Source organism: Miniopterus natalensis, chromosome 1, assembly GCF_054644295.1.
Source record: "Miniopterus natalensis isolate mMinNat1 chromosome 1, mMinNat1.hap1, whole genome shotgun sequence".
Lineage (NCBI taxonomy): Eukaryota > Metazoa > Chordata > Mammalia > Chiroptera > Miniopteridae > Miniopterus > Miniopterus natalensis.
Genome location: NC_142081.1, coordinates 199687985 through 199756871, shown reverse-complemented (window position 1 = coordinate 199756871; position 68887 = coordinate 199687985). Strand labels below are relative to the sequence as shown.

Here is a 68887-nt window from a genome sequence, read left to right as displayed (position 1 = left end):
GAGCCCTCAGGTGAGGAGCCAGGCCCCGGGCAGCCCCACCTCCTGTGCCCCGGGACAAGGCCCCAAACGTGGGACCGAATGTGAGCAAAGCAGAGGAGCAGGAGATAAGCAGGCGGTGAGTGACTGAGGGCACGAGTCCCGCTGCCGGCCGAGCTCGGGGGGCCTTCCCGGCGCCAGTCCTTCCTCGGGGCCGGATGCAGACCTCCTCCCGAGCTTGCTCTCAGCGCCGCGCATCACGCGGGTCATGTAACGCTGTCTCTGCGGTTTGGACATTCTGTGACCCGGTCGAGGAGTCCCTCCCTAACCCAAGGTCCTAAGGAAGGTCTCCTGTGTGTTCTCAACGTTTAGGGGTCTGCGGTTCAGTCGGGTCTCCACTGCACCCTTGGCCGCGCAGAAAAGCAACCACCCGTCAGCCCCATTTGTCAGAGCCCCTGCCCTTTCCACCCTGAACCTCATAGGGAAGCCAAGGTCAACTCCTACTCATCCCTCAATACCCAGCTGTGTGCTCGCCCCTCCCGGCAGGCTTCTCTGATGCCAGGCCTGGGATGGTGGCTCCTCTGGGTTCCCACAGCGTCTATGCTCCCATCACAGAGGAAAACGTGGGAATGAAATCCAACAAGTTGGGGTCAGTCATCACAGGCCAAGATCCTGCTTCTCTTTCTGCTGTGTGACCTCAGGCAATTTCCTGAACCCCTCGTAGCTCCGTCCCCTTGTCCATAAAGCAGGTGCTACACAAGGCGACCTTCACAAGCTTCCTGCGCGCGAGGAGGACTCGAGTGGTCACACTCACTCCGTGCCGGCTGTTACAACCGTCCCTCTCCCGTCACCTCCCACTGGACTGAGCGCCCCCTGGGGGTAGGAGCAGAGTCTGCCCCGTGGGGGGTGTTTGCTGAGAGGAACGTGGCCTCACAGCAGGGACAACCAGGGGCCGGACCCATGGCCTTGGTGACGGGGAGAACTGGGCCCGGCAGACCCAGCAGCCTGGACGAGGCCGGGCACGGCTGCAGCCCACGTGGCCACCATCCCTTCCAGAGCCTTTCTCTGCAGTGGAAAACCGGCCCTGGCAGCCTCCCCGCGGAGGCACCGGCAGCCGCCAGCCCCGGGGAGGGCTTCTCCAGACGGCCGGACACCTCGGCTGCATTCCTCCGGGCGCTCGCCAGCCGGAGGGCGCGGCCACTCGGTGCCCGCCGCCCACCGGGCCCGGGGAGCTCAGGGTGGGGACCCAGGTCTGACTTCCTCTCCCGCAGTGAAGGTTGAAGGAGAAGCCGGAGTGTTTGAGGCCCACCAGACCCTCCCCCTTGCGGGGCCCAACCCTGCGGTGGGGCGGGGCGGGAGGGGACAGACCGGCCTCTGCCCTCCACACTCATGGCCGAGAGTAGCTGACAGGACTGGGGGCCGTGTCCGCCAGTCAGAGACGGGCACAGGGCAGCTGCTGTCCAGCCCCCTGAGGTCTGTCCCCTGCGCCCAGCGTGTGCGGGACACCGCCAGGTGCCGCCCCAGCTCCCTGTGGGCGGCTGTGCCCCTCCTGTCGAAGGCGGGGCAGCCGACGGCAGAGCCCGGGCTTGTCCCACCCACCCCCCCCCCACCCCCCGCTTGCTCCTCTCTGTACCCCACGTCCCCTGACTGCCCAATGAGGACCCCGACCGCGCCACCCGCAGGGACCTCGGGCGGCCGCCCTGGGAGCGAGCGCGTCTTCATCCTAGTCTTTGCCCGCCCAAGACGGGAGCCGGCTGACAGAGGCCGGGCAGGCGGCCGTGGAAGCGAAACAGCAGCTTTAGTAAAGGGCCGGACTCGGAGGACGTGGCTCAGATGCGCAGCAACAATGGTCCCCAATGCTGGCCACCAGGGTTAGGCCGCCACCGGCCACAAGGAGCCGTCCCCCCACCGGGATGCTCCCAAACCCGGCCGCAGGGAGCAGCCGGCCGCACCAGGCACCTGGGGAAGCAGGGGCCAGGGGGGCGCGAGGCCCCTCGGGGAAGCAGGGGCCAGGCGGGCACGAGGCCCGAGCCGGGGTTCGGGAAAGCCCCTCTGAGGACGCCGGTGGGGGAAACGCATGCTCCCCCCAGCCCCTCCCATCAGTGTCCCCATCAGGTCCAGCGGCTCGGCGGCGACCCCGTGGTTTCCGAGAGACGGCCTCCCTTTCTCTGCTGTCCAGGGCCGTTTCCCTTCACCGCCATGGCCCTGGCCAGAGCCTCCAGCGCGACGCTGAACAGAGCCCCGGGGGCACGTATCCGGCCTGCTCTTCGAGTCCAGTCTTCCCCTACTAAGCATGGACAGTGGGGTCCATAGGGGTCCTTCAGCTGGGGGAAGGCCCCCCAGTCCCGCTGAGGCCTTTCATCAGAAACAGTTTCATTAAAGCTTGTTTTTCTGCCTCGGTTGAGATGACCACAGGTTTTCCATTTTTAGCTTCTCAATGTGGCCAAGTGCACCGGCCGCTCCCGGATGCTGAACCAACCTTGCATTCCGGACCCCCTGCCCTGGACATGACCCACCGTCACGTTTATACGTCACTGCGCTCAGCTCGCTAAAATTTCACTTAAGTTTTGCACTTGCGTTCACGAGGAAGACTGGCCTGTAGGTCCTTTTCTCGCGTCTGGTTTTGGGATCAGGGTAACGCTGGCCTTGTAGGCCGAGCCAAGAAATCTCTTCCTCCTATTTTTCCAGATGTTTGGGTGCAACTGGTAGAATTTTTGGTAGAATTTTCCAGTGAAGCCACCTGGGCCTGAATTTTCTTTACGGGGACGTTTCAACTATTAATTCGATCTCTCTGATATAAGGCTGTTCAGCTTTCCTCTCTCCTCTTGAGACCTGGGATTCAAGGAGTTTCTCTGTTGAGGGGACGTTACTGAATCCTCGGGCGTGACGTCTGTGCCACCCCCTACTGTCCTCCTAACGCCTGTGGGACCTGCAGTGATGCCTCCCCCCACTCCCGATGCTGGTAATATCGGCAGGCTCCGCGCCAACAGGATCTCTTACAAAACAGGCACTTTCAACCAGATACGTGGCCTCACGTTCCTCCTGGAACCCCTCACGCTTCCTTCCTCCCTCCCTCCCCCTCGCACCCTCGCACCCTGCATCCGGCTAGGCCCCTAGGATGGCAGAGCCGCGTGGGATCCGGGATGGCTGCAGACAGCAGGAAACAGAGCAGGGCGCCTTACACAGGCCCACAGGTCACTCTCAGGCGGAAGGTGCCCGCAGGTGGTCGGGGACCCGGCTCCTCTCTGCTCCGACACGCTCAGTGTGTGGCGGCTGTCTTCAGCTCACGGTGTGGTTGCTGGGGCTCCGACAGGCACGTCTGCATTCCAGCCAGGAGGGAGGAAGAGCAGGGGCCCAAGTGGGGGAGCACCCACTGTCTGTCCCCCTTAAGGACCATTCCTGGAGTTCCACTCGGTATTTCCGTTCACACCTCGCCGACCCAGGCCTGCAGCACCACCTCCCCCGCCCTCCCCGCACCTGCTCCCTCCCCAGCGAGACCACAGTCTGCACCTGTCGCCTCCCCCAGGAGGAAGCCCGGGACCCTTCCCCACCGAGGCCGAGGATGCTCACCGCCCATCGCTCAACCAAGGGGGAAACTGAGGCCCTGAGAAAAGGGGCTCACACAGGGTCCCTCACTCAGCCGCTGCTCCCAGAACCGTAGCTGGCAATTCGGGCCGGATCTCTTGAGAGGTCTCCTGGGGGAGCCAGGCCCACCCAGTAAGCAGCGGTGGTCACCCCAGCACATGTGCAGACACTGCACAGAAACGGGTCGCCGTCCCGAGTGGACAGGTGGGCAGCCCTGACACGGGCCAGGCGTGGGGCCCGGGTGGGGCCCAGCGAAGGCTCCGGTCTCCTCCGGTGCTCAGTCTTCCCACAGCCCCTACCTTCCATCTCCCAGAGGGCGGGGGCCTGGACCCCGGGGGCACAGCACTGAGAACACGGATTCAGGGGCAGATGACAGGCGAGCACGGCACCCCCACCCCGCACTGTCAGGGAGAAAGGGTTCAATGGGTCTGCAGCAGCCCAGGCCCCTGCACCCACTCCCCACTGGACAGGTGGGCAGCTGGGGTCTCAGAGCCCTTGTCCGGGCCGGTGCTCCATGGTGGGCTGTGGGCACAGAAGGCTCCTCTGTGCCCCACACGGTCCCTCCCCGTCCTGCAGATGGGGCAAGTTAAATGGCCTGAAAGCGCCCACTGCCAGGAGCCCAGGGCTGTCCCACCCGGTGCCCTCTGCCCCCAGCCCTCCTGGTGAGGAGCCCAGCAGGCTTTCCGTCGCCCCAAACCCACGCCCAGCGGAAGCCGGGCTGGGTGATCGCGCCTTTGGCCAGAGCCGGCGCAGGGAAAGTATCAAGGCAGAAAAACTCCTGAACCCGACTGTTCTTGGAAGTCGTTTTCCTCCTCGGAGAGCAGCCCCGACACGCCCCCCTCGTCCTGCCAGAAGCGTTCGTGGAAACTGGAGACGGCCCGGCGCCTCCCGGCCCTGGGCCCGCTGCTGATGTGGCTGGAGCTTGGGTCGCCCCAGGAGAGTGGGGACCTTCCTCGGCCCTGCAGGGGAGAAGCCAGGCTGCCGGAGGGACCCGCTGCAGCAGGAACGTCTTTGGGGCTGCCCCCTCCACCATTCGCCCCCCGGGGCACACAGACCACGCAGAGCCCCCACCCCAGGGCTCCCTGGTAGCCCTGCCATGCTCCCTGTCCCGCCTGGCCCCAGGCACACCCCTGTGCAGGTGGGGCAGAGTCCTACCCGTGACCCAAGAGTGCGTGGCAAGGCCGGCGAGTTGGACCCGAGCCTGCACGCCTCTCCCCCCCTCCGTGGCCGAGCACGGGACCGTGTGAGCAGCGCAGGCCTGGCTCTGCCCCCGTGGAGGTGCTATGGGACCTGTGCCGGCCTGACCCGAGCCTAGGTCACATCTGTGGAGTGGGGACAGATCGCCATCACAGAGGGCACTCCTGTCCTGAGCAGAGCCCCCCTGGTGGCCACACCCCCTCCCCCAGCAGCTGGAGGCTGACCTGCAGGAGCCCTTCGACGAAAAACTGCCGTGTCAGTGCTGCCTCGTCCAGACCCCCAGCCCAGCCCTGCTTGTAACAGGGACCCCGGCCACTCGCTTCACAGGCCGGGCACAGGCACAGTCCACACCTGCTGGTCTCGTGTCACTGCGCAGGGGGGCCCGGCAGTCAGCAGCGGCATCCCTGGCTGTCCTGCCTGTGGAGAAACGCCTGGGGGTGCCCGACAGGACAGGCTCGGCCCGCAGGGGCCCCCTTCTCGGCCTCCCAAGCTCCTTTCCTGGGGTGGGTGGGGTCCACAGGATGTGGAAAAACCCAAGTGTTAAGGGCTGGAGTTAGAGACACCATCTCGTTGTTTCTCTGGTTACTCAAGGAGAGTTCCGATTACAAATCTCACTTATCTGTGTGCTGCTTTCTCGTTTCCCTGGAAACCCACTGCCCTCTGTGATCTGATCGGGGTGGTTGGCTGGGCTGCCCAGGTCCCGCCAGCAGCTGGGACTTCAGTGCAGGGCGGGAGGGGGCAGCGGCTCGGCTAGGAAGGGAAAGGGCCCAAAGGGCTGGGCCCGAGGACGCGGCTATTCCACCGCACAGGCCAGCGGACCACGGCTCGGGAGGGGCAGGCGCCAGCCCCGGGCCTGACAAAGTGTTAGAACCTGCTGGCAGGTGCACTGTGGGCACGTGCCTGGAGGCACATCAGAGCCACCGCCCATGTCGCAACCCCAGGGTCGGGGGGGCACAAGCCATGGCCACAAGGCTCGAGGGACAGGCTTCTCCTCCACCCGGTCCCACTGGGGCTCCCGAGCTGCCGCCTGCACACGGTCGCCGGGACCAGCCCCCAGAACTCCTCAGGCCTCACCTCTGTGGCCTGCCACTCGGGAGGGGGCCAGGCTCCTGCTGGCCCCACGAGCCTGAGGTCACCTATAGCCAGACAGAGCCAGTGTCAGCGAGCCACAGACGGGACATCAGGACCCACCCCGACCCAGCCCTCCACTCGGGGTCGCCTGTCCTCTCCGGTTGCTGCCACGTGGCCCGGGTTCCATGACCAGTTGGGCCCGAGCAGAGACTTGTCCCTCAAACTCTGGGTGGAGAGCTGGGCAGCCTGGCCCGAGTTAGGGGCTGCAGCACCTGAACTCTGCTGTGACCACGCAGCTGAGGGGCGGGGTGGAGGGGCACTGGGTCCCCAGCAGGTAGCACTCCTGGGAAAGTAGGCTCCGTGCAGGTCCCATGGGGTGGGGGCTAGTGCTGGGGGAGGGGGCCTTGTGAAGGAATCGCTGGCCCCGTCTCAGGTTCCAGCCCAACCTGGGAGTGGGTATGGTCACAGACACTCCCCTCGTGGGCTGACCCCGTGCCAGGTGGGCTCAGAGAGGGCAGCCCCCTCTGCCCAGTCTGATGGAAAAGCCAGCCAGGCCGGCTCCAAGGCTCTGCTGACGAGGCCCCCACCCCAACTGCAGCAACACTCTGAGCCTGGAGGTCTGGCTCACCAAGCGGTGCTTTCACTTAGAGCAGGAGGGAGCTGAGCTGGGGTTTTATTCCTGCCAAGAACTGGCTCCGGGTGCTTCAAGCTGGGTCCCTTGAAGGAGGGGCACTGGCTCGGTGACTCCTGCAGGAAGTGCACGCAGCCCTGGGCCCAGGGGACCCCAGGCTGGGGGTGGGACCCACTGTTGCTCACAGCACAGGACTAGAGGTTAAGTCAGGTTAAGTGGGAGCTGGCATGGAGCTGGGACCTGGCTGAGACATGGCTGGCTCCCCGCCACCGGGCAGGGCTCTGGGGCTCTGCTGCACTTTAGCAGCATCAGCCTGATGACTAAACAGGCCGCTTGAGACATGGGGGACTCCTGTCAATGTCTCCTCTTCTGGGGCACTGAGCACTCAGGAGAAACTCCTTTTGTCCCCTCAGCAGGGGACAGCCCATCTGGAGCTAACCCCCTCAGTGGCTTCAGGTCTCCAAGGCCCCTGGGCATTACATGGCCCCACCTCCTTGTAAAGCGGCCAAGAACAGGGAGAGCCCGTCCCGCCCTGGGCACAGGAGCCACCAGCCTGCATCCCAGCTGGGGTGCTGCCCTTCACTGTGTGGCCTGGGACAGTTGCCTCACCCACTCTGTGCCCGATTTATCAGTGGAAAGTGAATGACAACAAGGACACCCTCCCCTGGGAGTGAGGATGAGGTGACAGCCCAGCAGCTGAGGGCAGGTGAGCTTCCTGCTCCCTCCTGCCCACCTGCCCCGGAGGCCTCAGCTGCGCACGCCCCCCCCACTACCTCTGCAGGGCAATAAAGGAAGCCGGGGGTGGGGGGGTGGGGGGACGGGACGGGACGGGATGGGACGGGACGGGACGGGACGGGACGACTCCTTCCTTTCTCTCACAGGCAAGGAAGGCGCAACTAACCCTCCACCCTGGAGCTCAGCCCACGGCCCACATGCTACAGGACAGGAGGCCGCACAGGTCACTGCAGGCAGCGTCCTCCACTCCTGGCTGGGGGTACATGGCCTCTACAACTGCCCACCTCTTGTTCAGATGCCCCCAGGAGCGAGTCTGCTGGTCTGGGCTGTTCCCTGGGCCAGGTCCTCAGGCCTAGTCCTGAGCCGCCCTAACAGGGCAAGAGGCTTCCAGAGCCAACCTGGCCTTTGAACAACAGGAAGGCAAGAGGGAGAAGTGCCTTCTGGACAGAGGCGGCCTAGAAGGCCTGGAGGCAGGAAGGGCACGGAGCAGCCAGCTCTGACAGCATCCACATACACCACCTGCAGAGCACCTGGAACAGCCTGCTGGTCCCACACAGCCATGGTGAAGATCTCGGGCGGGCGCCAAAATTCTGCATTTCTAGCAAACTCCCCGACGAAGCTCACACTCTGAGCAGCAAGGTCTGTCCAGTGCATTAAATAGCCACCTGTGGCTAGTGACTAAGTGAAATCACGAGCACAGGAGATTAAACATTCAGCTCAATGACAACAGCCACGCTTTCAGTGGCTAGTGACCAGCAGCTACCACACTGGACAACACAGATCGGTCAGCTGCAGCCAAGGGCTTCAGGGGCATGAACATGCTGACCTTGGAGGGCCTCCCTCTGGGTCCTGCCTCTCCTGGGCTCTCCTTTCTGTTCAGGTGCTTTGGCAGCTGACTCCTGAAGTGCACAGAGCAGGCGGAGGTCCCTAAGGGAAGGGCCCAAGACAAGAGCCAGAAGTATAACCAAGCAGAGCCTGCAACCACAGGCCACAGGGGAGACAGAGTTTGGAATTCAAGTCCTGCCAAGTTAGGGGGCTGGGGAGAACCCTGGCTTCCCATGAAACCCAGAAAGGCCCAACTTAGGAGGACCTGTCCAGGACTGGACTACAGGACGTGGAATCCAGTTGCAATAAGGGCAGAACAGAAATAGACCTGTCCTATCAATGCCTAATACCAAGTCTCCCCAAATCTGTGATTCATGATAAACGAGCCCTAAATGGAACTGAGCTCTCTGCACAGGAAGATACAAAATTTAAGATCTCTACCCTGGCCAGTTTGGCTCAGCGGTTAGTGTATCAGGCTGCAGACTGAAGGATCCCAGGTTCGATTCTGGCCAAGGGCACGTACCTCAGTTGCAGGCCGATCCCTAGCCCCGGTTGGGGCGCATGCGGGAGGCAAGCAATTAATGTGTGTCTCTCACATTGATGTCTCTCTCTCTCTCTCTCTGCCCTCCCTCCCTCCCACTCTCTGAAAAGCAATGGAAAAAATATCCTTGGGTGAAGATTAAAAAAAAAAAATCAGCCAGAGCACACATTGCATACAATAAAAATCATGATTAACGTATCAGAAACAACGGAGGCTAGAGGCCCTGGCCAGGTAGCTCCACTGGTCAGGGCATCCTCCAGACACCCTGAGATTGTAGGTTTGATCTCTGGTCAGGACACATACAAGAATTAACCAATGAATGCATAAGTAAGTGGAACAACAAATGATGTTTCTCTCTCTCCCTCTCTCAAATGAATTAAGGGAGAAAGAAACAGAGGCCCGGCCGGGCGTGGCTCAGCGGTTGAGTGTCACCTAGCATTCAGGTGATCAGGGTTCAATTCCCGGTCAGGGCACATGCCCAGGTTACGGGCTCAATCCCCAGTCAGGGCCGTGCAGGTGGCAGTCGATCAATGACTCTATCATTGATGTTTCTATCTCTCCCTCTTCCTCTCCTTCCCTCTCTCTGAAATCAATAAAGATATATTTAAAAAAAAAAGAAAATGAAACAGAGGCCAGAAGACAGTAGAATGGTAACTTTGGAGCTAAAAGAAAAATAACTGCCTGGCTTAGTTCCCTCAGAATCACCTGTAAGGAGCTCACGAGATCCCACCTTCCACACAAGATGCTCAGGCTCAGAGCTGTGCCTGGCAAGGTCTAGGACAGGCCACAGGCAGGCGGACCGTCAGCAATCATCCAGCAGAGCACATCCACACACATGGTGCGCTGCCACAATGCAGCAGCCAGCATATGACACCCAAGGTGGCAACGACCTCTGGGGGGGCACAAGGGTGCTGAGGCCTCTGAGAGCAAGCAGTGTTTATCCCCATTGCTCAAGCATGAACAGAGAACACGTGCACTACGGAAAGGTCGCCAGGGCATGTTCTGTGGAAAAATCAAGGGCCATGACACTGTCTATCGATGTGACTTGTGCATAAAACAGTAAAAATAATTTTAAATAGAAACGCATCAGGACTTTTTCCTCTGGGGTCAAAAGTACCAGTACTTGGGAGAAGATGTAAATGGGGAAGGGTGGAAAAGAGGGGGGCTCACCCGCTGGGTCTCTGGGGCAGCTGACTTTCGGGTGAGCCTGCCCTCATACTGACATCCGGGTCAGGCGGTGCCCCAAAAAGGGCCGGTCCAAGCACTTCACACATCTCCTGAACTAGACGTCTGAGAACCTTCACACGTGGATAAAGTGCTGCACCCATGTGGCAGCTCCCTCATTTGAAACAAGCCCAGACCCGGGTGGGGGCATGAGGGCCTTCAGCCTCTCCGGCTTCTCCTGTCCGTGCAGCGTGGGAAGTGCCCATGGAACCAAATGCCGGAGGGAGGCAGAAGGAAAGTGGCTTCAGCACCAGCAGCCCAAAACCTGGATCACAGAGGAGCCGAGCACGTTCTCCCTGGGCCCCCGCAGCTCACGGAAGCTGCTTCTTCCTCTTGGTACTTGGAGGTGGCCGCAGCTCCCCAGGCCCGTGGGCAAACGGGCAGCGGTCAGTGGGCAGAGCGCAGCCATCAGGGTGGTGGGTGAAGAACCAGCAGAGGCGGGTTTTGAAAGCCTTAGAGAACAGCCTGCGCTTGGCTTCTAGTTGCTTCTCCTTCTGCAGCTGTTCTTCCCTCCAGTCGCGAATGTTCACTCTCCCATTCAGAACTGTGATTCAAATACACACAGCGGCAAGTTAACCTGCAAGTCCCTTAATTCACCAGATCTGTGGGAGGCAGCGCCCTGAGCCTAGAGCCCCCCCCAAGCCCGGCAGCCAGCACCCACGGGATGAGGGCTGAGATCTCAAGCCGTGAGAGGAGAGGACGAATGGGGAGGTCGGTGCCGGGGAAGGGCTTGTGAGAAACCAGGCTGAGGACCCAGGGTGACAGCCGTAAGCTAGCCCGAGTTCAAGTGGACAGTCGAACACAGTCTGTGCAGTGGCACCACTCCTCAAGGACCACATCTCCGTGCCAAAGTGAGAAAACAAGCACGGCAGGTAGAGGTCCTCTCCAGGCAGGCAACAAGGAGGGCAGACTGCGGGGCCCCACAGCCAGAGCTGCCCGAAGGTAAGCAAGGGTGGGCATCACCGCCCTGACAGTGGGGGTGGGGCTGCAGATGGCAGCAGGAGTGGGAGGGACCTGTGCCTTCCAGGGGACCTCAGAGCTGGGCAGCTGGAGGACCTCAGGGGGCGAGGGAGAGGCAGGGAGCTGTGGCCCTGGCAACTGGCTGGGCTCCCTTGAGCTACCTCCTGAGTGGGTTGCCCTGCACAGCTGAGACTCCCCCATGAGCCTGCACTTGGCCGTTTCCTCCCGAGTGCTGACAACTCTGCATGAAATGAGGCCAAAGCAACTAAACCTATCCCGATTTTCCCTGGAAGCTGTAAACCACCGGGAGACAGAGAGGCCAGGGAAATGAAGGGGGCTTATTGAGTCAGCCTGACTCTCCCACTTCTAAGAGCAGACGTGCGAATTAAAGCTTGACTTTGCTCTTGGACCGTCTCCTGTTGTGGCAAAAGGAGTGTCTCTGCAGACTGACATTAAACACTTTCCCTTGGATCCACAGGAAGGAGCCGCAGAGGCGCACTGCAGGGCCACAGAGGGGGATTCAGACTCCCAGGGCGAAGGGGGACCTCCTATGGCTGGTGCTGTTCTTCCAGGACACTGACCTCAGCTTTCCTCCCCTGAAAGCTCGGATCAAGGAAACATCAGTGTCCATGGCCGTGCTCACAGCAGCACCTCCTGGCACAGCACAAAATGACATGCACCCTGTGGGAGACCAGACACCCTACTGTGTGTGGAAGGCAAGACTCCCAGGGTGTGCACCTCAAAACGGTGAGGAGCCTGATGGCTTGGACAGGCTCACAAGAAATGTGGAGGTGGTCAGAGGCCAGAGCTGGGCATGGACCTGCCCTCCAGGATCAGCCGAGAGAACACCTACCTCAGTTCTGGAGAGATGCCTGCAGGGTCAGGGAAAGGGGCCCCGCTCTGATTTCTAAGGCCTAAGGAGAGGTCACTGACAGTTGGGGGCCCTGGAGATGGCAGAGGCGGGGGCCCTGAGACTGGTCGGATGCCAGCATGCTGCCCCACACCCCAAGAACAGGCCCTGACACTTCTGAACATTTCCTCCCTCACAAGCATGCTCCCCGGTCCTGAACAACACAGGAAACTTACCACGCAGTCCCCTTCACCGTTTGACCGCAGACACCACCCTTAACCTCAGTGTTCTGAGGAGCTGGCTGAAGACCCTTCCAGAAAATCACTATGGACAATTTCCCAGGACAGTGCCGTGTGCTCAGGAGCACTTGTTCTGGTTCCTCTTGACCTGGGTTGCCAGCCCCTCCCCTCCTCTCTCAGGAGGCCTCAGGCAAGTGCCTCATGTCTCTGAGTTGCATGGGCACCTTCAAGGCCATGAGCGCAGCAACAGACCACACATGCCAACCATGCAGTGCTGGCTCCTGCGCATCCCACCATGGGGGCCCCGGGACAGAGTGGGTGCCCCCTCACGCCTACTGTAGCCCTCCGTGTGGCAGTCCAGGGGTACCTGGCGCTGGAGCCGTTTCTCCTCACTCTTGTCCACGTGACTGGAGAGGAGCCACAGTAGTTTAGAAGCAGCCCTCACACAGATAAGCCTGCTTAGCATAGCTTTCGCATGACAAGGCCAACTGCTTGCTCAGAGCCCCACCCCCAGGCCTCCTACTCAGCAGCATTTCCAAAAATAAATGTCCTACCCCCGCCCCCCAATAAACTGCACTTAGCAGCAATCAGACACATGCATGTTTAAAATGGACAAAAGATACTAGGTCATGAGACCAAACAGAGAAGTGTGCTGGGAAAAACAAGAGCAGGCCCTTGGCTGGATGGGCCTCCCAGACCACGACTTGCGCAATGCCCAGCAGATCCAGCAGCCCTGCCAGCTCCAAGGAGGCGGGACTTCCAGTTCAGCAGGCTGCCCTCCTCCAAGCCTTTCCACGGCCCTGGGCTAACCTCCTGCAACCACCCCAAACATGGAGACCCGGGTTCCCTTGACAAGGCCTGCCACCTCAGTAACAGCAGCATGTATGCTACAGAAACCAAGTTAAATGAAACCAAGTTCAGCGCCACAGGGTAACCAGGCCACCCAAAGGCACTGCAGGCACACCCAGCTCAGCACACACACGGGGGGGGGGGGGGCAGTGTAGGTATGCACAGCTGAGGCTGCAGGCCCGGATCTGGCCCACCTGCAGGAAGCTATGGTCTAGCTGGGGTGGGGATGTGACAAGTACGGCAGGAGAACCCCTGGGACCTGGGGGCCCAGAGGAGGGAGGACCAGTGGGGCACATGGAAAGCTGGGTAGGACAGGTGGCTTTGTGGAGACACAGGGGGGCTATGAGCAGCCACAGAGCTTTTGTGGCAGGCCACAGGCCACACATGAGGAGCTGAGGGGTTACGTCTGGCAGAAGTGGGCGAGGGAGGCCGGTATTCACCTGTTTGGGAACCAGGTAGGTACTGAAGGTTTGATCTGCTCACCTTGGAACACCTGGTGGTTGTTTCTCAGCAGCGTCTGCAGACCACCACACTCCCGCTTCAGCCTCCGCAGGGTCTCCCTGTCCAGCTTGCCTGCCACTTCTGCCAGGGAGAGGCTCTCTGTTGGAAACAGGGTTTCCCCCAAATGGCAAGAAAGCTATTACACACCTGTTAACTGGGCACAAACCAGTCTAGTTCCATGAACTCAATCCCTTACATACATGAGAAGAGACCAGACACTTAAGATTTAACGTACTTTAGGCTACACCTTGGCTGAACTGCATGGCAGAGCCACCCCTTGATGCTCCAAGTAAGCTGCCCACCGGGCCCTGTACTGTCTCACCCATGTGGCCCCATCCTGAGTTGAGCCCAGGACAACTGAGCCTCCCAGACACAAAGGGCAGCTACACTTGGAGTTGCTGCTATAACTGACCCTCCAAGTCCACCTCTCAACTGTCTCAAACCCGTTCTGACGAAGCAGGGTCTCAGGGAAAAAATTGAACACTGGCCCGAAAAGCCCTCCCCACCCTCCCAGGCTCTGCCCCCACGCGCTCTATGTGCTGACTCTCACGTGCAACCTGGCGGCTGCCATGTGGCTCAGCTCTGCTACCTTACTCCTTTGTTGTGTCTGGACTCAACTGAAGCAGGGACCAGCTCCCACCTGTGTCCCCTCAGCCATGAGCTGCAGAGGGGAGACCCCAGGCCTCAATCAGGTCCTACGGACAGACCCACTTAGGCAGGATTCGGAAACACGGAGGGTTCTATACCTGGGGCAGGCTGGGAGGCGGTCACTAATCCCAGTGACCAAGGAGAGAAAGACCACCTGTGGTTGGGAGCTGGAGGCTGAGAGGCCAACGACACACCTCCCCCAGCCGATGGGGCAGCTGAAGCCTCAGACCAGCCCTGGACTGATGGAAACAAACCTTGGGGAGGACAGTGCCTGGCTCCCAGATAACTCCTATGTCGGGGGGTGGGGGGGGGCCGAGAAATGATAATTAGAGCCCCAGCTATCCACCCGAGCCCGGGAAAGAGCCGTCTTTGCTTGCTAGGAGGGTATTCCATCCCAGGCACAGGCTGGCACACCCAAAGGACCTGGCAGCGGGAAGGGCTCTCCTGGGAGTGAAGGTCAAACTCCATGTTTTCAGATGCACCCGGAGGTCTGGGACCCTGGGTCCCACCGGGCCCCACTAGGGAGCTCCCACACAGCTTGCCTTCCTCTACTTTGGCTCCGCCTCAGGGGGGTACACCTAGGAGGTGGGGTGCCAACCCACAGAATACCCATGACACCTTGGGCTGTCTGCAGTTACGCAGGTGGCCAGCCACCTGAGCCAGGCTGCGCTGGAGAGGCTGCCGTGTCCTGCCCATGCACACTAAGAGGGTCGGGTTGTTCCTGGAGAGGGGACATGCTCAATGGTGCTACGTCACAAGGACACGAGTCAGGATGGGATGAAATGAAGACTAACGTAAGCACTACACTCACTGAGGAAGACCAGGCTGGGGCAGAGGAAGACCAGGCTGGGGGCAGAAGAATCCGCTGCTCCCTCCTCCCGGGCCTGTCCCACCCACAGGGCCAGCCAGGTGGTTCTGACAGGCTGACGGAAAGAGGGAGCCTCGATATCCCTGTGACCCCCAAACCTCAGAGGCAGGGCTCTGGCTGGGCCAGGACAGACAGCATCACAGTGCCCCCTGGCGGCTGGCCGAGATCCCTGCAGCGCGGAGGAGCAGGAGGGAAACGGCTCCTTCCCCACAGCCCTGGGACAGTCTCCTCCTTGGACCCCGCACTCTTGGGTACCACTGGTTTCCGTACAGCCCCCCTTCTACGAGAACAGTCATGTAGAATGTCCTCCCTCTCCTCATGTCTGTTTGGGGACCTTCAGAGAAATTGTGAAACCTCACCACATACTCCAGGGGACAGGGCATTGTTCTGCACCCAGTAACCTGCCTTCTGCTTGGACAATTCCGCAGACTGAGTGTGAACAGCTGCAGACCCTGGACCTGAACGTCTGTAAAGGTTCACTGAGGGCCCGAGCGTTACCACCTACCCTCAGACTCCTCCTGGAGGCGGCCCAAGTCCCATTTGTCAACAAGAACTTGAGGAAATATAAGCAGGAGCGTATAAGCAGCCTACTCACTGTCTGACATATACTTAACTAAAACGATCACACACGAGATGGAGTCGCTGCCTGAACCTGAACCCTAGAAGTGCCCGGGGGGCAGTGCTGACCTTACCTCCTCGATCCCAGGTCTTCAGACTCCCGCTGTGAGAACTTCTTGGGCTTAACTGCTTCCCACCCAACAACAACTCTGCCACTTGCAGAACCACTTGGTCAACGAACTCCCGAGGGAGGGCCGCACAGTTCCTCACACGCTCAGCTTTGTCTCTCGGGTGGAACCCAGGCAGCCAGCGTCCTTCAGCCCCAGCGTCCGGGGCTCTGTGGCTGTCGCGGTGCTGACTGGGGCAGTGATCCACACTGCCAGCAATAGCCGGGGGTGGGGGTGGGGCAGAGGAGGGCCCCTCCACAGGTGGGCCCCCAGGGCAGCCCCGCCGGCTGATGTACTGGGTCCTCTGTGCATCAACGGATACTTCTGCAGTGGGAGGGTAGGTTCTAGATCTCCCGATGAGACAAACCTGCACGGAAAAAGTAGGGTCAGCTTCTCCAGAGCTTCAGTGCCCTCCACAGAATTCCACCTAGAGGACAGGTTACAAAAAAGCCTCATCTATCGTGAAAGAAACCCTTTAAAAACTAGTATCAGCTCCAAAGACCTTATAGCGAACAGCAGCAGCCGCCCAGGAAACCACTGAGACCTGTGTAGGGATGGAACGGACATCTGTGCAGACACTCACTTCCCTGAGCCCTGAGCCCAACAGTGCCCTGTCCCAGACACTCCACTCCTGCCAGCCCTCACTCACCCCACACTCACCCTGCTGTCACCCTACGAGCTTTCCAAGGGTGACTGAAGGAGCAGCCTTTGTACTGGCCTCACCAGAACAAGGGAAGGCGTGCGACCTACAGAGCACTGGGTAAGGGGTGGATGCTCAGCCTGTGCTCCTCCCTCCTTCACGTGTGCACACAAAGGCCGTCCTCAGGAGCCCCTGGAGTGAGGCCATCCAGGGACACTGCCCAGCACAGCCTATCTGCACTTGCTCCTTGGGCACCAACTAAAAACCGGGGTGACAGATCAGGAAAGAACAGATGTGACATCAGTGCCACCCTCACAGCTCCAGCACCTGCAACACGTGTGACTGAGGGCAGGTACTTCCGTCTGTGGGGAAAGAGCATGCCTGGAGCAGAATCAGTCCACTGTGTGTGGACATCCACGCCTGCATCTGACCCCGAACCACCCAGTCACAAGGAAGCCAAGGCTCAGAGACATTAGGGAATAGTCCAAGTGCCTACAAGTAGCAAAGGAACAAGTAACAAAAAAAATGCACCGTGGGACCCCCGTGCTCACCTACATGACCCGAACTTTAGCAGTTTCCGAAAATTGGTTCCAACCTTGGAAGACTCTGACTTGCCAAACCAGAGAGCGAGTAAGAGGACAATGAGAAGGCTCTGGGGACGAGCCCTTCAGAAATCTCAGGATGATCCTGAGCAGTGAGCACCGATAGCAACGAGTAACGAGCCAGCCGTGGGCCCCTCCTGCCAGCTGGTGGACGCCCTCCAGGAATACACCTGCCTGACCACCTGGTAGTCACAGGGAAGGCGTCCTGGCCAATTACATTTCAGGTGAATCTGAATTCATGAGAATATGTTAAACTGTTCTGAGCCTCCAAACAGCCTTTAATTCTGCCAAATATTTGCAAATCCAGGACTCGGAACTTGTTGTGTTCAGCCTCAGACAACACTACAGAGATCAACAGATCTCTGCAACAGGTCAAGCCGATAGCTGCCCAGGGAAGTCCCTTGGTTGGCCTAGAGGAGGTCCAGGACATCCTGGAGGAGGAGCGCAGGAGAAGCCCCAAACCCCAGCAGTGACAGAGACGTGAGGTCGGCACAGGCGCCTTTGGGAACATTCACCTTCCCAACACCAGAGTCTGTTATGGTCTGTGACACGGCCCCAAGCCTCCCACCTAAAGGCCACCACGCCGTCCCCAAGCACCCCCTGGGGACGGGACGCACTCGCTTGGTGGAAGGGATCCTCAGGCAGTCCTCCTCCACGCGGAAGCCGCAGGTCGACCCCACCTCCTGGATGAAATCCAGGTAGCCCCGGTACTGAGTCTTCTCGCTCTGCCTCCGGCGGTATCGCCCCACGAAGTCGAAGAAGCAGCAGGGAAGGACGAAGAAACAGCAGCGGTAGGAAGACCTTCAAAACACCCGGAGCACAGAAAGCAGAGGCTTCAGCAGATTCTTTACAGAAAACCCAGCAGAGCCACTAGCAGTTGTGGGTCAGGAAACACCGCTTTGTTTACATGTGAAACACAGCCCTCCCCAACTTAACATCCAGAAACAACGCGGCACCGTGTCTCTCTCCAGTGAAAGACACAGCTAGCGACTTTCACACAAAACATTTTCCCGTCTCAGCTGCTCCTGTCGACTGCAGTCTCACTTTCCGCAGCACTGAGGTCTCAGTGGGGACCAGAAATCAAGGCAGCGCAGAGGCGGCTATGGTTGGCTCCATGCCCTGTGATTCCTTGAGAGTGGAACGGCTCACAGGAAGCCTGGAGAAAGGAGACTTGGCAACAATCTTCTGGGGCAGCAGGAGACCGGTGCCTTCATAAGGTTGTCTCTGGTACAGAGGCATGAGCCCCGATGGACACACACGACTATCTGAGACACAAATATCGTGCTGCAAACTGCTTTGATCTTGACAGACTTTTCCTTTGAAGATAAGCCCTTCTTTTATCAACCCCCCCCAAAAAACAAAACACCCCACCACTTCCAAAAAAGATACATCTTGTACCACTGGATATAGAAAGTAGCCCGTTTCAGTTGGCACTGTCCAACAGAAATAGAGCGTGAACCACGTACATTTTTCCTAGGGTTCATATTTCAAATAATAAAATAGATGAAATTTTACATTTAATCCAATATATTCACTATATTACATTTCGAGTTGAAGTAGCTGCATATGCACTAGTGGCTCCTGTTTTGCACAGCAAGGCTCAGGCACCAAACACCCCCCCCACCATCCACCCTGCCAACTTCTCCGCTCACCTGGCTGCGATGACAGGTATCCATGGTGTCAGCTCATCAGAATGGTTCCCGATTACCCAGTCCACGTCAGGGAAGAGGGTCTGATCACCTGGTGTGATTGCAGCTTCCTGACAGAAACACAGAAACAAGACTGAGGCTTAGTCAGTAAACACAGAGCTGCCGAGGGGAAGCACGCAGCAGGCGGCCAGAGGCCCTGACGAACCAAAGAAGAACCACAGCCTTGCTCGGCAGGGTCTCTGCGCTCCAGGCTCCTGGGTGAAAGGTGAAACCAGGACCAGGAGAGAGGAACTGACGTACCTGTCTGCTGTCTGCCCCAAAGTCACCAAATACTGGCAACTTCTAGTGTCCTCACTACAGAAACAAACTACTTTTCTAAGAGCGAATCTTTTGATAATTAAAAATGAGCTGCTTTCACACAAACATAAAAGGTGCTGGGGGTGCGGGGGGAGAGGCGACAAGCCATCTCCCCTATGGCAGAATGTGGGGAGGAGTGGCCTCCTGAGGGGACAAGTGCAAAGCAGCCAGGCTAAGCTGACGTACGTGCATAACAACAGCCTCGAACGTCTGCTTTATGCTATGATCTTTTGTGACAACCCACTGAGCAGGCATGTTAACCACCCTGGTCATGTCTGAAGTCAAGCTGGAGGCCGTTTGCTTTTACAATTTAAGGACTTTCAACAGGGGCCTTTCTGCTAAATAACAGACCATCGTTAATTACCAAAATGAATAGTCTCAAAAGTGAGCCTGTCAGTCAAAACAGGAAAGAGAAGGGACACTATGTAACGACTCAAAATACTCTTAATTGAGGCTGAAGAATGAATCCCCAGGGAAATAAGCAGAAATGTTACTTCTCGATCAAAATAATCCAGACCTATAACACCACTCGCTTGTTTTCAAGGCAGCCACTTACAGTAAAACTTCAATACAAGAGTCTTGCAGACATATTATGTATAAAAACAGGATTTAAAGTCCACAATGTTCCTGCTTCTTAAATAAGCACATATGCTATTTACATACATTAAAATGTAAACAGTCTTGCTCAGCAGGTATGTACGTAACTTACAAGTAGGAAAAACAAAACTTTGCTGTTATTCTTTATTCACACCCATTCTAGTTTTTCCTTTCCATTCTAGATTTAAATGTCTCTTTAAATGGCTGCCATTAAAAAAATCATTTAGCCCTGGCTGGGTAGCTCCGTTGGTTATGGCGCCGTCACGATGTGCCAAGGTTGCAGGTTCGATCCCCAGTCAGGGCACATACAAGCAGCAACCAATGATGCATACATAAATGGAACACAAATTGATGTGCCTCTCTCTAAAATCGATTTTTAAAAAAAACACATTTACACTCAGCAGTTACCATAATCACAATTATTTAGTTGTCTTGCCAACAGCACACTAGACCACAAAACCCACCAGTTTATAAAGATTTCAACTGACATTCTGAGTCTAGCAGATTGCAATACCCCTACTTCATGCTGAGCTTCACTAACAAATTAACACTGTGATCCTCACAATGCTGTTACTAAAGACAGGTGTGTCTTCTCAACCTGGCTGACAGGTCACGGGGCAACTCGTCTGCACTTACATTAAGTAATTTTAAGGTCTGAAAGCAATGTGGAGTTTTAAAACGAGCGCTTTATACTGTTTTTTAAAAAAGAAAAAACCTAAATATTAATATTAGAACATATACACTATGTGTAACTTTGATGTATGGAAATACAAGCTGTGACAAAATAAAGTACAGTTAAGTTTATCCAGATGCTTTCATTTAACATTCAAGTGCGGAAAATTAGCTGCTCAGCAAGAGGTTACCAGTCTCTTGCTCATAATAAAATGAGGATTTTGAAAGAGTGAAGCTGCGCTCCATGCTTGGTCTTTGAATGTCCGGGCTGGGCCCCTTCGTGGACGTGCCTTACTAGACAACACGCCCGTGCACGCACCAACACAAGCACTCTCATTTCTGGCCACGATCTTCTAAAGCAGAAGACATCAGAGATGGGACCTCGGCTTCTCCCTTCACATTTCACACGAGAACAAGCAGGACTCACCCAGCACTAAGATGGCAGTCAGGTGTAATGAGAGAAAATACACGAGACCAGGCCACAGGGAGCCTGTCCCTTAGCAGACCCCGACTCGGCGCTGGAGAGAGTCCCCCAGTGCACAGAAGTCTCAGGCAGGTTGCTGAGGACCTGAAGTACAGGACTAGAACTTCCGACCTTCTCCAAGAGCTCCCTGTGCTGCCAGCTCTTCCTCAGGGGCATGACTTGAACCAAGGGCCTGCTGAACTGCTGTCTGCCCCTCGGACCCAAAGACAGGGTTCTGCTCTGCCTGTGGACACAGGGAATTTTGAACCCAGCCATGTTGCGCCTCTAGCTTTGCCCGTTGGCCTCATGCCTAAATCAGAGCCTGACTTCATTCACTGTGGAAGATTCTACAGTCTGTGTGCATATGTGCAGCCTCCTGTCAGACACCTTGCAGACAGGAGAGCTTAGAATGCTTTAATTTGCTATAAAGTACAACTACGTAAGCAAACACACAGTGAAAAAATAAGCAAGAGCTGTCAGGCAGCTGCAATGAGCTTCATTCAGTCTAAGTCTCTGCAATATTACCCTCAGCTTTTAAAAGACAGTGAGGCAGAGAAAACACAGGTGAAAGGATATGCCTGAAATCAGGTTCAAAACATCAGTGAGGCTACTGCAAACCAGCGAGATCAAACCAGGCACAGGAGAAAATGGTGACACTGAGACATGGTGAACATGGAATGGATGAAGCTGCTGAAGCAACACGGCTACCGCTGTGCAGCAACTGGACTAGCACTGAGACGTACATAAGCCAGCACAGCTGTCACCACCGTGATCTCATGTTACACAGGGCACACAACCACACGTGCTGGGCTTTCACGCGGCCACAGTGCAGTGGGCTTGGCTACACAGCATCACCACACGCGAGTAACAAACGAGCTGTGCTACGCTGTTATGAGCTACGTCACCAGTCAACAGGAACTTCCAGCCCCATTACAACCTGACGGGACCATGGCTGGCCAGGACATCGTCAGGCAGCATGTAGCTGTATTCCTGACAACTCTCCACCATGAGAAGTAAACGTTCTTTTCAAGTTTCAAATCAGCACTGTGCCCTTGGTGGGTGAGAACCCAGGTCCCAGACACACCCAGGCACTTAACTCCAGGATCAGGGGTCTTGAGATCATCCGGGCTGCTGAGCGACAGGAACTGGGTGGACAGACAGCTGTGCCCACACGCCCCAGAGAAAGGATATGGTCCCTACTGCAGTGCTCCCCAGCCGGCTTGGAGGCCTGGACTAGGGACCCACAGTCATGAACACTCGGCAGCAGACTTGCTGAGGCAGTGACTGGTCACCTCCACCCTCAGGGAGATGGTGCTCTTTCTTTGATGGGCACCAGCACAAGTGGCTCTTAGGACCGAGTGACCTGGGAACACTCCAGCCCACCGTCATGGGCTGAGACCAGGATACTAGATGACTCAGCAGCCCTACGTCTGCCCGACCGACCACCACATCCCAGCCCAGTCTCATTTCAACCACCCTCATCTCATTCACCAGCCGGCCCTCCACCCCTAGGTAGCACCCAGCACCCACAGAAGATGCAGAGTCCCCTGCGGCAGACCCAACGGAGGGGACACAGCTCCGGCTCCAGAAGTCAGCATCCTTTCTTCAACCTAACACGAGGCTTCGGGAAGCCTACAGGTTCATCCTTTTTCCAAACCTCAGGCTACTCGGATTAATGTGAATGGTTTGGGTGGGCATTCAATTGGCCTACAACAGAAATATACTCGTGGGAACCATAGTCACGAGGCACAACCCTGGGAGAGGAGGAGAACGAAGAGAGTCGGTACCTCTAAGCGAGTCTGTGGCCCATACACATCCCAGATCTTCCTTCTGCGAACATCGATCCCTCTGCCTGGATGCTGAAACAATTTCAGAGACGAAGGTTAAGTGCACTTATAATAAATTACAAGGACAAATTAAAGTCGCAGGTACTGCCATCAGCATAGAGTACAGGAGGCCTATGGCACTGCTGGATGCGACATGCCCTGAAGGCAAAGACAGGAACCTGCACTCCGCTAGTGGTCGTTGGTTTTCGCCAAGATGCCAAGTGGAGGCGCTGGAACCCCTCTGCCTGAGCCCAGGAGAGAGGCCTAGAAAGGGAGCTGCCTTCTGGGCTCTCCGTCCAGTTCATACAGCAGGCTGGGCTCCTCCAGCTCACCCACCCTAATGAGCCGTCCTCCCAGGTGGGTTCTTACCAGGCACATAGTGACCACACTCAAGCTCTCACAGGGTAACTATCCATTTCATGACCCCCACCCCTGCTGTCTCCACCCAGCCGCTTCCAAGTCAACACCTAAATATGCTAACACCCAGACAACCTGTTTATAGGGGTTACAAATTACTTTCTTGTAAAGCAATTCCAAAGCACATTGTGACAAGCCTGCTCCAAGTTCCCACAGTGAGGACAAACATGTCTGAACCGTAAGGCAGAGACCACGGTTGAAAAAGAAATCAGTCCTGGGGTCACCACTGGGTTTCAAATCCCAGCTGTTCCCCTTGAGTGTGAAGTCACTGAACCCGTCAGCTGGGCCAGGTGACCATGGTAGTGCACTGGACTGGCCAGGAAGGCCGAGATGGTGGCGGGAGCTCCAGGCGGCCCTGTGCCAGGAGCTGTCCTAAGCACTCACTGCCTCGGCCTCACTAACTGACAGTGGCTGCAAACGCTAACATCGCAGTGTCACAGCGGCCTGGGTGCATGGGACTGTCCTCTGAGCTAGGACTCAGCTTCTTGAGGCAGAACCCACCTTCCCCTTTCCTCCCTCCAGCGCCTTGAAATGATGGGTTTTCCAAAGAAAACCTAACAGCAAAACCCACATGCTGCTGAAGCCTATGGTTTCCTAGGCGCACCTGGCACATGCCTGAGAACAACTCTAGTCTAAGGACACTACCTTCCTGCTGCACAAACGGCCCACTCTGCACAGTAGCAGAGACCCTGGTCACCACTCTCACAGCCAAGCTGACTCCAAATCCAGGTCGCACCAGCGGGAAAGATCTGTGACCCTGTGCTAGATGTGAAGTCACTCTAAAAACGGTCCTGGAAACGCCTTGAACCAGCCTTACCCCCTCGCTGCTCAGGATGTGCACCAGGAGACCGTTTCCGCACCCTAAGTCCACAAAGGACTGCTTGGCTGCCACACCCTGCGTGGCTCTCTCTTCTTCCCATAAAACCTAATAGGAAAAACAAAAGAGTCTATAATTCACTCTAACCCAGAGTAACTCAGATAAGACCCACGTGGGACTCGAACTCATGCCCTCAGAACAGATGGGGAGGCCCAAGGTCCTGGGCTGCCACACAGGTGATGTGCAAGTGGGCAGGGCTGGTGAATGGGCCCCACTCCTGCCCGACACTGCGTGGGGCAGTGGGGCCTGTCAGCAAGACTCCACATTAAAGGGGTCATCTCTGGGGAGCAGTTCGAGATTAGTTCCTTCATGCTTTCTTTAATTCTTCAAGGTTTGTACACACTGATAAAACAAAATAATGCTCTTTCCATAAAGACAACTCCCGTTGAGAGGATACTAGAACACACCTAAACATTTTATAGGTTAAAAAAAATCAAGACTAGTGAGTTTCAGGGCATGTCCAAAGGCAGGTGGTAGGCAAACTGGCTAAGGAACGATCCACAGTTAGGGCCCCGAAGGCTGAGCTGGAAGGCATGTCCTCCAGACAGCTCCCGTCAGGGGCTCCTACGTGCCCGCCAGCATCTGCAAGCCAACTAGTACCTATGAAGTGCCGGTTCAGCTTGAATTCCTAGTTAGGTTGCCCACCTGTGTAACCAGCCTCGGCACACAGAAGTGGAAGCACCCTAAGATTGGTATTTGACAAATGCTGTTCGCTGTGGGCAGCACCTGCCAGTGGCCCCCTCCCTCCGGGTCCACACAGGCTTGGATTAGGTGCGTTCTTACCAGCAGGTAGGCAGCAATAGCCACGTCTTCATACACAAACTTTTCAGGATCAGTCACTTCAGGCCACACCTAAAAGATCGTTCAGAGAATATGGTTTATTCTCCTACCTGCAATCACGTCTCAATATTAAAGTATCCATAAGGCTCAAGTCACACTGGACTAATGATGCAATAAACTTTTTAAAAAAATAAACTTGTTCCAAAGGCAGACATTCAGTCTCTTGCAGTAAGAGACTTGTATAAAGACAAATCTCATTGTATAAAGATCTGTGTAACAGGACACGTCAGGAGCAGTGCGACCCGAGGCAAGACTTTCTCATAAAGACAATGTATATAGCTGTTTAGGTAATGCAACTGGACACCACAGGAAACACTCAGCTATACCCGCCTGGTCACTTATCTGGTGAGCATGACCAACAGAAAGCAAGGGTGGATGGGGAACGAGCAGGGTCAGGGGACCAGCGCTCGGGCCTTCCCACTGCAGTGACTGGTGGACCCCTCAGCTTTGTCCCTGTGCCCCCGTCTGTAAAGCAGGAATAAAGTCCTAACTACCACATGGGATGACCACTGGATCTGCAAGGGTGGGGTTTCACAATTAACATTATCAAGGCATAGAATGGGTTTCCGGCAGAAGAGGGAAAACCATGACCGATGCTAAATGTTCAGATTTCTGTTCCAGTCGGAGTGGATCCGACAGTTCAGATGAACCATCCCACTAAGGGCAATTCTAAGAGCTGGAAGAACATGGAAGTCCCTTCTTGAAGGTACTGAAGAGCTAATGAGATAACCAAGGACTACTTGGCTGGGATCTGGGATCCTACACAGGCTTCAGCAGGAAGGAAGGGTTACTATCCCAAGCCTGTGACTTTAGGGTGCTTTGTTACACAGCAATAGTAACTGATCAAATAAAATACATGGAAATGGTAAGTCGTGGCTACTTCAGGAGGGAGGGAGATGTGAACTAGGAAGAGTAAAAGGAGGTTCAGCTGCGTTAATTAGGCTTTTATTTCTTAAGCTGGGTATAAACACATGTGTTTGCTGTTACCTTCTTTCTGCATCTTAAATATAAGGTTAAAGACATGCTATAACATTTCTCCTTTTTGTAAGTATATACTTTTTTATCCTTTAACTTTGTGTTTTCTTAAACTATCTTTAAGTTTATACCAAAAAATTAGGGTAATTTAGTAACTTAACGTTCAATTATTTTAAATTAAGTATTTCCCTTGTTCTCTTGAAAAACTTAGTGATGTGCAAAAAAAATAATTCTTTCCCATGACACAGCTGCCCATGTTTTCATGGTCTGCATCCCTAAGCATGCACATCAAGGCCCAGTGCGCACATGGCTCAGCTGGATGCGCTCTTAGTGTCTGCACCTGTGGAAAACTAGGAAGTACAGGAAAACAGTTCCACCTGTGCAGCCTGGTCATATGACCTCATTTAAGTGAGGGTGACAGACGGCCTCCCCGGAATTACCTTGACCATGTCTCTGTACTTCTCTTTGAGAGCCTGATAGGCCCGGCTGTACTTCAGGATCGGGATGAGGGACAGGGTGCTTTTAAACCCACTCCTCCTGCTCTCCACACACCACCTGGCCAGCCTGGCCAACAGCTCTTGTCCGAGCCAGGCGGGTTTGGGATAAACAATCCCATCCGAATGCCATCTTTCTGGACAGAAAATTAAAACAGATATGAACCTTTAAAAATAAGAAAGACACAAGTAAGCAGTGCTGGTCTCATTCTTAATAAATTACATGTTTATCTACCGAAAAGAGAGAAGAGACAGCTACAATTACAAAATATTTTGCCCAAAACAACCTGGAATGCACTACAGAATTTTCCATCTCACAGAGAAAAACATTTAAAAAGCAGAGAATTCCCCTTCTCTTGCAAACACTGTTGAAATGCATTACACAGCCTATGAGTCCATCAGAAGGATGGGCTACAAATAACCAAGTTGCTCCATCCACCAGCCTGCCAGGTTCTAAAATGTCTGGATTTTCGTAATACTTCTGTTCTTTATAGATCCTCATATGTGCAACTCAAACGCAAGTTCACTGGTCCACCAGGTATTTATTGGCCAGGAAGCCGAGGGCTCAGCACAGAGCTAAGGACACACACGCAGTCCCTGTGCGGTTCCAGGCCATTCTGCCCACTGTGTTCCAGCACCAGAATAAGGCCAGGTCACAGCTCCCGCCTGGCTATCGCTTCTCTGCCCCGATTCTTGGCACTGCCTGATCAACAGCAGGTTGCACAACCCCAGGGCCCAGATCGCAACACTCCCGAGGTTGTGAATTGGGCAGCAGGGGAAGGGAGAGCATCAGAAAGGGGGGCAGCATTCAACAGGGGCCCTCAGAACAGGCAGGAGCCTGGGCGGCTGCATGAGGGGTGGAGCTGGAGACAGGCATGGGGACAAGGGCAAGTGGTTGGCCAGTCTGGTGAGAAAGGTAACTGTCAGGCTTTCTGCCACCACCTGCATCAGAGGGACGCAACCGACTCTGGTAAGTAAGAGACAGTGCCAGGGCAGGACACCAGATACTCCCTCTTTCCCTCCCCTCGCCTTGGAAGCTCTCCTGCCAAGACTGGGGCACCTCTGTAGGCCTCACCTGCTCTTCCTGGGCCTCGTGCTTTCCCGGGGTGTCCCCAGAGGTCCACCGCACCTACTCCCTCATCCACTCAGGCCTCTCCGGATGTGCCTGTCTCCGAGGCCTCCCCACCCCCCTCCGGCACACACTGCCTTTGCTAAGGAGGAAACATAGAAACAGACCCATTTCACCTCTTGTTTCTCTGCACGGCACTCAGCACCACCTGATGTCAGAGCCCTGCTCACGACTGTCCTCCAGGGCCCAGCAGGTGGTGGGGAGACAGACACACTCCCCCCCCCCCCCCCAGCCAGCCACCCACCCCTTGGAGACAGAGGCCAACGAGGAGTGCCACACTCCACACCCATCATATATCCGTTTAATGTGTGCTCTGCTTAGAAGGCACCGAACCTGCCCCCAAAGTGTGACCTACTCAAAGGAATGTAACAGCTGCCCAGTGGGGTGATGACAAGAAATGTCAACCTGGAGAGATGGAGAGCAGCCAGTCAAAGAGCAGAGAAAGGGATTCCAACCCAGCAAACGTACTGAACACCTGCCACCATCGGGACTGGCCAACAGTGTCACTACCTACCCGAGCACAGACGTGCCCGTCAATGGTCACCGAATGGCTTGATGTCAGCAGCCACCAGTGACCACCACCAGCAAACCACAGGGTCCGTCCTCCCTCCCCACAAGAGCATGCTGAGAAGAAAGGGCCTCAGGACACAACCCTCGGGTACCCTTCTAACGATTCTCAAGAGGCTTCACCTGGGCAGCCCGAGTATTCCCTTCGAGCTTCTAAGCTTGCAACACGAAGCCCAACCCCCTCCTCAGGGGCTCAATCATGAAACCCATTTCACAGGTGTGAGGACTGAGGGCCATGGAGCCTACCATGTCCCATTACCAGTGGGGAAACTCAGGAGTCTACCTGACCCCAAACCAAACTCTTCCCACCGTACTCTTCTGCTTCCTTCAAAACCAGGTGTAAAGGCCATTCTGGATAAATAGACAAGTTCCCCACGGTTGTTTCTGAAAGTACAGACTGAATGTGGCTCTCAGGAGAGCATACCCATGACTTTACCCTTTGTCTGGCTTTTTTATTTAAAAATACCAGATGAAAGTAAACCAAGCTTCTTATTAAGCTCCTATCTTTGTAATAAGCATTCCTAAATACCCACTGTATCTAAAATCACATGGGCCTCAGCAGGACATAAAGCTTACACTTATTTCTTACAACCTGGTAATGGAGAGTAATAATAAAGGGATCCAAGTTTGACTTCATTGCTAAAACTAAGTGCTTACATGGAATGTAGACCCTAAAGTCTCCACCAGGCTGTGACCACACACAGGCCAGGCACCAACTAGAACAAAAATATGTGGAAACACCAACTAGAAGAGAATCGCACAAACCTAACTGCCTAAAAGAGCCCCTTTAGCTCTTCAGTGGCCCAGGATCTTGCAGCTGCCTAAGGAAATAGTTGAGTAAACACCGAGAGAAGCCAGTCACCTGGTTCTTACCATTCTTCTTTGTTGTGACAGAGCTGGATCTGGTACACGTTGCTCATCTTAACCTTTAAACTCCCTCTGTCATCTTCTTCCAAAGGTAAAAAAGTTACAGTTCCATTGAGGACATCTGGGGGAAAAAGATACAGACGACAGGTTAGAGTTGCTTATTCAGTGTCTTAACAGAAGAGGTATTAACAATAATAAGGAATCGGGTGCTGTGCCTTTGGTCTCCCAGGGCCTCCGCCACCCTACTCACAACAGTGCCCAAGACAGACAGGCTCTTCTGTCCTGTTCGCCACTGCACGGAGCCTTTACGGCGCCAGTAGGAGCAGTCCTAACAAAGGCCCTCTGGGCTCACAGGGGCACTAGCTCCACGTCAACCAACGGTCCTTGGCACCAGTTCACCACAGGCATCGCCAAATTTGGGCTGCAAAACAGCTCAACTGTGATGCAGCACAGCTCTGAGGGCAGCACAACTCGAAGAGGCCCAGGCGCCCGTCCCCTCAAGCTAGGCGGCTCTGCTCCGCTTCCTCTGCCCAACCACGGTTGCCCTTTCTGCCCAGGCAGGAGCACACAGCCTCTGGGAAAAAGGGAAAGTGCTTCCAAGGCTGAGGGCAGCTGGTTTATATGGACACCTCAGGTCCCTGATTGGCCTTTCCTCATGCAAATGAGGACTCCAAAGCATCACAGTTTGATTGGTTGAAAAGGCACTATCCTGATTGGTCAGAATACAGTCCCTCTAATTAATTGGTGGGAGCAGCACAGCTCCCACTGGATAGGGAAACCCTCAGTCCTGCTGGTTGAAATGATTCCAGGAACTTCTTTACAAGGGCCGGCTCAGGTGGCAGGAACACACCGCTGGTAGTTCCATGCCAGTGTCTCCCTGAAGTGGTTTGCATGAGAGGCACCTGTGTATAAATGGCTGTTTGTTGTTCACAGGGTCCACACTCACCAAGAGAAAGAAGTGTAGCCCTGCTTCTCCTCAGGAAGCCAATCTAGGAACACAGAGGTTTCATGTGACGGCCTCACGGGCACTGATTCACTAACCCTCTCAGTTTAGCAGAGATGACATGTAAAAGGTGATCACACACAGCTGATAACTACTACCTCCTATACCACCTGGGCACGGCGGGGTCAGGTTTGAGAGGGCTTCCTGGAGGAGGGGACACCTGGAAGTGTCCTACAGGGGCACAGAGGCAGACAGTATTGAGGGGGAGGGGAGAGATTTAGCATTGCTGCTTGTGTACACAGAACCACCTCCTGAAGGTGTCAACACTCTAATGCCCAGAACTTGTGCCTATGTTGTTACATGCAAAAAGGGACTTCACAGATGTGGTTCAGGTTACAGACCTTGGGCGAGGGAGAGTACAGGTGGGCTCCATCTAGTCACATGAGCCGTGAAAGCTGTTAAACTTCTCCAGCTGGAGGCAGAAGCAGTGCAGCAGAAAAGGAAGTCAGAGAGATTCGAAGCATGAGAAGGGCCAACACTGCCAGCTCTGAGATGCAGAGAGCTATGTTCAAGAGCCAGAGGACGGCCTCTGCGAGCACCCCCAGGAGCAGCCTTTTCGTGCATCTTTTTACCTAGCTAAACTCCCGTCTGTCATTCCATGTCCACTGCGCCTTGCCCTTCTCCCCCAAGCCTTCCAGACTCCACCCAATCAATGACCCCATCCTCTGTACTGAAAAAGCACATTTCTACGAGTCCCCTCCAAGAACAACAAAAATCTACAAACCACCTCCCTAGGACACCGCAAGGAATTGGCACAGTAGGTACCTTTTGTGCCTTTTCAATGACCGGAGGTTCAACGGATGCTTTTTAATCTAACTGCGTCCTCTGACAAAGATTCTCTTCTTGACCAAACTGAAGCCAGGCTCCTCTGAGCCCTTTCTCCATTAGGCCTCAAGGTTGGCCCACAGGCACTTGAACCAACACTAGCATGGTTTCCAACAGCTCAAGGCTGCATCCCTAGGACAACCCTAGGTCCCCTTAAAGTGCCTGCCTGAGAAAATTTAAGACGCCCGGCCAGGCGTGGCTCAGCGGTTGAGCGTCTACCTGGGATCCAGGTGATCGGGGTTGGATCCCCAGTCAGGGCACATGCCCAGGTTGCGGGCTCAATCAATCACTCTCTCATCATTGATGTTTCTCTCTCTCTCTCCCTCTCCTTTCCTCTCTCTGAAATCAATAAAGATATATTTAAAAAAAAAAAAAAAAAAAGAAAATTCAAGACTGACAAAAAGAACCGACTCTTCCAGCCCACACCTGAAGAAGGGACCCATCTCCTGCCTGTGGGAGGGTAGGAGCTGAACTTCCACGTGCACCAGGTAACAAACCCAGATGAGTTTCACGTGCGTCAACGCCCCCCTCGCCCCCGCTCCAATTCTCCCTTTAAAACGCCCAGTCACAAATCAAGAGTTCGGGGCAATCTGGACTCGTCTCCCCTAACGCAGGTATATTACTAATTAAAACCTATCCTCGCCCCCTGAACTAGTGTCCGGCTTTATCTGGCCCCCTCCCGCCACCCCAACTACTCTTACCTTGCACGACTATCTCCCTCCTCGGAGCAGCGAGCGGGCAATGCGGGCTCCTTTTCGGGATGATGGTTCTGAGAACCACGTCGAGCTCGTGCTGAGCCTCTGGCTGCAACCCTGCCCCTGAGCCTGTGAGGAAAGCCAGCATCTCCCGATGGTCGCCGACGAGGCTCCGCGAGAAATCGTCCCAGAGAGAGTCCAGGTCCAAGGCCGGCAAGTCGTCCTCGCCGGGCTGGCCCGGGGCCCCTGAGAGCAGAGGCGCTGCGGCTGCTTCCCTCTCGCTCTCCGCTTGCCGCCGTGGGCCCTGCGGCTCCTCGGGGCCTGCGCCCTCCGGGGAACGCTGACCTGGTCCCGGTCCCTTCTCGGACCCGCATCCCGCCGCGGCCGGCTCCTCCCGCTCGGGGCCCGAGCTCGGCCTGGGGCCGCGGGCCTCGGTGCCGGGCAGGGCAGCGGTCCGCCGGGCCTCCAGGCGGACGCCACACAGCCGCTTGTTGACCACCTGCGGCCTCTCCAGCCACACGGCCACCGCCGCCCAGAAGCCGCCCGGGAGCAGCGCCCCAGGGTCGCGCACGACGACCCGGCCCACCTCCGCCATGTTCCCCCGCGCCGGGAGACCGGCAGCAGCGCGCGGCGATGACGCAGGGCGGCGCCGACTGATGGCGTCATAGCCCGGGACCGGAAGTAACGGGGCGGGGACTGACCCCCCCGGCCGTTTCCGGCTGGGCCGCCCCGGCAGGGTTCCCCGGCGGAGTGACGGGCTGCGGCGTCGAACCCCTGCCTGGCTCTGCGGCACCGCCCCAGGCGGGCCGGCGCCTCGCAGCAGCGTGGCCAGGCCTGAGCCCGGGGAGTCCTGGGCGGTGCATTTATGAAATGAGGCTCGGCCCCGCTTCCGGCCTGTCTCCAGCGCGGCTGACTCGATCGCGGTCCGGGAGTCGGAGCCTGTGCGTGTCAAGATCACGCCCCCGGTGGCGGCGCGCTCCCCTCCATTTCCGTTCCGGGGCGCTGTCTTGCGTGGGAGAGCCCCGGGGGCGCGCCCCTGCGCCCCAGCACAGCCCTGGGGGCGCCTCACGTCCGCCGTCGCCTGCGAGTCCCCCGGAGGAGCCGGGAAGGGCGCGCGCGGCCCGCCGAGGCCGACGTCGCCGGGAGGGTGCGGATCCCGGCGACGAAGCAGCAGCAGCCGAGACTCCCCCCATTCCCTCCGCGCGGCAGCCCCGCGGCGGGGTCTGGCTGTTCCCCGGAGGGTCTCCGCCGGAATCGGAGAGAAGCAGAAACTGTCTGAAGTCATGTGACTTATCACAGCGCAGAGCAGACCCAATGTCTGGAATTAAGTATAAGATAAGTGAGGTACAGACCCGGGGAGACCACCTGCTGCCTTTGGTCACGTGGTGGACTTTTACTCTGTCTGGGAGTTCTCCGGAGCTGCCGTAAATGACCGCAGACTGGGGCCTTCAAACAACAAAGTGATTCTCTTGCGTCTATTCCTTGCCTCTGAGCTTCTGGTTGCCATCAGTCATTTTAACTTCCCTTGTGGCCGCGTAACTCCACCCTCTGCCTCCACAGTCACAGGGCCTTTTCCTTGTTTTCTTTGTCTCGTCTCCTGCCAAGACCCTACCTGCAAAGGAGGTCCTAGGTACAGTGGGTAAGAGCTTTGACATGGCTCGTTGGGAGGGGCCAGAGGCATAATTCAACCCCCAGTACTGTCCAAATAGGTTTAGCCTGGTTGGGGCAGCCCAAAGGTTAATAATTACAAATTTTACTGGGATTGGCACTGAGGATGCAGAGCCAAATTAGCTCCTGCCCTCGGGAAACCTTTAGACCAATAGTGGAGCCAGACAGGGAAACCAGACAGCGATTATGGAACATGAAGAGTCAACAGTGAAGACAGGTCCAGAGTTCAAAAACGGGGAAATTTTTCACTCTTCTATCTCAAAAGAAAGGTGTTGAGAGAGGAGGGCTCAGTGACAACTGAGTTCAACAGAACTGAAAATGTAAAAAACACAACCCTGCTGGTCCTGAAAGCTCAGTAGGGTGCATTCAGAGCCCAAGTTTGTCCATCAGTCTCTTCCTTCTGCTTTTGCAACAGGAAGGCTGCACCGATAGCCCTAACAATACGTCTGCTTGGAGTGAGAGTCACAACTGTGAAGGAAAATGTCATGGGATGAAAGAGAAGGCATTTCAGAGTGGAATAGGAGTGGAGCAAGAATTTCCAAATACCTGCTGAACGTCTCCATTCAGATATCCTACCAGCATCTTAAACTTGAAGTGTCTCACCCTAGCCAGTTCGCTCAGTGGTTAGAGCATCGGCCCTCGGACTGAAGGGTCCCAGTTTTGATTCTGGCCAAGAGCACGTACCTCGGTTGCAGGCTCGATCCATGAGCGGCAACCAATCCATGTGTCTCACATGGATGTTTCTCTCTCCCCCCCCCCACTCTCTGAAAAAGCAATGGAAAAAAAAATATGCTCAGGTTCAATTACCTTTCGCCCCCTACCCCTTCCCCACTGCACTGCCCGTCTTCCAGGCCCTGTAAATGGAAACCTTTTGACCTCTCCGTCTTTATATGACCAATTGCCAAGTCCGGCTGATTCTCTGGGCGCACTTCATATGGTGCGCCTGCCCTAATTTGGATTCCCCCCGAGAGAGACTGAGACAAGGCATCGGGCGCATGTGTTTGGACATGGAGCTGACCCCAAACAGGAAGAAGTGGGAAGTGTGAGACAGACAGAAACGCTAACAAAGGATGGATTATCGAATTGTTGGCTGCTCCGGGCAGCCAGGGCTCGGTTCCACTGGAGACCCTCTCAGGAGCAGGGGAGCACCGCCCAGGGTTCTCCTCTAACTTTAGGGAGCACTCGGGCGTGCTTATTAACTTGAAGGTGCCCAGGCCCCAGCCTAAGGGTGCTGATCCCGTTCCCTGGAACCCGCCTATTACACAAACATCCCCGGGATTCCTGCGCAGGGGGCGCCCGGGAGCGTCCAGGGAAGGTTCCCCTTGCAGCCGCTGGGGCCAGGCGCTCGGAGGCGTCCTGCGTTTCCCGGACGACCGGGGAGGGCGGGGCGGCGCGGTGACGTCAGGGTCGGACGTCGGCCGCGGGGCGGGGCGGGGCGGCTCCGAGGCCTGCGCGCCACAAGGACACTTGGGACCCCGCTGTGGGTGCTGCGCGCTCCCAGGGCCTGCGCGCCGCCAGGACACCTGCTGGGACCCTGCTGTGGGTGCCGAGCGGCGCGAGGGCCCGGCGACCAGGAGGGACCCGCGAGATCCGAAGGTCGAGCCCGCGTCTGCGTCGCGGTGAGGGGCCGAGGGTAGCGCAGGTGCAAAGGTCCGGGGGCACCGGGCGGCGCGCACCGGAGGCAAGGCCCGGTGGCCGGGAGGGTGAACCTGCGAGACGTTTTGGAGAATAGTCCCCTGAGGTCGCGGGACAGCTGTCACCTAGAGGAAGAATGGTCAGATCCGCAGTGTAGAGTTACCTCTCCCACTGCAGAGAGGAAAGGTGGCTGCAGGAGACTGTTGGCACAGTGAGGGTACAGCAGCCCCAGCAACACACTGGGAGCTGTTCCAAGTGCCCCCTGCCCATTGCAACAGCCCAGGTACTAGACACAGTGAGTCCTCACTTAAGGTCGCTGACGGTCGCTGTTTTGATAGGCTCTGCCCCAGGTAGGTGGATGTATAAGGAAACCGGTTTTGCCACAGGCTACTTGATTAAACCAGTTACCTTCCTCCGCATCTCCTCAACCTTGTAACGGAACAGCCTTGAAGGAAGCGAGTTACTCGGGGACTTGGTGTGCTAGACGCTAGGCTGTGGTTGCTGTGTTGTCGTCAGGCCCGAGGCACGGAGAGGCGAGGTGACTTACTAACTGAACAAGCAACGTCACCCAGCTCGGAAGTTCTCACCGTGGGGTCTGACGCCAGGCAGTCTGGACTCGGTGATGTCGGTGACCTCGGGTGGCGTGGGGCCATAGGGGACTTACTGATTGCTCAGGATTACGGGACCTGGGGTCGGATGTGCCCGACAGCAGCTGGATGGCCTTGGGCTCCAGTTTCGTCAGCTGAAAATGAGAGTACATTGGTACTTGGGGTTGCCACACCACTGGTGCAGGGATTGCTCAATCATCGGAGGTTATTATGCTGGATTTAACAGGAGCGGAGAGAAATGAAAGGCTCAGCAGGCATTAAAGAAGGGAGTGGTGGCTTTGGGGCTCCAGGGAGAGGGGAATTCCAGGGTGGCACCTGGGTTTATAGAACAGGTCCTGCAGGACAGGCTGGTCAGGGGCCCAGGCGAGTTCAGTGTTGACATTCAGAGTTCGAGGACCTGCAGGACGGGAGGGTGGTGGGGCCAGGAACCTGCCAAGTGAGCGCATGGATTCAGGAGCCCTCCAGGGCCTGTTGACCTCGGTGCTGCCCAGCCCCAGGGCTGCCCTTTGCTCCCTCTGCCTTCTCACCACCTTTGTTCAAGGAAATCTCCCACCCCTTCTGTTTGGGGGGAAATGAACGTTAGCTCTAAATGCGGCCCTTCTCTTTTGCTGTCCCCCCCTTGGAGTTTTTCTCTCATTTGTAACACGTTACACTTATACAACTGTTCAAGGATGGTGTGAACAGATAGACTGAAGCATGTTGCCTCATGCCATATATTTTCTGCAGGTTGACATCAAGCCATGGCACCCAATTTGGAAGGAAGTGAAGATGCTCTGCTCCCCGATTTCCCCAGAGGGCCGCTGCATGCATACCGCTCACGCGCCTCCTTCAGCTGGAAGGAGCTGGCGCTGTTCCTGGAGGACGAGGACATGCTGCGCTTTAAGGTGAGGTGGCGGCTCTGCAGCGTTGGCCGTGCTGACCCATGGGGACGCTGGTGGGCGTCTTAGTTCATTGGCAAAGGTAGGGCTTTGTGCCCTTACAGCCACGCGGCCCCCCTGGGCCTCACGTCCGCTTCCATAGGGTGCGGCTGTTCCTGGGCACAGCACAGGCCTCACTCCTCTTTGCACCCGGGATGGCGGAGCCTCTGGGAATTGCCGAGGGGGTCCAGAAATGAACACAGACTTTTTAAGCTTCCTAAGCCTCCCCTGGGAAGGACTTCCCTCCCTGCCCCGACGTTTTTGGATCAGACTATGTGTTCCACGTAGCCGGCGGCCTCGAGAAAGCCTGTATGAGTAAGAGCATAGTGAGAGTCCACCCTTTGCCTCCAAATCGCCGGCGTCCTGTCTCCTGCATTTCCAGAAAACCATCTTCTCAGCTTTGGAGAACGACCCCCTCTTCGCCCGTCCTGGTGGACACGACCTCTCCATGGAGACGTACCGTGAGCTGAACTTCCTGCGCTGCAAGCGGCTCTTGGAGTACGACATCTTCCGCATGGACGACCTGCTCCAGAGCCCTCTCAAATGCCTGGCGCTGGTCAACTGTCTGGGCATGTACGACTGGTCCCTGGCCACCAAGGTCTTCCTGCACACTTTTGTGAGTAGGCGGCAGGGGAGAGGAACGTCAGGGTCCACTTTCAGCCTCCGTGTGAGGCCATGAGGCTGCCTGGTGCCAGGGCCAAGCTGGGGTCAGGGACGCTCACACCGCAGGAGCTCCTTACAGAAAATACACGCAGCCTGTGGGGTTTAGAGTCTAAATTTTAGGCACTCACCTCGGTGGCTTGGGGGTTGTTAGTGTTTACTTGCTTTTAAAGTTTTCTGGGGATTTATGCATTTGGGGAAATGCTTGTTTCAAGAGATTTCTAAAAATGTAGGAAACAAGCAGAGATTAGAATGTGTGGGCCGATCTTGTGTTTTTTAGTGAGAAGTCCAATTTAAAAAATATATATGTTTTTTTATTGATTTCAAAGAAAAGAAGGGAGAGGGAGAAAGAGAAACATTGATCAGCTGCCTCCTACATGCCCCCTGCTGGGGATCAAGCCTGCAACCCTGGCATGCGCCCTCACTGGGATTCAAACTGTGACCTCCTGGTTCATGGGTCAAGGCTCAACCACTGAGCCACACCAGCCAGGCAGAAGTCCAATTTTATTTTTACCTTTATACACAAATTTGCACACGTGATTCCTGGAGAAAGTACAGTGCCGTGGAAGTCAAAACCCACAAATGGAGCTTTGGGACATTTTTGCTTTATGCCGAAAAAACAAAAACAAAACCTTGGCACAACATGTGGTCCGCCGGCTGTTGTCTGACAGAAAGTGGTCCCACTTTGCCCTCACGCATCCTTCCTCCCTCCTGCCCTGTCCCTTGTTCTCACAGACCCTCAGGATGGCTTTCAGGCATCTGAAGTCCTAGGTGATTATATCGAACTTACATAAACTGCCTGGGGCGGGGACCCAGGTCTCCTCACCCGGGAGCCTGGCATGCTCATGCATAGTTAGCCTCTCATGGCTGGGCACTGCTGTCGGGACCACCCAGTGGTGCGCAGCCGGGTGAGGGTGGGATGGGGGTGTTAACGGCCCGTCACTGGTGAGATCCCAGGATAGCAGTACTCATTCACTTCCGCCGGTTCATGGGATGATATTATATTTTCAGGTTTTTGGATCAGCGATTTACAACTCTGGTTCTGAAAGACATTTAAAATACATTCCAAAGATCTTGAATATGGAGGTAAGTTGAGGTTGGTGGTGGGTCTTGATCCCACAGTCTCTCACCTGTTCTGAGAGTTGTGGGGTCTCACCTTGTTGAATGGTGTTCTTAGGCTTCTCAACAACTAGTTGATGTTTTTGTTGACTTTTTAGAGAGAGAGAGGAGGGGAGAGGGAGAGAGATAGAAACACTGATGAGAGAGAAACATCGATTGGCTGCCTCCTGCACTCCCCCCACTTGGGATCGAGCCCACAACCTGGGCATGTGCCCCGACTGGAAATTGAACCGATGAGCTCTAGATGCAGGGAATGATGCTCAGCCACTGAGCCACACCGGCCAGGCTGAATTTAGCTTTTTCTTACCGAAGTGAAGGCCTCCCGTTTTCCTTTGCTGTCCGGGAGCAGTTCTGGCCACCAGGCTGACTTAGTGGGGCTGCTGGCAGCATGTCTGGGCGGTGTGGCATCTGGCACAGCAGAGGGACGGAGACGCAGTGAGATCACTCGTCGGTCAGATAGGAGGAGATTTGGGGCTGTAATTGTGGTTAAAGGGATCTTAGTCCTTACGGGAAGGGTGGGGCAGGGTCCCTTAGGGAACATGAGAAAACGCCGTTCCCACCTGACCTCGTGTTTGCTTCTGTGTTAGATCTTTGGATGCTTTGCTCTGACCGAAGTGAGTCACGGGAGTAACACCAAGGCCGTGCGAACGACCGCGCACTACGACCCCACCACCCAGGTAGGTGCGCCCGTCCCCTTGCCCTCTGGGCTTCGGGCACATGAGACATGGCGCAGTCAGGAGTGAGACAGTAATGAGACCCCGAGAGCCGTCTTTGCACACGGGAGCTTGCAGAGTGCGGGGTGGGGGGTGGGGGGTGGGGGGTGGGGGTGTCCGTCGCTGACAGGTGGAGTCTCAGGAGGCAGAGGCTGAGGCCCGACCTGTCCCACCTGGAGATCTCGCTGCCTGGAGGTCAGTGAGGGACAAAGCAGGAGAAACGGGGTTGGTGGGAATAACACATGCCGGGGGGTCAGGGGAGGCCTGGCCGACAGATCGCACGGCCCGGGCGTGGCCAGCTGCCGAGAGTTTGCAGTTATATCGTTTGACAGGTTAGACTCCATTTCCTTTTCCTAAAACTTATCTTTATTGCTGAAAGCATTACAGATGTCCCCCTCTCCCCCGCATTGATCCCCCCCGCCCGGCGTCCTATTCTTGTTTTAATTCTCAACTGAAGATGTTTTTACTGATTTTTTTAGAGAGAAAGAGGTGGGGGGGGGAACATCGATGTGAGAGAGACACATCGATTGGTTGCCTCCTGTATGAACCCCGACTGGGGATCAAACCCGCTATCCAGGTATGTGCCTTGACCAGGAGACGACCCTCCAGCCACCCGGGCCACCTGGCCGAGGCTCGGGCGTCGTTTTCCACAGGAAGGTTCTTTAAGTTATAGGCCCAGGAACATGCTCTGTGTAAAAACAGGGCTGTGGTGGCGTCCAGGAGCTAAAACCTTCCGTCTCGCCTCCAAGATACGAAGAGAAGGCCTCAGAGTAAAAGGAATCCTAGGTCCTCTGAGTTGCTGACCCTGACTTTTTTCCTCGCGCAGGAATTCATCATACATTCCCCTGATTTTGAAGCCGCCAAATTTTGGGTCGGCAACATGGGCAAGACAGCGACACACGCGGTGGTGTTTGCTCAGCTGTACATGCCGGGGGGCCAGTGCCACGGCCTCCACTCCTTCATCGTGCAGGTGGGCCGCTGCCCTGGGGACAGCGTCGGGGACACAGTCATCCACTGGGGACAGGGGTGCGTCCGGCTTCTAGAGTTGATAAGGATGCAGCTGAACATCCTGCAGCACCCAGGACATCCCCACCTGTCAAGAAGGGATTGTGCCCCCAACGCCCCCCTGAGTGTTGGTGTCGCTGCTGAGGAGCCCCAAGCCCTGGGCCCCGGGGTCGTCTGGTGGGGGATCCCTCCGTCCTAGCAGCCATGTGGGTATTGCCTCAGACACTTGGCACAGGTCTGGACGGCCCTGCCAGGTCTGGGGGTGCCCCTGGAGTTCTGGGTCACAAACAGGAAGGCTTCTGCCCAAGGGGGTGGTGCTTGGGACTGGTGGCCAGGCAGGGGTTCCTGCCTCCCTGGGGGGCCCGTTTCCCAGCGCCCAGGGCTGCTGCGGTGTCTTCCCATCTGGGCCGACTGATTCCCAGTGAAGCCCCATTTTCCCCACCCCAGCCCTGTTCTGGCAATTTTTAGACATTGAATTGAAATTCATATAACATACAATTCAGAGAAAGTGAGTGATCCCGTGGTGTTTAGTGCCTCAGGGTCCTGCAGCCCCCCTGTCTAGTTCAGACACGTCCTCTCCAGAGCACCCCTTCCCGTTGGCACTCATCCCCCCCCCCCAGGTTTTCTAGAAAGAAACTCCCTATCCTGAGCGTAGAGCTCACAGAGCTATACAGGAAACCCTTGATTTAACGGACTCATTCAGGCGAGGGGGTGTCCGCTAGGTTTTCCCAGTGCGTATGTTAAAAAATTCACCAATTAGTTTTTACTCATGTAGACACGTCTGTGTAATTAAAATTAAGTATATATGAAAAGTTTAATTTCACAGGAAAGTTTTCTACATGTATTACTGTGATTTTAAATTTACACTGAATAGGTTTAGTAAACGCATTTACCGGTCACTGAGAGTAAACAAATGCACACGGCAGGGGCGTGGAACATCCACCGGCCCCTGTTAAAACGGCCACAGAAAGTCACACCGCTGGATGACAGAACAGTGACTGCCCGAGGTGCGGTGTGATCGCGTGCTAATCATTCGCCCAACATGGTGCGCAGCAGCGGCTCCTGGATTTAAATACACAGACTGCAGCTGTAGATACGTAATATTTACTTACGTCGGCAGAATTACTAGTGCTTTTCCAACACGCCACCTATTCGCTAAAATTTGTTAAAAACAACAGTGAATTAATAACAGGAAACCACCTGTTAATTTAATTATAAGCAAATCTTGGTTAAAAGCGTTTTAAAATGAACAGGGCATTAACTTTCACCTTGACATACAGACGGGAAATTGTCCGTTAAATCGAGGTCCGCAGAATCGAGGGCTTCCTGTACCTGCCCTTTGCTCGGTAAGCCTGTTGGACGCTCACGTCGGGGAGCAGAGGTTCAGAGAGACAACGCCAGGCTGTCTGTCCCCCAGCAATATGTGCGCAGCCTCTCACCTTATTAAAACTGGACGTCCTGGACCCGGGCAGGAGTGCGGGATCCCTGCAGCCCTGCAGGCAGCCTGTACTGACCAGCTCCTGGCTATTTTCCTGCGGCTGCTGTAGAAAACAAACACTACAGTGGGAAGCAGGGCCGGGCGCAGAGAGCAGGAGGGCATCACCCCAGTGTGGAGGCCGGGAATCCAGGCCCAGGTGCGGGCAGGGCCGTGCCCCGCTGGGGGCTCTCGGGGAGCGTCCCTCCCACCCGGTCCAGCCGCAGGCTCCTGCTGGAGTTCCTGGGCTGCGGCCACATAGCTCCAGTCCCTGCTCCCGTCTTCTCTCCGCGTCCTGTCCCCTCTGGCTCTCCTAGGACACTTGTCATGGGATCCGGGGCCTGCCTAGGTCACCAGGGTGGTCTCATCTCGCAGATCCTTCACTCGGTCGCATCTCCAGACAGGCCTGTTTGGAGGGTGCGGTTTGCCCCCTGCAGCTGCACTGGAGGGAGCCCGCGCTTGGCCACTGGGGTTTGAACAAGTTCATTCTGAGTTCCGTGCGCTCAGTTGTGTTCTGTGGTTTGTACAGATTCGGGACCTGAAGACCCTTCTCCCCATGCCTGGGGTGATGGTGGGCGACATAGGGAGGAAGCTCGGGCAGAATGGTCTGGACAACGGGTAAGTGTGCCCCGAGCTTGCTGTCCTGGCGCGCTCCTCCGTGGGCCGTCCTCGAGGCTGCTTGCTCGGGGCTTAGACTCCTAACGGGTCGGAGGCTGCATGGCTGCCCGCCTGTGATTCCCGCGGGTACCCTCAGCACTGTCCCCGCGCCCTCCTGCACTCCCCCGGAGCTGGGGGAGACGTGGTGGGGACACACGTGTACACCTCCACACTCGGGAGCCACGTCACAGAGGGCCGTCTCCTGCGTCAGCGCCAAAGCCAGGAGGGATAAAGGACCCGAGTTCTAAACAGTGAACTTGTCCTCAGGCCCAGCCAGGCAGCTGCAGTCCGGTGGGGCCTCAACCTGGGCCTGCCCCCCCCCAGACGAGGTCCCCGCCAGCGACCTGGAGCTGCAGCACCCGGCATGTGTCCTCTGATCTCGGGGGTGGGGCAGTGTAGTGTAGACGCCAGGGTCGGAGAGGGTGAGGAGCCCAGCAGTGGGCAGGGTGGGCGGCAGAGCCTGTCACAGGGGCCATGATATCCTCCCGAGCTGGTGTTAGAGCCCAGGATCGTCAACGGCACGAGCTTAGGAACCAGACGGCTCCAGATTCAGATCCTGCGCCTCCCTCAAACTCCTCCTTGGCCTGTTTCCTCATCAGTGACATGGGCATGATGACAGTCCCCGTGCCGGGCCTGTGACAGTCCCACCTGCACGTGGTGGTGCTCCGGGCGGGCTACTGTGTGTCTGCTTCCCCGCGAGCATGTGGGTGCCACACACTGTACCCGAAAGCCTGGCTGAGGGGTTTGCACCTCTCTCCCCAGGAGCGAGTCTAACTGGGGAGGGGGCAAGGCCGGGAGGGCCCCTTCGCCTGTGTCTTCATCAGTGTGGAGAATATTTATGCACCTGCTGCTTCGTAGCAAAGAGCATAGAGGAAGCCGCAGGGACAGTTTGAACTCACTGGGTGACCTACCCCAGTCATTAAAGCGGGAGGCAGGTCGTCTCCGGAGAGAAAAGCTGCACCAGGTGGTCTCCAGAGCCCCTGAGCATGGAGAAACCTCCTCTCAGCTGTCCTCACGAAGTAGGGGTGCTGGGGCAGTGTCTCAGGTCTCCGCCCGGACCCTCAGAACAGGTGGGACCCCAGGCTGCGCCACATGGGGAGCCGTTGATTTTATAGTTAGTTTGAGGAGAAAACGGGAAGCTGTTAAAAACCAAGAGCAAACACGCAGGACCCGTCGAACTCCACACTCGGCATCCGCGCGCCTCCCACGGGCCTGTGCGGAGAGCCTGGTGCCGTGGGAGCCGGATCGGCACCGTCGGTCCCCTTAGATCTCCGGCTGGTGCAGGTGCATGGGGGGCCTGGCGTGGACAAGCCGCATGCTTTTGTCGTCAGCACTGGGCCGGGCAGCGATGCCACTCGGTCTGACTGAGAGGTCGCCCCGGCCGTGGGCAGCAGGCGCCAGGGCGACTGCACAGGAAGCGGGGCGGCGGGCACTGCCTTGTCCTGGACTTCGAAAAGCGCGTCCCCTCATTAGGTGTGTGCGTCCCGGTGTGGGACTCGGAAAGTACGCACCCTCGCAGGGTCTGCGGGTACAGCGAGGCCTGGCAGGTTCAGCGTGGGGCCAGCTCACACCCAGCGGGCAGCGTCTCTGGTCGCTGTTCACTTGGTTTTACAACTGGAATGTTTACCGTTGTCCTGGAACATCACCGAGACCCTCCCGTAGATGCATGTTTCTGAGACTGATCCGGGGGCCGTCACCGAGCACACTCATGCCGCTGTGGCCCAGGCTCGTCCGAGGCCCCGGTGTCACCATGAGCACCCCGAGGACTTTGAGAGCAGGTCGACCAAACCAAAGTGACACTGTGGCCCGTGGAGCTGCTCAGCATCAGGCCAGTGGGACGCTGGGAGTGGCCGTACTTGGTCCCCGAGCCTTCCAAGGTTCAGTGGCCTGTCCAGGGTCCCGGGCCCCCTCCCCCAGAACACCCTCCCGGCCGGGTGCGCATGCCCAGCAGAGGGCGCCGGGTTTCCAGGACGGGAAGTCCCCGCCGGGGTCTCCTCTTGCCTGCCCTTTGCATCCCACTCTACTCTCAGTGTTAGAATTGATTTTTTTTTTCAATCTGAGGTTATTTATCTTGAAAGTCAAGGTTAGATTTTGTCATTTCACAAGAATTTCGGAGGATGTGGGACTACTGTAGAAATCAGAGGCAAACAAGTTTTATGGGTCGATTTAGGCAGATAACTCTAAAAGCAAAATAAAGACCCTCTCGAGTGAGGTTTTGGCCCCTCACCCTGTCCTGGGCTGCAGGATGTTCTCGTGCACTGGCTCTGAGGTGAGGCGGGACCCACGGCCTCGGGGATCCTATCAGAATTGGCCGGGTTCCTGGAGGAGCCGGGTGCACTTGGTCCCGGGAGGGAGGGAGGGTGTGTGCAGCACCCTCCCCGTACCACCCCATGTCACACCCCCCCCCAGTGCCCTTTGGGGACACTGGGAGTTCTGGCTGCAGGCTGGTCCCCCGGTCTGGCCACCAGCTGACTGTTCCTGCCACAGCTTTTGTACTCAAAAGAGTGTGTGCAAAATTGTGCTTTCAGTAACCTCATGTGAGGGCTTTTTTCCCCTTCAATATGTCTTTATTGATTTCAGAGAGAGGAAGGGAGAGGGAGAGAGATAGAAACATCAATGATAAGAGTCATTGATCGACTGCCTCGTGCACCCCCCCCCCCCCGGGATCAAGCCCACAACCTGGGCATGTGCCCTGACCGGGGATTGAACCGTGATTTGGATCATCAACATTGATGCTCAACTGCTGAGCCTTGCTGGCCAGGTGAGGATTTTTAAAAAAAAAATGTTTTCATTGACTTTTGGTGAGAGAGGAACGTTGATGTGAGAGAAGCATTGATCGGCTGCCTGCTGCACAACCCCTAATGGGGATCGAGCCCCAAACCCCGGCATGGCCCCTGAACTGGGAATTGAACTGGCAACCCCTTGGCGCTTGGGATGACACTCAGCCAACTGAGCCACACGGCCGGGCCTCGCGAGAGGACTTCTGCAGGCATGAGGATATTCAGACTGTGCCATCCCTGTGTGGCCACAAAGTGACCTCCACTCCTGACAACGGCACTTGAGTTTACAGAATTCTCCTTGAAAACACACCCCTCGGCTTCTAGTGAGCGTCGAGGGGGAGGCCACGGGGAGGCTGGCGCCGAGTCTGCTCTTGTCAACCGAGGTATCAGATCAGACGCCCCGATAGGCCTGCTGGGGCCTCTGGCCTTCCATCGGCCGATCAGAGCGCCCCATAAGGCCCTGATGCTGCGGCTCGCCCCCGGATAGGGCCCCAAGGCACTGGGCTGAGCTTTGTCCCCGTGGAGTGGCCTTTGTCCCTGGGGTGCCACCTTTGTCGTAGGAGCTCACGAAGCCCCAAGACCTAGTCTCATGAATACCAGTGTACGGCCGTTTTGTTTTTACACGGAACCCGCCACACATGCCCGCTTTTTAAAAAAAACTTTTTTATATAGAAATATGTTGAAATTTCCTGTCTGCTGGTGTCTTCTCTCCCTTTTTCTGGCTTTGGGGACTCTGTCACCTTCTAAGCTGTCCTTCCTTTCACTTGGCTGGGTGTCGGGAGGAGAGGAGCCGGGCCAGCCCAGTCCGACCCGAGGTCCACGCCCCCGTAGGTTTGCCATGTTCCACAAGGTCAGGATTCCTCGCCAGGACCTCCTGAATCGGACTGGAGACGTCACCCCTGAGGGCACCTATGTCACCCGCTTCAAGGTACAGGTTTCGGCCCTAGGAGCCAGGTTGGGGTGGCAGACCTTGCTGGGTTTGGGTTCTGGTGCCACCAACAGGGAAGGGGGTGCTTGGGTCAGCCACACCTCCAGGGGTCCAGGCGGGATGTCAGACGCTGGCCGCCAGCTGCCCACTAGCCTCCACTCCCCCGCGCCACCCCTGCCAGCCCTCAGGGTTTGTTAGGGAGCCCCCGTCACTGCTGTTCCCCGCAGAGGGTTCAAAGATGGAAGGTTGCTTGGCCCACAAATGGGGGTGACAGCGTCCTCTGGTGTCCAGGGCTCAGCGCCCCCTAAATCCACTGGGCGGCACACACAGTGGTGTGGCCTGGGGCCCGCTGCAGTCACAGCCCCCATCGGAGGAGCCGACCACCCTCCCGTGGGGGTCACAGCTCACGGCCTAGACGGCTGTGTCCCCAGAGCACAGGCCTGCCGAGGGCCCTGCCCGGACAGCGGGCCTCACCCCCGGCGCTGAGACAGTGTCACGTGCGCTCGGCGATCAGGAGAGAAACAGCATGAGGCAGGTGCCTTAACGGGAGACGGTCATGGAGAAATAACCGAGTTATACGTGAATAGGAGAGTCAGCCATCGTTGGCGTCCATGGAGGACGAGATCAAGCCAGTGGCAGGGAAACCCCGGGGGCGGGGAACGGAAAAGAGAGGGTTTGGGGAGATAGTGACGATAACGGTGTAAGTTAGAGAAGGAGGGAGAGCGGGCGGGAGAGTGCACACCCAGCACTCGGGGGGCTTCACAGCGTCAGAGAGGACCCCGAGGTCCCCGGGGGGGCTCAGGTCTGCCGCTGAGCAGTAACCCGCAGGGTGCAGGAGCTCAGGCGAGGGCTTAGACTGTGGCGGGCAGTGAGTTTAAATGTGCATTTTTAAATTTTTTTTTCTTTATTAATATATCTTTATTGATTTCAGAGAGAGGAAAGGAGAGGGAGTGAGAGAGAAACATCAGTGATGAGAGTCATTGATGGAGCCCACAACCTGGGCATGCGCCCTGACCGGGAATCGAACCCCGATCGCCTGGATCCCAGGTGGACGCTCAGCCGCTGAGTCACACCTGGCCCGGCTGGGCTAAATGTGCATTTTTTTAAAAACATTTTTTTATTGATTTCAGACAGGAAGAGAGAGGGAGAGAGAGAGAAACAGTGAGAGAGAGTCACTGATCGGCTGCCTCCTGCAGGCCCCCTGCTGGGGGTTGACCCGTGACCGCCTGGTCCGTGGTCAGTGCACAACCACTGGGCCACGCGCCGGGCCCATCCCTGCGTCTCTCTCCCTGACCGGCCACGCTTCTGGTCACCCTTCCCCGCAGGACAGCCGGCAGCGCTTGGGAGCGTCCCTGGGCGGCCTGTCCGCGGGCCGGGTCTGCATCGTGAGCATGTCCGTCGTGAACCTGAAGCTGGCCGTGTGCATCGCCCTGCGTTTCTCAGCCACACGGCGACAATTTGGGCCCACTGATGACGGGGAGGAGATACCAGTCCTCGAGTACCAGCTGCAGGTCAGCCTCCCGAGTGTAATTCCGTTTTCTTTCCGGTGCACCCGCAGATACACCCTATTTCCAGGTAGCTGCTGTTTGGTTACAAGGAGTTGAGCAAACCTGTTTGGACAAATTCCAGAGCAGTGAACAGCAGTCACCAGGGAGGCAGCAGCCTCTGGGCAGGGAGGCTTTTAGTTAATGGTCTTTAACTAAAAGCAGTCTGTGGGACGCCCCAAATAAGGAAGCCGGAGACGCCCTTTGGGGAAACAGGTGTGTGCTTCTTACCTGAGGGCCCCGCAGGCTTTGGCAGGTGGCCTTGCGCACCCAGGGCACTGACTCATCCATCCCATCCTAGGAAACCACCCGAGTGTGCAGGACTGTCCGCTGGGATGTCACTCAGAGTAGCAGGTCCCCAGAGCTGGGACAGCCGATGATCCCCTGGGGAGGGGGCTGTGCATGTTATCACGGCCAACAGCCATCCACACACACCACGGTTCCCAGCTTGCAGGTGGGGGACTGATCCGGTAGGTGACTCCTGTCAGAGATCGCTGGCTAGGTCTGGCCCAGGCCTTGGGCCAAGCTACACGTAGGCAGAGGTGCATTTGAGTTTAAGCTTCAAGAAGTTGTGACCTTCACAGTTGTTTTAATGCTTGTACTACAGCAGCGAATCTGCTTTAGCAACCGGTCAGGAGATGCAGAGTGCCCTGCCTCATGCCCGTGGCATGCATTTCCCACCACCGCTAGTCCCGGGCCTTCCCGAGGTCACCATGCATCTGGCCACCTGGGCATCGGGGTGGCTCAACAGTTCCGAGAGCCCACTTGAGCCACAATGCTGGGGCTCTAACCCCAAATCGCCCCGTCTGCTGTGTGCCCCTGGGCCAGGCACTGACCTCTCTGTGCACTAGTTTCCTCTAGCCCCTCTTCTTGGGTGGTTACGATTAAATACGTTACTATGGGAGAAGCAGCGGCCCAACGTCAGGCACTTAACATTCGGTAACGACCCGTGATGGTGGTGACTGTTTCCCGGGTCTTTTCAGGCTCCTCCCCCTCTCGCCCCCCTCCATCCACTCGACCTTGGCTGAGACACGCTCCTGCCTCTGAGGAACTTCTGGCTCTTCGTGAGCCTCAGTTTCCCCATTTCCCCCCTAGGCTCACAAAGCACCAGGTGTCACCGGTCAGTCCCACTGTCTGGGCGTAACAGGCCGGTTTTGCTAGTTCCCAGGGGGACTGACACGCACTGTGCCATTCGTCACTTTGGGGGAGACTGCGGCGAGAGCCGGGCACGCAGGGCTGCATGTGGCTCGGTTGTGCCTTGGAGTAAGGTGGTCGGGGGTGGGAGATGGAACTGGCTGAATTTCGTGGAAGTACCCGAGATGAGTAGGGCCTTGCGTGTTCGGTGGGACAGTGGCTGGTGATTTCCCATCACTCCTGACCTGCGGCCTCGCTCCCAGGTTCCGATCTCAGGGCCACCGCGAGGCACCGTCTCCCTGAGCACGGGGGTGTGCTCATGCCCGGTTGTCCTGTTTCCTTTAGCAGTGGCGCCTGCTCCCGTACCTGGCGGCTGCCTACGCCTTAGACCACTTTTCCAAGTCGCTCTTCCTGGACCTGGTGGCGCTTCAACGAGGCCTTCAGAGGGACGACCGGAGCCCCAGACAGGTGAGTGGCCCTTAAACCAGCCTTTCTTTCAAAACAGTGATAGCCCCTGGCCTTGGGGGTGAAGGCTCCCAGGCGTTCCCTCGCTGTGTCACCTCCTCGGAGCCCGGATCTGAAGGCTGGGCCTGTGCCCCATCCCTGTTCCCTGAGGGCAGCCCCTGACCCGGCTGTGAGTTCAGCTGTCGTCCCGAGAACATGTTTTACACTATCCCCGTGAGCACCCTCAGCAGATTTCAGGGCTCTGATCCTTCCATAAACAACCCACAAAGGTCTGGATCCCACTGATGGGATGGGGATTGACAGCCAAGGACTTGAGCCAGAAACGGGCCTGCAAACCCGCCGAGGTCAGCCTTCTGAATGTCTGCACGGATGGGGTACGAATTGCCCCTCCGTCGCCACCTCACTGCCTGTGGGGCAGGCGGAACCTGCGAGCCACAAGCAGTGTGTTTGCAAACAGATTAGAGGTGCCGTGGGTGGGGTGTGTACAGCCCCCCGAAAGGCCTGTATCCCGTTGGTGCATCCTGGGGCGCTGCCGGAGGCCAGGCCTGGAGGCGCAGGGTGGCCAGCAGGGGGTGCCCGGAGCAGGGCCCGGCTCTGCAGGCCTTCTCCCCAGGAAGGCGGGGGTTAAGCCTGGTTCTCTCCCAGTGTGAGTCACCCAAACCCTTTGCCAGCAGACACGGGAATCGCCTCCTGTTAATAACGTTATAAAGTGTAATCACGGTTTATTCTTCCTGAAACTGGTTTAACCCGGCTCCGCAGGACCTCGGCGTCAGAAACACTTGCTTAGCAGGCCTGCATGCCTCTCTCCCCCAGTTGTTTCTATTAAACACCAAGTAGAAGCAAAGGGTGTTTATAGGACGCGGGAGGCCCAGGCGTGCTGGCCAGGGCACCCTGCAGAGTCAGCGGGATGGCCATCGCCATCGCCGCATGGGGGCCCGGTCCCCCGGCCCCCTCGCCTCAGAGGAACACCCTCTAACATTGTGTGCGATCCCTGCTTTCAGCAGAGGTGGTTGGGACCTTCCACAGCTGCTGCTGTGTCACCTGCATGTCATAGAAATGAGTCGTCAGGCGTAGTCCCCGCAGTTGGCCTCTGCCCTCAGTTCTCCCCTGGGACCCGTTTGCTGAGCAGAGCGGTGGTTCCTGTGTCTCACCACAGTGTACCCATTCTTAAGTGAATCCCCCCTTTTTAAGTACTCACCCGAGGATATTTTATTCATTGATTTTTTAGAGAGAGTGGAAGGGAAGGAGGGAGGGGGAGAGAGCGAGAAACATCGATGTGAGGCATACACATCCACTGGTTGCCTCCCACACGCACCCTGACTGGGGCTGGGGACTGAGCCTGTGACCGAGGCACGTGCCATTGGCCAGACTTGAACCCAGGACCCTTCAGTCCACAGGCCGACACTAACCACGGAGCACACCGGCCAGGGCTGAATCCCGTTTTTTAAGCTAAAAGTGGGTTTCCTCCTTCCATTGTTGGGTGTGTTGGATTGGACAGGAAGGGGCTTGTGCCTTTGACGCCACGGTTGACCCAGCCCCTCCCTCTGGTGTGGGAGCCTCCTTTCACCTGTTTTTGGGTTTATCTCTCCCAAGGCAGAGCTCGGACGTGAGATCCACGCCCTGGCGTCGGCCAGCAAGCCCCTGGCCTCATGGACCGCCCAGCGGGGAATCCAGGAATGCCGGGAGGCATGCGGAGGACACGGCTACCTGGCCAGTAGGTTTCGGAGACGCATGTGGCGATTTCCTGTCCTTACCCCTATCACCTGACTCCAGACCAGGGGTCAGCAAACTACAGCCTGGGGACCAAACCAGCTGTCCCCCGTTTTTATGGGCAAAGTTTAATTGGGGCACGGCCACGCCCATTCATTCACGCGCTTTCTGTGGTCAGGTTCACACTACAACCTGTGGGGTTTAGTGGTCTCAACAGTGCCTGAAGGTGCTCACTGTGAGCCCCTCTTCAGAACAAGTTTGCCATCCCCCGGCCTGGACAGGCCCCCAGGTTCCGATGCCTAATGTTCCCGGAAACATGGAACCCGGAGTAATGAGCGTGGAGGACCCCGGAGAGCGCCTGAAAACCAGAGCGGGAGGGAGGTTCTCTCTTCACCTGGATCCTAACTTTCTGGTTAACGACTTGGCAGTAAACTGGCACCTGCTTTTTGTTCTGATGAAAAATTCTTAAACTTAGGAGAGTGCGTTTTTAGGGGCCTTGGCCCTTGTTTGGAAAGCTGGCGTGTGGATAGGAGAGGGGGTAACTGATAGCCTGGGACCCAGTCCTGGCTCTGCCGCCCACTAGCGATGTAACTGGGCAAGCTGTCTGACCCCACTGGGCCTCAGCGTTTTTATCTGTGAAATGGGGCCGGGGATTGAGCCTGCAACCGAGGTACGTGCCATTGGCCAGACTTGAACCCAGGACCCATACTCTCCCACAGCCAAGGTCCTTGCAACGATTAAGTGAGTTAATACGATAAAAGTGTTTAGCGCAGTGCCGGGCAGCTAGGACGTGCTCAGTGACTTTTACCGGCTGTTGCTACTTGAGTTGTCAGTATTACAGCCATCATTGTTTGCAGCTTACCTGCCAAACTTCCTGTGTCCCGATCTTAAGTAACTGATCGGTAAGACCTCGCTCACTCTGAGGAGGCCACATGCACACTCCAGACCACGGACTGGGCGGAGCCCGTCCTGACAGTTCATGCCTTTCACGCCGCCCAGCGCGTCTCAGCTTCCTGCCCAGCTGAGCGTCCCGGTGGCGGCCTGTGGCTATTTGCCCCCTTCCGGTGAGGGTGCGTCCCAGTTACCTCTCGAGTGGGGTTGCCTGCGGGGTGGCCCTGAGCACCCCACGCTCCTCCGCTTCTCCCCGTTACTCACTGACGTGCTGGAAATCGCCGGCTCCGCGCCAGCTACTCACTTACGTGCTTTGTTCTCCGAGAAATGCGCTTTGTAGTTCTTGTTTGTTGTTGTAGCTCCTGGAGACGCTATAAATAGCTTAGAGTGAGGAAACTGGACCCCGCAGCCCTGCAGACAGCAGGAACGCCCGACTCGTGTCCTTACGTAGACAAACGCCGGGCTCAGGCCGGAGGGGCCCACGGCAGCAAGCAGGCACGACCAGCCTTCATCCTGGCTTAGGTGTCGGTTGCAAATTATCTCTCTAAGGTCGCTCCCCGCTCTCCACCTTCAGTGGTCCAACCCTGGGAACATCAGGGTGTGACAGGTGACCACAGCCCGGCAGTGTGGGCCTGAGGAGTGAGGGTCCCACCTCTCCCTGCCCCTCCCAGCCCAGCCTCACATTCCAGCAACATTCTCGCCAGGGAAAGGCGACCCCGACAACAGTGAGGGTCCAGAAAGCACAGATTATAAAACACGCGAAAGAATCGGGTTACTTCCCTAGCGGGAGAGACAACAGGAGCGAGAGTGCTCTCAGGTACTTGGACTTGCTTGTGTGAAGGGTTCACTCAGCTGTGGGCGGTGCCCAGCTCCCCGAGCCCGTCACTGACCCCCACGCTGCAGGCAGCTTCGCCAGGCGACCCCGCGTGTGGGGGTGCTGATAACGTCACGCTCCTGAGCACTTACTGCCGCCCAGCTCGGCTGGGAGCGGCCGGTTCCCCACCGATCCCCCACTGGCCGTCCCTGTGCGTCCCCACAGCGGCGCTGCTGCGGACAGCGGTGGGGGCCCTGCCGGTGGGGAAGGGCGGGTGGGGGTGTGGAGCAAGGTGGGAAGTCCTGTCCCGGCCGCGGGGCCCAGGACCCGTGTTCCCAGGCAGTGACGGGCGTGCCTCCCGCGGGCACCTGACACGGAGGCCTGTGCGCTCGTTGCAGTGAACCGTCTGGGCAGCCTCAGGGACGACAACGACCCCAACTGCACCTACGAGGGCGACAACAACGTGCTGCTGCAGCAGACCAGCGGCTACCTGCTCGGGCTGCTCGGGCGCTCGGGCCCAGGTGAGCACCGCCCGCCGGGCACCTGGGCCAGGCAGCCCTGACGTGCTGGGCCTGCCGGCACGTGGGGCCCAGGCGAGCATTATCTGCTGGGCACATGGGTTCCCAGGTGAGCACTATCTGCCCAGCCTGCTGCCACGTGGGGCCCAGGTGAACACTATCTGCCGGGCACATGGGTTCCCAGGTGAACACTATCTGCCGGGCACATGGGGTCCCAGGTGAACACTATCTGCCGGGCACATGGGGTCCCAGGTGAGCACTATGCCCAGCTTGCTGGCACGTGGGGCCCAGGTGAGCCCTATCTGCCCAGCCTGCCGGCATGTGGGGACCCAGGTGAGCACTATCTGCCGGGCACGTGGGGCCCAGGTGAGCACTATCTGCCGGGCACGTGGGGACCCAGGTGAGCACTATCTGCTCAGCACATGGGGGCCCAGGTGAGCACTATCTGCCCAGCCTGCTGGCACGTGGGGGCCCAGGTGAGGCTCCTCTGAGCTCTTGAGCAGCCTCTGAACTCACACAGCTGGGTTCTCAGGCCCCAGAGTTAGCTCTTCTCTCAAGACAGACCCCGTGTTTGCAGGAAGGGAGGTGTCATTACACTGTGATTGACCAACTCCCCAAGTCATTGCTGAGGCGGGTGGGGGAGGACCCCTCCCCTAGGCATGCCCTGTGCCTGGATTCCCCCGGCTTTCCCCAGCGAGACTTGTGTACTCCTAGGTGGTACTCGTTTCGAGAGCCCGCTGAAGAGTGTGGACTTCCTGGAAGCCTACCCCGCCATCCTTGGCCAGAGGTTCGAGGTGGCCAGCCTCCAGGACTGCTTGGACTCCTCAGGTAGACACCCTGCCTGCCTGCTCCGTCCTGACCGGCGCAGGTGCCGTGTGTGGGGCAGCGGGTGACGGCGGCCGCGGAGAGCCCTGGACGTTAGTTCGCCCTCACCCTTCCATCCAGCACCTCCTGTGCTGACGCTGAGCAGGCGCTGACTCTACAGGCGGCCTGGAGGCAGCCCGTCCGCCCAGCCCCCGGCCCGGCAGGCCCTCAGCCTGGGAGCTGGGCCCGCGCCCTTGACCTCCCTCTAGGGAGGGCTCACGGCTCACTCTGCAGATGTGCTCTGAGCACCTGTCTGCGCAGCCTACTGGGTGCATGAGTGGCTGAGACCCGGGTCCCTGCTCTCACGGGCTTCAGTCTAGCGTGGGGGTGGCCACACAGGCACATCAGAGGCCTGGTCACAGAAGCGGGAGGCCTGCCAGGCAGTGTCCCGCATAGGCTGGGCCGGCCACAGTCTCCTGAGGCAGTCGCCCTGCAGCTGAGGTCTCAGTGGAAAAAACAGGCCGGCTGTGGGGGCCTGAGGGACAGATGTCCATCCAGGGCCGTGGGAACCACTAGGTGATCCTGAGCCAGAGTGCAGCTGACCGGTCAGGGTTTGTGTCGTCTGCTTTGAAATGCTGTTGTGGGGAAAAGGCAACCAGTGGAGGGGAGAGAAGGTGGTGGCCTGGGCAGGATGGTGGTGGGGTCAGACGGTGGTGGTGGTGATGGAGAGGGGCACAGACCGGAGCCGCCGGGACTTGCACGGAGTGGCCGGGGCACAGGGGAGGGCCCAGGTGCTGTTTGTGCCCCACATGCCCCCTTAGCTCAGGGGCGCCCAGCGGCTTGTCCGAGGAGGGACAAGAGCCAGGTCAGAACAGAGCCCGTACGCTCCAAAGCTCCGGATCACCCATCCCAGCTTCCAGGGGCTCCGACGGCCATCCGGCTGAGATGTCACAGAAAGGCCGGGTCGGAGCTTCTGCCCTCTTCCCTGCAGTCTCAGCCCCGGCAGGGGCTTGGTCACGGAGCCGGTGTCCCAGCCACTGGGCAGCGCTAACCTTTCCTGTGAGACCCCAAGAAACTGGACAAGCAGCCTTCCTGCCACGAGGGGGTCGTGGGGCTCCCCCAGGCCGCCTGGCTCTGCTCCTGGCCCCTCCACCCCCTGCCTCGCTTTCCTCGCCTGCACCCAGGGTCACAGCCGTTCCTATTGAGTCGGCTTCCGTGGGGATGGAGGAGCCAATGCATGGAAAGCGCTCAGCATGGCGCTGGGCACCCTGCGGTCAATCACTACCCAGGACTACAGACACCCAACCTTGTTACAGCTGTTCAATCACAAAATTACCCTCCAGATGACATTTATTCCACTGGATACTGTACGCAGAGCGCCTTTGGCGTGGGAGGAGGGCCCCTGCCTGGCGGTCAGGAGACCCCAGTGTGAGTGTCCCCCGGGGGCATTGCTGGGTCCGCTGGGTGAAGGAGTGGCCACCCTCCCTCACCGAAGGACAGAGAGCACTTGACATCATAGCACCAGTAGCTGCAAGCTCTTCCGAAGAGGTGACAACGACAGAGCGGGACACTGTCATCGTCACCATTGTCATCATGGTCACAGTCATCAGCGTCATCATCAGGAAACTTCTCGCGAGTTTCTCCCTGGGCGCCAGCTTTTGGGACAGCTTCTCTGACCCTCGCTAACCTGACCGCTCGCCTGCCTGGGGCGCAGCGGACACTCCGGAAGGCGTTTCTGATGGTTGCTGACCCCGCCCACCCCACTGTCACCAGGGCCCTGGAGCACGACCTCACCCTTCCAGCGACGTCACCCCACTCAGAACATTCTCTTCCCCGAAACCGCCACCGGCCGTGAAACGGAAAGCAAACCCGGCCGCCAGCCTCTCAGGGCGCCCGCCGCGCCCGGCCCCGCCGCCCGCCGGTCCCTCCCGACACCCGACCCGAGGCAGTGTCTGCACCAGCCTCGGGTCAGGCTCCAGGGCAGCGTCATCTGTTTTTCCTCCGAGTGCCCTAATTTTTGCAGGATCCAACCAAGTGAAAACATTTTCTGGAGGGGAAAAAAAAAAACAACTAAAAGTTATTTGGCGAGAGTGGCTTGGCACCGCACCCTGGCACTCTCCTCGGAGCACAGAAAAGGGAGCGCAGCCACAGCCGGCCCCGTCTCCAGGGCATTCGGTCATCCAGCCCCACAGCTTGGGGCTGGCCTCGTTTTTAAAAACTGCATAAGAGATTTATGACCCTGGAGCTCGGTGGGACCGGAGGCCCTAGGCCTTTGCAGTATCGAGCGAGGCCCGTTCGGAAGGGCAGGAGGTTTTCCTGCAGGGAGTAAGACGGTTGGAGAGGGAGGGGCAAGCGCGGCTCCGTCAGGGCCCGATGTAGGCAGATGCTCGCGCGGGAGCCGGGAGGACGGGCTTCACCCGCCGACCTGCGCCGTCGCTTAGTGATGTGAGCCCATCTCTTCTGTAGTTGGCTGTTTGCAAAAACATTAAGTAATCACAGCTCCGTGTGTTTGTTGCTGTGACAACTGTGTGTATGTGTGTGCAGGGGGGCGGGGTCCACGCTGCCCCGGGGTGCGGCTCGGGCTGGGTCCCGAACCCCACGGTGCCTCAGTGTCCCTTGTCATGGGCGGGGAGGAGATGAAGTCAGCCCCACGCTGCTCCTGGCAGGGGCCTGGCCACGTGGCGGGGCCACTGTCCCGAGCCCTCCCTGGGGCACGAGAGATGCCGGGTGAGCTCTGCCGTGCACTTGCGGTTTCCCAGGAAGCCGGCTCCAAGCTGGGTCTCGGAGGCCGGGAGGAGCACGTCTGGGTAGCAGGCGGCCATACAGGAGCGCCTGTGGGGCCCTCTGTTGGGACCCGAGTCCTGGACACCTGTCAGATGCTCTCCGCACCCGTGGGGCGCTCCGTCGTTACCCGCGTACTGGACGCCCGCTGGCTGCTCCTTCCTCAGTTTCTCCTGTCTCCGGTCTTGCAGTGCCCCTGGCGGCCTATGAGTGGTTGGTCTGTTACCTGCTCCGAGAGAGTCACCAGAAACTCAGTCAAGAGAAGAGATCGGGAAGCGGTGACTTTGAAGCAAAGAACAACTCTCAGGTACGTGCTTGCTTGAAAAATTGCTCCGTTTATTATTTTCCCCTAATTTTTGTGCTGCGGGGTCCTGACGAAAGCGACCCCAGTCCTTCGGCCCCCGTGACCTTGGGCCCTGGCCTGACACCTGCACCTGGGTTTGCTGTGGGGATGGGGGTGCCCCCCCAAGCCATGCTGGGTTGTGGAAAAGATTGTGAGCGTCATATTTGAAGTGCCCGATGGTGCCCGGCCCATCCGCCCTAGCTGGGGTTACGGGAGGGGGGGCCCTCGGGCTGCAGGAACCTCAGACACGCCCAGGGGCTGGGACACCAGCCAGGCCCTGACCTACCGACCGAGCGATGGCTCAGCGGCTCCCATGAGGCTGCACCAGTGCTCTGCCTGTGGTTTTTCTTTGTTTTTTTGTTCTTTTTTACCGGAGGATATTTTTTCCATTGCTTTTTAGAGTGGAAGGGGCGGAGGGAGGGGGGAGAGAGAAAAACATCGATGTGAGAGACATGGATTGATTGCCGCCTGCACGCACCCCGACCAGAGCCAGGGATTGAACCTGCAGCCGAGGTTACGTGCCCTTGACTGGGATTTGAACCTGTGGCCCTTCAGTGTGCAGGCGGACGCTCTAACCACTGGGCAACGCCACCAGGGCTGCCTTTGGTTTTTCAGAGTCATTATCACCCTTCCCCTGGAGCCTCGGTGGGCGTGGTCCCGGGTCCTCACACTGGGCAGGGCTGTCTGGTGTCCTTGTGTCCTGGGAACCTGGGTGCAGGAGCAGGGCCCTGGGACCCAGGGTCTGGGCTGCTGTGACCTGCATCCCACGAACCTGCAGTGATGGTATCGTGGGGAGGAGGCTGTGGGTGTCATCCCTTCCCCTTGGTATTGCTCAGCGAGGCTCCGTATCCCCCCGAGAACTCTGCCTTCCTTGACCCCACCTCCACATCAAGGGGCAGCTTCACCCTCAGGCTCACACAGCCGGGGGGGCTTCTCTAGGGACCTGCGGAGCCCCCCTGCCTTTCGGGTGGGGGGAGGTGGGAATTGGGATGGGGTCTCGATTGGAAAGTCCAGCCAAGGGTGACTGCACCAAGGTCGAACCCGTGGCTTAAAAGCAGTGAACTCAGCAATGCCAGGGTCGGGGAGCTGCGGTTCAGCCACTGCGGCTGGGACAGGAGTCGTGAGACGGTCCCCCTGGGATGGGTTGGGATGACCGCGGGCTTAGTCTCTCGGAAATAGAAATGAAGACCCTTCCCTGAGTCCTGCCAGGGCATCGGGGTTGTCCTGGATCTGACCCCGGAGCATTTTAAGAGTGCACACCGGGCCATTGCTAATGGCCAAGGGCGCTCGGAGCCCTGGGCTGGGCATTCAGGATCTTGAGAGGAGCAGTCCCCTCCCGCGTGGGACTCGGGCGGTGACGGCCACAGAGGGACACTGCAGGCGATGTCAGTGCGGCTGCCCCTGTGTGAGAGGAAACACAAGCTGTGGAGAAGAGAGGACTCGGCTCACGGTTCCTGAACAGCAGTGAGGCGATAAACGCAGTCACGGCAGGCCGAGGACCGGGCGACGGGCACCATGTGACCGACAGCATCCCCAGCGGGCTGGAGGGGCAGCCGTGAGGTCTGACCGAGAACCAGTGCCAGGGACGCGCAGGCTGATGGACAGTCCCCGGTGGATGGACGGCAGGAACTGCCGTCTTTGGAGAACTTACTGTTTAGTTAAAATGTGAAACGTGCCTCCTCTTTGACCCCAGGGGGACGGTTATTTTCTTCATCTACTTGCTCCCACCAGTAGCGACTGCCACTTACTGTTGACCCAAGCGAGCCGGACGTGCCCAGGAGATTCTTTAAATAAAACAAAGATGTGTTTGTCACATCTTTTGGCTGGTGACCCTGTCATGTGTTCAGAGTGAGAAATATAACAAGGTCGGCATGAGGTGTCCCCGCCTTGAATTCCAGCCTCACCACTCCTGCCTGGCACCGGCCTGACCCGAGCTCCTGGGGACACTGTCCAGGGTCACCTGTGCCTCCGAAGACAGCCTAGAATGTTTTCCCCACACGGGACACTTCACACCGTTGTCTCGGATGGATGAGATCAGAGCCAATGCCCCAGGTTCCCCGCGTACCTGCACCGGGGCCGGCCTTGACCCCGAGCCCCGTGACCCTGGGGCCCAGCTCTTCTCCCTGGACTGCACAGCTCACCTCTGGACTTGGACAATTTGGAGTTTATTGCTTTGAATCTCCCTTGTTAAAATACCCTCCGAGTAGAGTAGGGCAGAACCGATACCTGGATCCCGGCTGGCTCATCGCTCCGCTCCCGAGGCTGCAGGCTTACTGGGGGGGGGGGGGGGGGTTCATGAGGAGGGGGCTGGCGCTGGGACCCGCAGGGACTGGGCCGGAAGGGCCGCCCCTGACTTTAGACTGCGACGGCCTCACTGGGTGGTCTCCCCAGACATCAGCTCCAAGGTGGCCGCTGCTCTGCTCCAGCTCTAGCTGGCGGTCTGGGAGGTCCCCCCGTGGCTCCCTGATGGGCCCGGGAGGCCCCCCGTGGCTGCCGTGACGTGGCAGCTGCTCTGCTCCAGCTCTGGCTGGCGGTCTGGGAGGCCCCCCGCGGCTCACCGATGGGCCCGGGAGGCCCCCTGCAGCTCACTGATGGGCCTGGGAGGTCCCCCCGTGGCTCACTGATGGCCCGGGAGGCCCCCCGCGGCTCACCGGTGCGTGGCCGTTTGCAGGTGTATTGCTGCCGCCCCCTGGCCTTGGCGTTCCTGGAGCTCACTGTGGTGCGCAGGTTCCACGAGCACACGCACCAGCCCGGCGTCCCGCCCCAGCTGCGGGCCGTGCTCCGTCGGCTCAGTGCCCTCTACGGCCTGTGGTCCCTGAACCAGCACAGCGCCCTGCTCTACCGAGGTGAGGCCTCTGGCTGCAGCGCCCCGCCCCGCGCTGGTGTGACACTGCAGGTGCTGAGCGAGCCTGGGACCGAAAAGGAGCCCAGGTGCCACAGCGAGGAAGCGGGAGGGCAAAGCAGCCTCAGGCTGGCGCCAGCCCATGGACAGAGATAGGAGCTGGGCGGCTGGGGGCACCCCCAGGAGTACCCAGGCTGGGGACCCAGGGGGCTTCCTGGAGGAGGTGTTGCTGGGAAGACTGGTGGGGATGGAGCTAAGCCTGGGTTTCTCAGCTGTTTTCCATCATCGCCTCCCTTGAGCCCCTTTCCCCGGGCGCCTGCAGACCACCCCTCCTCAGGCCCTGGGCTTTGCCTGCCCCGTGCCGGCCTTTGCTCCACCGCCCCAGCTCCTGGCCGTGACCTCCTGGCGTGAGCTCAGTGAGGCAGCGGGTCCCTGCCCGGGGCTGCAGCTCAGCTGGCTGGGGCAGAGCGACGCATCTTCAGGCAAAACGGGCCGATCGGAGGAGCTGCTTGAGGACGGTGGGGCTGCTTGTGGGTGATTCTGGACGTCGGGTCGCAGACCCCGGGGTTACCAGCACTGTGCTTACAGGTGGCTACTTTTCTGGCGAGCAGGCAGGAAAAACGGTAGAGCGCGCCATCCTGGAGCTGTGTTCGCAGGTGAGTCGCGGGCCCCCCTGCGCGTTCGCAGTGCACCTGGGCCGCCTGTGACCGCGGCCACCCCGCTCCCACGCGCTCGTGTGCTCTCAGCCGAGAGGAGCAGGGAGGTCGCCGGAAAACGTGCTCGTGCCTGAAGCTTCAGGAAAAGGGCAACTCTGGGGGAATATCTCAGAATCTATACACACATGGCCCTGATGCCCTTTTTACAGCTAATCGATAACACTCCCGAGCACATCAGGTTCCTCAGCCTCCAGTCTCAGTTCATTTCACGGTATCTCACATTTCATGTTTTTCTTTCACCTTTTTCCACCCGGAAAACTCAGGCGGCCCTGATCCCCACGGTGGCCTCGTGACGCTCTGTCCAGTAGAAGGTTCCGCCAGGACGGGCGTGTTTGGGAGCCGCACTGTCCCACCAGCCGCCACTGGCTGGGGTGCCCGCAGTGGCAGGGTGGCTAGGAGTTTAATTTTCTTTCACTTTAATTAGTTTAAAGCGAGAGCGCCACACGTGCTGTGGCCGCCACACTGGGCCGCGCAGCTGCACAGAGGGAGCTGAGTCCTGGCTCCGCGGGGGCAGGAAGTGAGTCACCCCCGTGTAGTCAGACGCCCCCGTGGTGGCGCTGGGCCATCGCAGTCACCCCGGCAGCGTGTGCAGGGCTGACGAGCCCCAGCCGACATCTCTGCCGGGTTTAGGCCTCTCCAGGTTGATGCCACAGCACCCAGCGCCCTCTCCCTGCACTAGGAAGGGTGTCGCTCCAACACCCATGTTGGCCTTTCCCACAACGAGACCAGTGACCCGGAGGCACTGTCCTCTGGTTGATGTTTAAGCAGCTGTCTCCCGGGTGCTCCAGTGCGCTCTCCCCTGTGGCCTCAGCGGCGTGGGATCGCAGCTATAATCGGCCCACCCTGCCTCTCGACCCACCACCTGGTGGCTCCAGGTTCCTCTGCGACCCCCCGGCAGGGGTGTGCGGGCCCTGGGACCGTGAGCACATCAGAGACCAGTGTCCCAGCTGTGGAGATGTCCCCTTTGCCCTGTTTGCTGTGGGTCTTGTTGCTCTGCGCTGACCCCTGTCCCAGAACTCTGCTCAGCACAGCTGTGGGGTTTCACAAGGATTAGAAAAAAGTTTTTGCATTTCAAGAAAATTCTTGGGAGTCTTTTATAAATTCCATCCTGAAGATGAATTTGTGCAACAGACGGAAGGGTAATAAACCGCCGTGGACCTGAGAGCTGCACAAGGACCTTTGCAGGGCTTGGAAATGCCTGCTCCAGGGCACTTTCTGGGCACGTTTTCCTGCATTGGAACAGCCGCTGGTCAGGGGTCTGAGACAAACCAGGCAATGGGCTGCAGGCCTCACTTTTACCAGCAACCCCTACCTGTTGACAAAAAGTAAAACGTCGGGAGTCTTGAGTGGATAGCAACATGGTGAAATATCCAAGGACTCGGGGGGCTGGTGAGAAGATGCCCTGGGCACCGAGCCCCGCGCTAGGGTTACCGTTGCTAGTGGTCGAGCAACAAACTCCAGGGCTCTGTTCCTCCGTGGTCGCCATGGAGATGCGGGGCCTTGCCAAGTGTGTGGCCTTTGTTTTCCAACAGCTGAAAGACGATGCGGTGGCCCTGGTGGACGTGATCGCCCCTCCCGACTTTGTCCTGGACTCCCCGATTGGCAGAGCTGACGGCCAGGTAAAGGCCCTCCTGTGCTCGGTGGGCCCATGTGTGTCAGGGGACCACTCTACTGCACAGCCTGAGGTGACGAACTGCCCAGGCGTCTCCTGGCACCTGCTGGAAATTGTCACACTTGGGCCACAGTGGAAGGAGTGACAGGAGAAGTCGGGGTGGTCTCTTCCCCCAGAGCCTTCCTCTGAGAAATGGGGGTAACGTGGCCCGAGTAGGGCTGTGATGTGGATCCCCGGCCCTGCAACATCTCCCTCCCTCCCGTGGTTCCAGGCCTGGTCTATCCCAGGGCTGGCTCCTGCCCTGTCAGCTGGGCCCCTCACCTCTGGAGTCTCTACTCCCTGGTGGCCCCGTGCTGGCCCCTTATCTCTCCCCCCACCCCTGAATGACTTCTTAAAAAGCTGGTGTCATCAGGCCACTCCTGACTGAGCCCTCCATCAGCATCCCCTGTCCCTGAAATTGCCCCCAGCTCTCTCCCTGCGCCCCAGCCCAGGCCCAGCCTGGCTGGTTCTCCAAGGCCACCGTGCGCTGTGCCCTCTTCCCTCCACCTCCAGCTCACAGTCCCCTCTGCTCGTCTATTGTGCTGGGCTCATCCCACCCCAGGACCTTTGCACCTGCTGTCCCTGTTGCTTGGAGCTCTTCCATTCACTTGGTTCTAAGCAAAATGCTGCCTCTCAGGTCTTCTCAGGCCTCCAGGGAAGTGCCTCCAGATGCACACCCCCAGATGTGCACCCCTACTCTATCCTGCTCTGTGACCTTCAGAGTGCTCATTACTGAACCCACATGTCTTTATGTGACCTCCTCTGCCACATGGAGATGCCAGGCTGGGTGACACTCGAGGTCCGCTCTGTGCCTCCCAGCACTGCTGTCCACAGGCATTGTACCTGTGTTGCCCTGGAGGTGTGCCTGAGGTCTCAGCTGTCGTCAGTGGAGCAGGATCTACCCCCACCCCCACCCCCACCGCCATGTCCTCTCTGTGAGACGCCTGCCGCCAGCTCAGGCTCTGCCTGGAGTGTGATTGGGAGGGGACAGGAGCCTGCACCTGTCCTCAGAGCACACTGAGATTGGTGCTTTACATGATCGCTTCTACAATCATCAGCCTGTCCCAGGAGAGTAGGGCCCTGACCTCTGCCCAGCCTAGGCCATGCCTGGGGCTGGGACGTGAGTACCGGGTGCTGGGTATGGAGCGTGGAAGAGTCCCCATCCAATCCGTGCATGTTTCATGCCCACAGTGCTGGGGGCGAGCCCCACGCCCAGCCAGGCCAGGGGTCATCCAGCCAGGAAGTGACAGAACCGGGATCTGGGTGGAGGTCTGTCTGGAGAGGAGACAGGAGAGCCACCCTCGGCCCCCTGCTGTGGTCAGGGCTGTAGAGGAGACCGTGCTCAGCCCACGGGAGAGGGGCTGGCCTTGGGCGGAGGGGGCTTAGCAGGCGATCAGGCAGGTGGCGTTTGAGGAAGAGGCGGCAGTGGCCTGTCAGAGGGCCTGGCAAATGGCACCCTCCGGGGACCCCTGAGCACACAGGAGTGTCTGCCCGGAGAGAAGGGGCCAGAGTGGCCGAGCACGGGGCCTGCGGCCGCTGTGCAGGGGGCAGCCCAGCCCGTGTTCGGGCAGGTGGGTGGTTGAAGGCCATCCCCATGGTGGGCCCCTGACACCACAACTAGCAGAGGCCTCGCTCGACAGGATGGTTTATACCACGTGCATTTCTCCCAGTTTTAGGGGCTAATGTTTTAACCAGGTGCTGCTAGTAAACTCATTTTAAGTGAGCAAACGCAGCTGTGGGAGATGACCCGAGACGATCATTTAATGAAGCCCGTGCTCCCTACTGTAAGCTGTAACCTCGGATCCGTGACCCAGGGAGGAAAAGCCTGAATCTGCGTCTCTGGAGCCAAGAATAGCAGCCTGTGGGAGCAGAATTGCTAAGTGCATTTAGCAGGTGCAAGGAGAGCGGTTTCTGAAAAGTAAAACGGGTCGATGTCAGCCAGATACAGAACAGGCCCCTTTCCTGTCCCCGCCAGTGGTGGAGGCTTGTCTGGCCCTGGCTCAGGACCTGGGCGCTCGCTGTGCTGGGAGCCGGCAAGACTCGGCCCTCGGCACCGTGCTCCGCGCGGCCACCCTCAGCTGCCGACTGCGTCTCTCCAGTGAGACTTGACTGGAAGCTGTTTGTTTTGAAAGTCCTGGAGGAGACGGCTGGGACATTGTGTGCCAGGCTGCCGGCCCAGGGGACCCAGGGGCCACCCAGCAGGGTCAGCCCGACGGCCGTCATTCTGCCACTCGGCTGCACCTCCACCGTGCCAGCCGGCAGCCTGTGGGTGCCAGGGAATCATCTTGAGCACAAACAAGAAACAGACCCGCCCAACTCTGTCATGGCCACACTTGACCCAGGACGCAGCATTTGTCCTCAGAGAAAAGGCCAAGCAGGGTGTTTACCTCCCAAATGTACTCTATGGTATAATTGCATGTTCCCAATAGTTTCCTACTGGGGAGAAAAGCTTTATAGAAATCAAATGTAAATCATAAAGATTTTTATGAAAAGTGACAGGAGGGCCCTAGCTGGTTTTGCTCAGTGGTTAGAGCGTCTGCCCACGGACCAAAGGGTCTCAGGTTCGATTCCGGGTCCAGGGCATGTACCTGGGCTGCAGGTTTGATCCCTGTCCCTGGTCGGGGCTCATGCGGGACAGCCGATCAATGTCTCTCGCGTCTGTTTCTCCCCTCCCCCCACTCTCTGAAAAGCAATGGAAAAAATAACCTCAGGTGTGGATTAAAAAAAAAAAGTGACGGAGAGAATTTCCCATGTTTGAACAAAAGCTTATAAGCAGAGTTGCTTCTGCACACCGGCCATCGGAGAAATCCTTATTACTGATGCGTGTGTGGTTTTTTGCAGCTCTATAAAAACCTCTGGAACGCCGTCCTTCAGGAGAGCAAGGTGCTGGAGAGGGCGCCGTGGTGGCCAGAGTTTTCGGCCAACAAGCCTGTCGTCGGGAGTCTGAGCGCGAAGCTGTAGCTGCCCGGCACTCGGGCAGCCAGGCCCGATGAAGCCAGTGGAGGACGGACCTCGCGTCCCAGCCCTGCTCTCTGATAACTTGCCTCTGCTCCTGACTGGCTGGTGGCCTTGCACCACCAGGGCCTGGCCCAGCCCAGCCGGACCCTCCTCCTGAGTCCCACCAGGAGGGGCAGCCCCAGAATTCAGGGGTCATCTGCTGTGTGAACAGAAACCCCCTGTGATCGCATCTTCCTAACGGACCGTCAACTTGTGATAAGAGTTTGCACCTGTTTTTCATCCACGGAGCGCAAAGCCGACGGCCCAGGCCCAGGCCTCAGCCTCCTGGTCAGCAGCTGCTGCTCTGCAATCATCGGAGGGTTCACTGGGCTCGCTCACTCGGGGCTGGGCGCTGCCCATCTGATTCTCTGCCCACTCGATTTCACTATGTGATCAAATGGTAACTTTCCTGATTCGCCCTGTAGACTATCTGAACGGCATTGGTTCAGATTTTTAAGAAAAAGAATAAATCGGGTTTATTCCTTGTGTGGAGCTGGACGTTTCCATCCAGGAAATGTTTCCAATGAAAAAAATTTCTAATACTGTGAAAGTCTGGTCAGTTTAATGCCCTGGCCTCCAAGTTATGCGCATGGTGCTCAAATCGGTTTGTTCCTTCAGTCAGGAAACCGGCTGCTCGGCCCAGAGGAGCAGTCGCTCAGCAAACCCTTTCACGCGCCCGCGCCCTCAGCATGGCCCAGGCCTGTGCGTGCCCATTCCCGTCACTGAGACCAGGCTGAGGAGGTCAGGGAGCATCTCCCCCATCACTCGTGTCCTCGGGCAGGCTCGCAGGCTGGCGGCTGGTCCTCACTCTTGGCCCGTCCGTGTTCTCTGGCCACCGGGTGATGCTCCCTGGCCTCTGATGGGTCCAGGAGGCAGGGGGTATTGTCAGCAGCAGCCCCAGTGCCCTCCCGACCTCGGTCACCTTGGAGCCCAGCCGGCAGACATGACCCAGGTGCCCACGGGGTACAGAACAAAGTAGACCAGAGAACCTCTGAGCACGGGAAGGGTGTGGACAAGAATCTTTTAAAAAATGTATCTTTATTGTTTTCATAGGAAAGGAGAGGGAGAGAGAGAGAGAAACATCAATGATGAGAGAGTCATTGATCGGCTGCCCCCTGCACGCCCCCGACTGGGGATCGAGCCCGCAACCCGGGCATGTGCCCTGACCGGGAATCGAACCCCGATCGCCTGGATCCTGGGTCGACGCTCAACCACTGAGCCACGCCCAGCCGGGCAAGAATCTTTTTTAAAGACCGAATTTCTAGCTCTGGAAACTACGTGGATGGTTACTTCTGAAGCCTCAGTTTTCATGCCTAGAAAAGGGGCGTGAGACACACCTGTTGATCTGAGAGAGCGATTTGTTCCACCTCCTTAGGCATCAGTGGTTGCTGCTGGTATGTGCCCTGACCGGGGATCGAACCCACAACCTGGTGTATTGAGGTGACGCTCTCACCAGCTGAGCCCCCCAGCCAGGGCTGAGTGAGCCCTTTGTACTTGCTGGAACTTTCTGTGCCCCTCCCTGGACCCCTAGACGGCCAGGGGGAGCTTTATACACGAGAAACCTGACCCTGAGAGGCGCGTGGCTGCCGTGGGCCAGGCGGCCAGGGAGCAGCGAGCTGGACCACGCTCTTGGGGCGACCGGAGCCCCACTCGGGCCCCCGATGTTCTCGGGGTCCGTGATGTTCTTGGCCCCGGCCCATCCTGGGGGCCGGCAGCTAGCGCACTGTCGCCGGTATCAGGGTTGGTTTTAACCGGGGAGCGACTGCCGGAGTTTAATGCGTCCCCGGCCGGGTGGTTTCCTTGGTTTTAAACCTTCGTGGTGTTGGGGATGTTTTGTGCATTAGCGGCCCCTGCGCCCGCCTTCAGGAAGATGGGAACCACAGACGCTTCAGACCTGAGGTGGTTTAGATGCCTCGCTTCTGAGCGCAGATCCAAATGGAGGAGCCTGCTGGTGCCGGGGGAGGGGTGCTCATTCCCCAGGGCCCCCGGGCCCAGCCACCCGCCACCCGCCACCCTGCCTGGGCCCCAGCCCTAGAGAGCGGGTGGGCCTGCCAGCTGGGGCCACGCCGATCTCGGGGGTCCCCTTGTAGGATGAGTGTCCATTCGAAGTCACGGGTCTCCTTTTGCGGCCACAGTGCTACAGCAGCTGGGCTTTTATGTCCTCCCCCCAGGTAACTGCCACACAAGGAGTTATGGCCAAACCGGGTCCCCCCAGGTCCGTAGGCTGAAGCCTGAACCCCAGCCCCTCAGAACGTGGCTGTATTTGGAGATCAGGTCTTTAAGGAGGGGGTTTAGCTAAAATGAGGCCACTAGGGTGGGGCACAGACACACCTGGAGGGGCGACCACGGGAGGGAGGACACAGGGAGAGGGGCGCCATCTACACAGTGGTGCAGAGGCCTCGGGAGAAGCAACCCTTCCAGGCCCGCACCCGGGGCCCCTGCCTCGCGGCCCGGAGCCCACGTGCTCCAGCCACGCCCTGGTCTCGGCCGCGCGGGGGGACGTGCCCTGCGCCTCCGCCGCCTGGGCGCGAGGTGTGAGCAGGCATCTGGGGGACGTGGTCTCGGGAGGGCTTTAAGAAAGGGATTGACCCCGCCTGAGAGCCCCTTCGCCTCCCCACCCGCCCGTGCTCCCCTCCTCGTCAGCGGCATTCGGGCCCCTCATGTGCCGTCCCTGTGGACCCCCCATGCCCCTCCCCTGCCTGGCCCCAGCCACCCCACCCGCGCCCTTGGCCGCCTCGGGCTGGACCCTCTCTGGACCTCCTGCTGCCCCCACCCCCAAGGCCCCACGTGGTCCCTTCTCAGCCTGCTGGACGGACCACACCCCCCGTTGTCCTGCACGGGGCGGGGGCGGGGAAGGCGAAGGCTGTGAGCCCTCCCCAGGCTGCGCCGACCCGAGCCCGGCCTGCGGCCCCACCCTCTGGCTTCCAGCCCGGCACCCTTCCCTCAGCAGCACTGCCTCTCCCCCTTTCCAGCCAGGCCCAGACCCCCCGGAGGGGAAAGCGCTCGACGCTGATGTCAGAGCTCCGGCCCCCTCCAGGGCTCGGGCAAGGGTGCAGCGTGTGGCGGTCAGTCTCCCCATCTGTAGGATGGGAGAGCATCTCCCACACAGCAGGGCTCCCGGGAGGGCTCCAGGAGGCAGCGGCCCGGCTCACGTCAGATGGTCAGTAGGGGGTGACCTGCCGCTGCTGGGGTTGTGGCCGCTGCCAGGGTTCCCAGCGAGGAGGATGGTGCAGCCTGAGCACCTGGGAGCACCGGGGACGGGCCCTATGCCGGGGGGACACTCTGGCCGGCCAGGCAAGTGGAGACACTGAGAGAGCCGGTCTGAGGCCCTCGACCTGCAGGAAGTGGTCTTGTCCTGGACACGTAGGGAAGGTACAGGTCGTGCTGGCCTGAGTCTCAGGCCCGAGGGGCAGAACTGTGGCCCTGCTGCCGACCCCGGGGGCAGCTCAGCCGAGCCTGCATGTGGGATCGCTGCGGCCAGCCCCGCGGGAGGGGCTGCTTGGGGGCCGGGCCCCGTGTTTGAAAGCCCGGCTGCAGCGTCGGGAGCTTCTTGGAAACATGTCTTCTCTCTTGGCTTTGCAGCCCTTTTTCCTTAAAAAGAAAAACACAAACCAAAACCAAAACACAGAGCGGATCTCGGCGGCACGCTCGCCAGGCCGCTGTCGGGCCTGAGAACAACACGAGCAGCTGCTCTGGAAAATTTCAGCTGAGAAGAGCCCCGGCCCTCCCTGGCCTGACGAAGCCGACCTCCCAGAATCCCGTCCGGCTCCTCCGAGGGGCAGCTGGGCTCCTGCTCAGGGCCTTTGCACAGGCTGTGGCCTCACCTCCCGCACTGCTCCCCTCGCTGTCCTCCCAGCGGCCCCGCTTCCGGGGGCAGCTCCCAGACCAACCCTCCGCCTCCCGGCTGCCCGTCTCTGTGACTCAGGCGGCCTCATTCTGTTCCCGGGACTTGCTCCTTTGCGCTTGTGGCTGGGCCACGGCTCTGTGGCTCTCCTCTGGGTCTTTAGAGCCTCACACGTATGTGACAAGTGTCCAGTTAGTGCCTGTTGGATGAAGGCCTTCATGGACTAAGTACCTAGGACACAGCGATCAGCATCCGGGGCCCGGGCCTCCGCTGATGCTACTTGAAGGCTGTGTCCCCATCAGCGGGGAGGTGAGGCACCCTTATCGAGCCCCTGATGGGAGTCACTGTTCTCCACCGTCCCTGAGTGTGCTTGACCAAGCCACGCCTCCGCCAGGGAGCCCTCCTGAGCCCTGAGGTCGGCACCCCTCGGGCTGCCCCCCGGCCCTGTGTCTGCCCTCTCTGACCCTTTCCCTTCAAGAGATGGATCAGACCGTACGATCCCTCCATCAGCCTTTGCTCACTGAGCTCCAGCCCTGCTCTGGGTGCCATCCCGGGGCGGGGATGCTCCCGTGGCACCGACATCCCGATGTGGGGAGATTAACATGTGAGAAGCAGGGAATGAGAACAGAGGCACGTGCTACGGGGCAGGTAAGGCTGAGCAGGGCTGGGCCGGGGCGGCCGGGGCAGAGGCGGGGAGTCAGGCGAGGCCTCCACAGGGACCTGGACGCTGACAGTGGTTCCCGGCATCC

General features: G+C 58.1%; 2 protein-coding genes across 5 annotated transcripts; one reads left to right on the top strand and one right to left on the bottom strand.

The window, feature by feature from the left end:
• Positions 1-8734: 8734 nt before the first annotated feature.
• On the bottom strand, positions 8735-31515 carry TRMT44 (tRNA methyltransferase 44 homolog). The gene is made up of 11 exons (XM_087828409.1): positions 30927-31515; positions 28404-28518; positions 25781-26000; positions 24309-24377; positions 23466-23573; positions 22193-22264; positions 18320-18426; positions 17285-17468; positions 15393-15792; positions 13167-13283; positions 8735-10329 (listed from the first exon to the last, which is right to left on the bottom strand). Exons 1-11 carry the CDS (start codon positions 31513-31515, stop codon positions 10097-10099), a joined length of 2214 nt encoding a protein of 737 aa, XP_087684535.1. The 3' UTR covers positions 8735-10096.
• A 537-nt stretch (positions 31516-32052) lies between these two features.
• On the top strand, positions 32053-64786 carry ACOX3 (acyl-CoA oxidase 3, pristanoyl). 4 transcript variants are annotated; one of them, XM_016195801.2, is made up of 18 exons: positions 32053-32559; positions 35558-35715; positions 36131-36364; positions 37420-37494; positions 38115-38204; positions 39067-39210; positions 41249-41337; positions 44988-45084; positions 46410-46595; positions 48108-48230; positions 49821-49941; positions 52041-52163; positions 52875-52988; positions 55937-56052; positions 58760-58934; positions 59519-59586; positions 61179-61265; positions 64139-64786. In XM_016195801.2, exons 2-18 carry the CDS (start codon positions 35572-35574, stop codon positions 64256-64258), a joined length of 2106 nt encoding a protein of 701 aa, XP_016051287.2. In that variant the 5' UTR covers positions 32053-32559; positions 35558-35571; the 3' UTR covers positions 64259-64786. The 4 variants fall into 4 exon arrangements, with proteins under 4 accessions (XP_016051287.2, XP_087684528.1, XP_016051286.2 ...); XM_087828402.1 differs by lacking the exon at positions 32053-32559 and adding an exon at positions 34043-34184; XM_016195800.2 differs by lacking the exon at positions 32053-32559 and adding an exon at positions 34043-34207.
• The last annotated feature ends 4101 nt before the right edge of the window (positions 64787-68887 follow it).

Excerpts from the sequence above, each read along its gene's own strand:
- TRMT44 (XM_087828409.1), bottom strand. The coding sequence starts at position 31,515 with ATGGCGGAGGTGGGCCGGGTCGTCGTGCGCGACCCTGGGGCGCTGCTC. Across the intron at positions 26,001-28,403 it reads TGTCACAACAAAGAAGAATG|GTTCATATCTGTTTTAATTT; the intron begins GTAAGAACCAGG and ends TTATTTTTAAAG. Across the intron at positions 10,330-13,166 it reads CAACCACCAGGTGTTCCAAG|TTCTGAATGGGAGAGTGAAC; the intron begins GTGAGCAGATCA and ends TTTGAATCACAG.
- ACOX3 (XM_016195801.2), top strand. The coding sequence starts at position 35,572 with ATGGCACCCAATTTGGAAGGAAGTGAAGATGCTCTGCTCCCCGATTTC. Across the intron at positions 36,365-37,419 it reads AGGTCTTCCTGCACACTTTT|GTTTTTGGATCAGCGATTTA; the intron begins GTGAGTAGGCGG and ends TTATATTTTCAG. Across the intron at positions 56,053-58,759 it reads AAGCAAAGAACAACTCTCAG|GTGTATTGCTGCCGCCCCCT; the intron begins GTACGTGCTTGC and ends GGCCGTTTGCAG.